We start from the raw sequence: 72,089 nt of genomic DNA, 5'->3' as shown, positions 1-72,089 counted from the left end.
GATATCCTGTCAGACACATCTTTAATTTTTGCACCTGGAAGACAACACATTTCTCTTGAAGTTATATCCGGTCTGCAGATAGCGGCTTCTGTTCCTCTCTACAGGGAATCCCCCATGACCACCACTCTCCGTTTCTTCTTCACAACATTTTTCTTTCTCCATCCAGGAGGACTCTGAAGGCGTACAAGGTTGCTGTTTGTGGGCAAAGTCTTATCCTGATGTATTTCTTCATCGTTTTCCTGCGTGAGAGCCTGGAACTGGTTCCTGAGAAGTATGGGTGCTGACTGCCTCCTGATCCTCCTGCTTCTCTGGGTCACATGTCTCCATTCCTCGGTTTCTTCAGGTGCACTTCGAATTTCTTCTCTTTCTGTAACATGAAGAGATAATTCTTTTCCTCCAACAGGGACACAAGCTTGCATTTGTGGCATGTGAAGTTTGGCTTTTCCACTGGTAAGTCTGTGAACATGTAGCAAGAAATGCAGCTCACCAAATGGCTCCTGGCCTCTTCCATATTGAGATCTCTTAAAGACGATGAAAGATGATCCAAAATTCGCGCGCTGATAGGTCCTTGGAGGTGGTCTGTGGATTGTCCTTGACTGTTCTCACCATTCTTCTTCTCTGCCTTTCTGATATTTTTCTTGGCCTGCCACTTCTGGGCTTAACAAAAACTGTACCTGTGTTCTTCCATTTCCTTACTATGTTCCTCACAGTGGAAACTGACAGGTTAAATCTCTGAGACAACTTTTTGTATCCTTCCCCTGAAATGCTATGTTGAATAATCTTTGTTTTCAGATCATTTGAGAGTTGTTTTGAGGAGCCCATGATGCCACTCTTCATAGGAGAATCAAATAGGAGAACTACTTGCAAGTGGCCACCTTAAATACCTTTTCTCATGATTTGATACACCTGGCTATGAAGTTCAAAGCTCAATGAGGTTACAAAACCAATTTAGTGCTTCAGAAAGTCAGTAAAAAGTAGTTAGGAGTGTTCAAATCAAGAAAATGATAAGGGTGCCCATACTTTTGCACCAGTCAAATTTTGTTTAAATGCAGATTGCACATTTTCTGTTAGTACAATAAACCTCATTTGAATCCAGAAATATAACTGAGTCCATCACTTATTAGATATATGAAACTGAAATAGCTGTTGCAAAAACCAAAATTGTTATAAAGAAAAAAGGTTAACATTAATAGGGGTGCCCAAACTTTAACATATGACTGTACTAGTAACATATAATTCTTTGCCATTTATAAATGTATTTATCAAGAGTTAATAGGAATTACCATGCTGAGAGATACAGTATATTTGTGATATTAGTACCATTGTTTAAATTGGAAGAATTCCAGACTTGTTGGGCTGGATAAAGAATCAAATTTATGAGAGGGTATGTGAATATAGGTGGAAAAAGTACCTCTGAGATCAGAAAAGGGTTCTAGATGACATATAAAATGATTCTATAGTTCAATATTTATTTGATAGTGTGGAAAATACAAATGTGACATGTATGTATAAGATTAGATACATTGACCTCACATAGATAATAAACCTGTACCCTGAAAGGGAATCTGTCAGCCGGTTTTTGCTATGTAATCTGAGGACAGTCACTTATTAGGCTGTGTACTGTTGTTTCAACACAATGAATGTTTTATCACCATTAGATTATCACTGTTAGGGACGGCGGAACGCACTAAATAGAAATAAAAGGAAGTGCGTTCGCCGCCCGGGGTCCACAATGCAGTAGGTGTAACAACCGCTGCTGAGTAATGGCAGACTCGCTATATGGCGGTATACTGCGCTCGGATTAAACGTCACCCGGGGTGCGCAGAGCGGACTCTGTTAACCTCACAGAGGCCCTAAAGCATAAACGCCGAGCCTGTTAGCTTCACAGGTCTCAGCTGGCGTGCACACATGGTATATGGTCACAGGACACGGCCCAAGACAGAGGTCGGTGTCCGTCTTGACTTACCGTGCATGCGGCGTCGCTACCGCGGACGCCGGTAAGTGCTGCTAACTGCAGCGCGGCGGTAACTACTGCCGCTATACGATAGTGCTGTCAGGCGTGACACCATCGAACTCTAGTGCAGAGGTGCGGTATACACTGTGGCCTATGACTGCCACTGACTGGTGCTGACTATCTCTCTAGTTCCCTATCCACATGCGTAGTATCAGAGGGAAGGGGTTTCAAATGAGTCAGTCACCAGAATCATACATCCATCACCATTCACACATAGCAAGTATAGTCTATACTAGCGCATGGGCAAGCGGCCATGCGGGCCTTTTATAGCCATGCGCTTCCGGGACCTTCCAGACCTCTAAGGGCCAATCAGATCAGGACAAGAACCTGAGCACGTGACCCCCGATCTCCACTGGGAGATCGTCTCGTGGGCATGACCAGTAGTGCGGCGAGAGGACTTAGCCTCTGGAGTGGTTTCCTGCAAAGCAGGTTGCGCTACCATTGCTGGTCCAGAGGTGGCAGCAACATCCAGACCCAGAGAGCTGGTCTGACCAGGGCGCCTGGATTGCCGAGATTGCTGTGCAGGTCCCTGAGCGAAAGGAATGGGAGACCGCTGGATGTATTGTTCTGGATTCTTGCTGTGCAGCTGCAGGAATCTGACGCCTAACATTACTCCCCCTCTAGGGTCCCCCCCTCTGAGCCTCGCTACGCTCAAAGGCTGTGGTCAGGAGCGGAGCATGGATGTTCTCCAGAGGCTCCCAGGTCCGGGCCTCTGGACCATGACCCTTCCAGTCTACCAAATGAAACTTTTTGCCACGCACAATCCTGCGTCCCACAATGGCGTTAACCTCAAACTCGTCCGAAGACAAGTCTGATGACCCGGCAGATGACTCAGAGAACCGGGCCATGTGAACAGGTTTGAGAAGGGACACATGGAAAACGTCAGAAATGGCTAAATGTGGAGGAAGAGCCTGGCGGTAGACCACCGAGATCATTCGCTTGAGAACCTTAAAAGGTCCGTTGTATCGCGGTGCGAACTTGGAGGACTCAGCCCGCAGCTTGATGTTTCGAGCAGAGAGCCACACCAAGTCGCCAAGGGAAAAGGTTGGAGCGGGTCGCCGATGTGTGTCGGCGGATGCCCTCATTCTTTCTTTAGAGGCACGAATAGCATCCTGAGTGCGATCCCAAATGTCACGAGCCTCCACTGCCCAGTCTGCCACCCTGGAGTCAGCGGAGGACACTGGCATCGGGACAGGGACGCGCGGATGCTGGCCGTAATTTAGAAGGAATGGCGTCTGACCAGTGGAATCAGCTACTGCATTATTCAGGGCAAATTCAGCCCATGGTAGCAAGGATGACCAGTCATCCTGCCTGGCAGAGACGAAATGCCGCAGGTACGTGACCAAGGTTTGGTTGGCTCTCTCAACCAAGCCGTTCGTCTCGGGATGGTAAGCGGAGGACAGGTTTAGCTCAATACTGAGTAGGCTGCAGAGCTCCCTCCAAAACCGGGACACGAACTGGGGACCTCAATCACTGACAATTTTGTCCGGCATACCATGCAGACGGAATACATGTTTTATGAATAGTGTGGCAAGACCACGAGCGGAAGGCAACCGTGCCAGTGGCACCAGATGCACCATTTTAGAAAAATGGTCGGTGACCACCCAGATGACCGTATTGCCACCAGACTAGGGCAGGCCAACCACAAAATCCATGCCAACCATCTCCCAAGGTCTATCCGCCACTGGAAAAGGGTACAATAACCCAGCCGGCCTCTGTCTAGAGGACCTGTTCTGTGCACACGAGACGCATGCTTGTATGTATTCCTTAGTGTCTCGAGCCATGTGCGGCCACCAATATGACCTTGCCAGGAGTTCTGTGGTCCACTTATTGCCAAAGTGACCACCCACCCTGGACGCGTGCGCCCAGGCGAGAACCTCCAGCCATAGCTGAGGAGGCACAAAGGTCTTGCCCGGTGGCACTGACTCGAGAGCAACTGGATCCACGGTCGTAAAGCTCTTCGGAGGGAGAATTAACCATGGCTCAGCCTCCCCTTCCTCCACTGAGACCATCGAGCGTGAGAGAGCATCCGCACGGATGCTCTTCTCTCCAGAGAGGTAGTGCAAGGTGAAGCGGAAGCGGGAGAAGAGCGACCACCTAGCTTGACGAGAGTTCAAGCGCTGGGCCATTTGTAAATAGACCAGATTTTTATGGTCTGTATACACCTGGAAGGGAAACCGGGCTCCCTCCAGGAGATGTCTCCACTCGGAAAAGGCCAACTTCATTGCTAGCAGCTCCCTGTCCCCGATGGAGTAATTCTTCTCCGCCGGTGGAAGGTCTTAGAGAAGAAGAAGCAGGGATGCTTCCGACCTTGAGCATCCTTCTGGAAAAGGACTGCTCCTGCACCGACGGAAGAGGCATCCACCTCCAGGATAAACAGTTTATCCACATCGGGACGGTGTAAGATGGGAGTGCCAGCAAAATGGGATTTTAGAGACGAGAAGGCCTTGGAGACCTGTTCAGACCAAGCGTTAGGATTAGCTCCTTTCTTTGTGAGAGCAACCAAAGGAGCTACCAGTGTGGAAAAGTGAGGTATGAACTGGCGGTAATAGTTAACGAACCCTAGAAAACGCTGCACCGCTTTGAGTGATTGTGGTTCCTGCCAGTCCATTACCGATTGCAGTTTGGCTGGATCCATAGCCAACCCCTGGGCCGAGATGATGTAGCCCAGGAATGGCAAGGACTCCTGCTCAAACTGGCACTTCTCCAGCTTGGCAAAAAGAGAGTTCGCCCCGGACGGTCAAAGACCCTGCAGACGTCTCTCCGGTGGGAGGTCAAAACTGGCGAGAAGATGAGGATGTCATCCAGATAGACCACCACCGAGGTGGAGAGCATATCGCGGAAGACGTCGTTGACGAAATCCTGGAAGACAGCAGGCGCATTACAAAGGCCGAAGGACATGACCAGATATTCATAGTGGCCATCCCTGGTATTAAAGGCCGTCTTCCACTCGTCTCCTTCGCGAATGCGGATCAGGTTGTACGCCCCCCATAGATCTAACTTCGTAAAGATCCGGGCCCCTTGCAACCTGTCAAATAGCTCAGAGATCAACGGGAGAGGGTATTTGTTTTTAACTGCAATGGCATTGAGACCTCTGTAGTCAATGCAGGGACGTAACTCTCCGCTCTTCTTCTGCACGAAGAAGAACCCTGCACCAGCCGGCGACACCGACTTTCTGATAAAACCTCTAGCCAGGTTCTCCCGGATATATTGAGACATATCCTCTGTCTCAGGGAGTGACAGCGGATACACACAGCCTCTAGGAGGTTCCGTGCCTGACAGAAGATCTATCAGACAATCGTAAGGACGGTGCGGTGGGAGCGTCTCCGCAGATTTTTTAGAGAAGACGTCCGCATACTGGTGGTATGGTTTAGGAAGCGCAGAGAGATCCACGGGCAATTCAGTGGAAGCTACCTGAACACTGCCCTTCAGACACCTTCCCTCACAGTCCTTGCTCCAACCCAGTATATTCCCCGAAGCCCAATCAATATGAGGGGAGTGACAACGGAGCCAGGGAACTCCGAGAAGCACCTGGTCGATGCCATCTGGCCAAATGAACAAGGACAGAATCTCACGATGAGAGGGTGAGATTGAGAGCCCAAGTGGGGCTGTCTGGTGGGTCACCTGAGATGGTAAATGTGCACCATTAACCACCCTGATGGTCAGAGGTTGAAGCAGTAACACCAGTGGAATAGCGTGTTTCCGGGCGAAGGTTGAGGACATAAAGTTCCCCTCAGCCCGGGAATCCACGGTAACCTCTACCTCCCAGGTGGAGGCCCCACTATCTAATGTCCCTCGGAATACCGGTTTGGGAGAAAAGGGTTTCATATTTGTCTGACCACCACCTACGACCACTGGACGTGATCGTTTTTCTGACCGCAGAGGACATGTGCTAGCCGAGTGAGCTTCGCACTGGACGTGGCTTGGAGCCGGCGCGAGACACCTCCAAAGGTTCGGAGGATGTAAGCTCCTGAGCGGAAGATCTTAGCGGCTCGGTGAAGGTGGGAGCCAAGTTAACCCTTCGTCTGGATTGCGCACGTTCCAGCCCGCGCTCCGTAAACCGGAGATCAATGCGGGTGGAGATGGCAATCACGTCCTCAGAACTTGTGGGGACCTCTCTGGTTGCTAGAGCATCTTTGACATGCTCAGTTAACCGTCTCCAAAATACAGGGATGAGTGCTTTATCGGGCCACTTTAGTTCGGAAGCCAATGTCCGGAATCGGACAGCATAATGGCTGACCGAGAGAGACCCCTGTGTTAGAGCCAATAATTGGAGAGAGGTGTCGTGCGTGATCCGTGGTCCCAAAAATACCTGCTTCAGAGCCGCGAGGAACTGAGCAGCCCCTTGAATCACGGGATCATCACGCTCCCACAATGGCGTAGCCCACTCTAATGCCCTGCCAGATAAAAGAGAAACAATAAACCCCACCTTAGCCCGCTCCGTAGGGAACCGTGCAGCCAGTAACTCAAGCGGGATAGAGCACTGACTCACGAATCCCCTACAGGTGGCGCTGTCACCTGAAAACTTGTCGGGGAGCGGGAGGGGAGATATTGTCGGCATAGGCGTGAGTGTGGGCACGCGTGAGACAGCCTCTGCGACTGCCTGAGCAGCGGCTGCCATAGCATTCGCAGCTGAGGTGGAGCTCTCGATAGCCGCCAACCTGCTCTCCAGCTGCCGAATGTACCGCTGCAGCTGCTGCAGGTCCGCCATTACTAGCCAGACCCTGGTGCTAGTATAATGTTAGGGACGGCAGAACGCACTAAATAGAAATAATAGGAAGTGCATTCGCCGCCCGGGGTCCACCGTGCAGTAGGTGTAACAACCGCTGCTGAGTAATGGCGGACTCGCTATATAGCGGTATACTGCGCTCGGGTTAAACGTCACCCGGGGTGCGCAGAGCGGACTCTGTTAACCTCACAGAGGCCCTAAAGCATAAACGCCAAGCCTGTTAGCTTCACAAGTCTCAGCTGGCATGCATACACGGTATATGGTCACAGGACACGGCCCAAGACAGAGGTCGGTGTCCGTCTTGACTTACCGTGCGTGCGGCGTCGCTACCGCGGACGCCGGTAAGTGCTGCTAACTGCAGTGCGGCGGTAACTACTGCCGCTATACGATGTGCTGTCAGGCGTGACACCATCGGATGCTAGTGCAGAGGTGCGGTATACACTGTGGCCTATAGCTTGCCACTGACTGGCGCTGACTATCTCTCTAGTTCCCTATCCACATGCGTAGTATCAGAGGGAAGGGGTTTCAAATGAGTCAGTCACCAGAATCATACATCTGTCACCATTCACACATAGCAAGTATAGTCTATACTAGAGCATGGGCGAGCGGCCATGCGGGCCTTTTATAGCCATGCACTTCCGGGACCTTCCAGACCTCTGAGATGGGCCAATCAGATCAGGACAAGAACCTGAGCACGTGACCCCCGATCTCCACTGGGAGATCGTCTCATGGGCATGCCCAGTAGCGCGGCGAGAGGACTTAGCCTCTGTAGTGGTTTCCTGCAAAGCAGGTTGCGCTACCATTGCTGGTCCAGAGGTGGCAGCAACTTCCAGACCCAGAGAGCTGGTCTGAGCAGGGCGCCTGGATCGCTGAGATTGCTGTACAGGTCCCTGAGCAGTCGGAAAGGAATGGGAGACTGCTGGATGTATGGATCTGGATTCCTGCTGTGCAGCTGCAGGAATCCGACGCCTAACAATCACTTCCTGGACAGCAGATAATGAGAGCCCTGTTCCGATCACGCCCCCTCCTATGATAAGCAGCTCACTGTTTATAGACAATGTGCATACAGAGCCTGGTGTGGGTGGGGTCAGCTTTCTCAGCTCTGATACATGCTACATCTCAAAACTCAGATTGTGTCACAACTGCTGCTCCCAGTAGACTTTGGAATCAGTTTCTCTATTCCTACCTACATCATGCTGCCTTCAGATAAGGTAGCAAAAAACTGGTGACAATGAACTATTGTTATGCTAGGTAGTCCTGCTGCAATAGTCAGTATGTATAATAAAATGACAAGTATCAGTGAGGTAAATGTGCTTTTTGCTATCTTTTAGCCTACGAACAAACTAATAGCCCATATCAGTTACTAATGTGGGAACTCACATCCATGCAGGTAAGAAAGCATTATTAGTGGAAGGTAAAAGGCAGCGCTAAAACTGGCTGCCCATGTCATGACATAATATCCAGGATTAAAATAATTCCTTCTAGTGGTTTACAGGAAATGTGGATTATTACTGACTACTCTCACTTAGAGATGAGCGACTTTGCCTTTTTTCGGGTCGAGTCGGGTTTCATGAAACCCGACTTTCGCAAAAGTCGGGTCGAACGAAATCGGCCGACTATAGGGAAAAGTCGGAGGCCGACTGAAACACGAAACCCAATGCAAGTCAATGGGGAAGCAAAGACGGCAGGTGGAAAACATTAAACACATCTACAGTGCCCATTTCAATGCCAAAAGCATCAATTCTTATAACTGAAGCTTGTCAACCTTAATTTACTTCCTAATAATAGTTACGCATTGAAAACTGAGGGTTATTTGGCTAAAGTTGTGGGGGGGTTGGGCTGGCTCCAGGTTTTCGTGTGCCCTGGGCCAAAGAGTGTCAGTGCGCCCCTTAAACACATACCACAACTCTTGACGCTCCGATACGCCACAGAAATATAGGTATAGTACAATGACACATACTTCACTGCTTACATGACATGACTGATCTATTTTAAATTGTACAATAGCTCAATAACAGGACAGTATATTACTCCATACAGTGTTATGGCCACCACATTGTGCGCCATACAGAATAATGAGCCCCATATATTTCTCCATACCAAAAAATTAGTCACATATAATGTTCCATACAGTATCTGATGAACTCCACATAATGCTCCATATATAATGGGCCCCATTTGTAATGCTCCAGTGTATAATGTGCCCCTTAGATGCTGCTCCAGTGTCTGATCTGCCCCATTTACAATGCTCCAGTACATGATGGGCCTCATGGATGATGCTCCAGTGTATCATGGGCTCCAATAATGCTCCATATATAATGGGCCCCATTTGTAATGCTCCAGTGTATAATGGGCCCCTTAGATGCTGCACCAGTGTCTGATCTGCCCCATTTACAATGCTCCAATACATGATGGACCTCATGGATGATGCTCCAGTGTATGATGGGCCCTAATAATGCTCCATATATAATGGGCCCCATTTGTAATGCTCCAGTGTATAATGGGCCCCTTAGATGCTGCTCCAGTGTCTGATCTGCCCCATTTACAATGCTCCAATACATGATGGGCCTCATGGATGATGCTCCAGTGTATCATGGGCCCCCCTAATAATGTTCCATATATAATGAGCCCCATTTGTAATGCTCCAGTGTATAATGGGCCCCTTAGATGCTGCTCCAGTGTCTGATCTGCCCCATTTACTTTGCTCCAGTACATGATGGGCCTCATGGATGATGCTCCAGTGTATGATGGGCTCCAATAATGCTCCATATATAATGGGCCCCATTTGTAAGGCTCTGGTGTATAATGTGCCTCTTAGATGCTGCTCCAGTGTCTGATCTGCCCCATTTACATTGCTCCAGTACATGATGGGCCTCAAAGATGATGATCCAGTGTATGATGGGCTCCAATAATGCTCCATATATAATGGTCCCCATCTGTAATGCTCTACTGCATAATGGGCCCCTTAGATGCTGCTCCAGTGTCTGAGCTGCCCCATTGCATTGCTCCAGTACATGATGAGCCCTAGTTTTAATTAACCTAGGCATGGTATGTGAAAAGAGCTCCATGGAGTAATCTGAGGTGTGTACTTCCACATCCTTCACTTTTGGTGTGGGTGAAGGACACAAGGAAAGGGGTTGCTCCTGACCAGAAGCCTGCAGTTACGACTCAGTGCTTACATTTTTTACAACTTCAGAAGAGGAGGCGATAGAACTGGAGACTTTTTCAGCAATGTAAGCCACAAACAGTTCCTGATACTCCGGCTTTAAAAGCAGTCTACCTATTCCCAAAAAAGGGAGCCTTACAGGCCTTCCAGAGCTACACCATGATGCTGGCTCAACACCTCCTGCCTTAGCTGCTATTGTGTTTTTGGCACTACCAGCAGATGCACCATCAGTACCAGGTGGCACTCCACGCCCACATCCGCGTCCTCTTCCACCATACTTCCTCATGTTTTTGAAAATGGACCCAAAATACCAGCAGATATATGGTACTGTATCAGAAGCGTACAGCTCTATACAGTCTATGGATGACAGTAAATCTCTGTATATATTTAATAAGGCATACACAGACGCTCACAGGCTCAGTATGGATTACCCAATAAAATAACAAGTTGAAAAAGGGTACAGTATCAATAGATACAAGGTATATATAGTATAGTGTAAACATTCTGATTCTCCGTATACATTTCAGGAGGCAGACACAAACGCTCTCAGGCCCAGTATGGATTACACAAGAATATGAAAAGCTATAAATGGGTTATGAAACACAAGCGTACAGCTGTATACAGTGTTGAGGTAATCTTAAAGTTCCAAATATATTGCCGGAGTAACAGACAGACGTTTACAGGCTCATTATGGATTACACCAGAATCTAGATAGCTAAAAAGGTTACTGTATCAGAAGCGTTCTGCTGTATACAGTGTTGGCCAAATTGAAAATATCGGTATATATTTCCGTAGTCACCCTCAGATGCTCACTCAGTTTGGTTTTGACCATAATAAAAAATGTTGTAAAAAAGGTCCTGGATAACAAGATAGCAAGTATATATTTTTTAGGGTACAATTGAAATCTCCGTATAAATATTCCCGTAGTCACTCTCAGACGCTTACACAGTATGGATTTGACCGTACTGCTAAATGTTGAACAAAGGTACTGTATAACAAGATACAAGCTGTATCGAGTATAGTGTAAAAATTTGTTTCTCCGATTCACCATATATATAGAAGGCATAACCCACACACGCTCACTCACTATGGATGATGTAGGGAAGGTGGACTGACAGACAAACCAGCCTGTAGTGAGAAGCAGAGGTGTAGCGCAGTGTAAGTGTGAAACCGCAAAGATAAAGAGAAAGGGTGCTGTGTTTTAGCTTGCCCATTGGAGGGCAGTGGAGAGTGTAGGAGTGGGACTGAATAACTGCCATTGGTCAGAGAAACTGTTAGGTGATGGTGGGTGGAGTTATCAGAACTGGAAGTATAAAAGGCTGAGGAAGGTTCTGGAAGAGTCAGTCAGTGAAGGGAGCACAGTAAAGAGGAAGTTCTGCTGAGGAAATAGAGACAGTGGAAAGGCTCCAGAGACGACTGACAGTTGAGGCGGTCACAGGGGGGTGGCCGCAGACGAAGACGGCCTGGGGCTATCATACGGACGGTGTGCTCAGACTGGTGCAGCGCTGTGGTGGTTGGGCCTAGGCCTGCCACAGTGGAAGAGCCACAGAGGACGCCACGATTATAGTTACAAAGGAAGTGAAGGTACCGGGGCCTGTGTACAGAGAAATGTGAAACTGCTGTGGTAAATTGCTGTTGTCGACAGAAGGATGGGCACTAAAAACGGACCTGTTCAATACAAACTCTGTCTCAGTCTCGTGTTTGTCTGCGGCAAGAAGAGGGTCCCCCCCACAGTTGGTTATCCTACAGATGATACCCTAATGCAAATTTTTGAAGCAAGGTACTGTATCAACACTTACCAAGTGTGTCCAGTCTAGGGTTAAATTTCCATCTATACTTCCGGAGTCAGACACAAAAAAAAAACCAAGGCACTTTTCTGGTAACCTATGTGTCATCAGGGGAAGGTGGGACAAAATCCTTTGAAACCCATGCATGGTTCATTTTAATGAAGGTTAGATCATCAACATTTTGGGTTGACAGACGGGTCCTTTTTTCTGTCAGGATTGATCCAGCAGCACTGAAGACTCTCTCAGATAACACACTAGCAGCATGGCAAGCGAGCTCCTGTAAGGCATATTGTGCCAATTCAGGCCAGGCATCCAGTTTAGAGGCCTAATAGTCAAAGGGGAATGACCTGTGAGGGAGAACATCGATATGGGAGGAAAAGTAGTTTGTAACCATAGTTGACAACTGCTGCCTCCTGTCACTTTTAATCGATGCAGTATTAGCAGTCGTGTGAGCGGTACTTGAGAAATCATTCCACAACATGGTCATTAAACCCCTGTCTCCACTTCCATTGTGCCCACTATGGCTCGTGGGAGAACCAGCACTGCTGCTGTGTGCTGGGAAAGCCTCAAACAAACGGTTTACCAGAGCTGCTTGTTGGTTTGCCAATATTATCTCTAGGTTCTCCTGTGGCATGATGTTTGTAATTTGCCTTTGTAGCGTGGATCGAGGATGCTGGCCAGCCTGCCAGCCATCATTTTGGCAATGCGGGGGTTCCTTTTTAGGATCCGCAAGGCATAATCGCACATGTGGCCAATGTTCCAGGTGTCAGTGATGCACTGCCCGTGGTGGGTGGAGGAGCAGTTTCTAGCAAATCCACATCCCTACAGTCATGCACAAACACTGTCCCTGACCTTGGAACACCAACATTTTCTCTTGCCCCACTGAGAAACAGACACCTGATCCTTAATGTGCGTCAAACTTTGCATGAGCAGACGCATAAGTGGGATGCTCATGCTTATGATGCTTATGATGGTCGTCTTACCAGCTGTGTGCATTCCTCAAAACACTGAAGGACTTTACAGAGGTCTTTCAGCTTTGACCACTGCACATCCGACAATTCCATGTCTTCCGTCAAACTGCCTGCCCATGTATCCTCCCACAAATGCATTACAGCCTGCCTCTGTTCGCACAGCCTCTCAGCCATGTGCAGGGTGGAGTTCCACCTTGTTGCAACATCTATGATTAGGCAGTGCTTGGGGAGGTGGAGCAATCGCTGCAGCTTCAGCATACGACTGGAGTGTACGGCCGAGCGACGGATGTGCGAGCACAGTCTTCGCACCTTATGGAGCAGGGATGTTAACTCCGGATAATTATTAAGGAAGCACTGCACCACCAGGTTCAATGTGTGAGCCAGGCAAGGTATGTGTGTGAGTTTTGCACGGGCTATGGCTGCCACAAAATTACAGCCGTCATCACTGACTACCTTGCCTGCCTCAAGATGTAGACTGCCCAGCCATGACTCTGTTTGTCGCTGCAAGTAGTCGGCCAGTACCTCCGCGGTATGTCTGTTGTCGTCCAAAGACATCATCTTTAACACAGCCTGCTGACACTTACCACTAGCTGTTCGATAGTGGGACACCTCGTGTGCAACACTGCCAGCTGCGGATGTAGTGCTCGTGCGACTGCACTCTGTGGACGAGCTTTTGCTGATAGACGAAGAGGAAGAGGAGCGAAAGCCTACAGCCAACTGTTTCCTATACCGTGGGCTAGGCAGCACTGTTCCACCGCCACTGTCCCCAGTGGAGCCTGCATCCACCACATTAACCCAGTGCGCAGTGATGGACACGTAATGGCCCTGGCCATGCCTACTGGTCCATGCATCCGTTGTGAGGTGCACCTTTCCACTCACTGACTGTTTTAGTGCATGGACAATGCGGTCTTTCACATGTCAGTGGAGGGCAGGGATGGCTTTTCGAGAAAAGAAGTGCCGACTGGGTAGGTCATAGCATGGGACAGCGTAGGCCATGAGGTCGTGGAAAGCTTCGCTTTTAACCAAACAGTAGGGCATCATCTCTAATGAGATTAGTTTGGCAATGTAGGCGTTCAAACACAGTGTACGCGGATGAAAGGCTGAGTACTTTCTTGTCCTACTCAGAGTGTCTCGTAGGGTGAGCTGGACTGGAGAGCTGCATATAGGTGAAGTAGCGGTGGACAGGATGGAGTGAGAGGGGGTTGGTGATGGTATTGGTGGTGATGGCCTAGATTCAGTGTTGTGTTGCAAAACCATTGTGATTCCCTGAGTGCTTTGGCCTTGCGACGACACCTCCACATTTAGTGCTGGTGGTGTGCTTAATGGTGGCGGTGGTCTTACAGTGGGGGTAGCGATGGAGCGTTGTTGGCTACCTTCAGTCGGAGCAGGTGCACATGTGCTACCTGAGGCTTTGTAGTCCGTCCACGCTTGCAAGTGCATGTTGATTAAATGTCTAAGCATGCAAATGATATTCAAATTTCTGAGTTGTTTACCTCGGCTAAAGGTCCTACTGCACTTCTTACAGGTAACCTTTGCCTCATCAGTAGGATTTTGGACAAAGAAGTGCCACACTGCACTCTTCCTACTATGGTAAACATTTTCTGGGCTTGCACGCTGTGCTAAGTTGACCATCTGGTCAAGCTGTCCTGCAACTCTTTTAGTTTTTGTTAAATGTTTTAGGACAGGTACGGGCCTGCTAAATAACCGCTGCTGCGATGTCAAAGCCTGCTGCGGATCCTTCTCCTTATCTGAACTATTGCCAGCGCCACTCTCCTCCCCCAATGGATGCCAATACGGGTCCAGAACTGGGTCATCCATCACCTCCTCTTCAAAGTCATCTGCACCTTCCTCTTTATCTTCCTCTGTGTCACCGTGTAAGGTGGTATATTATGCGGGAAGGGGCACCTGGGTTTCATCAGGGTCAGATTCTGGCTCAATAGACTGCGAGGGCAATGTAGTGCTGTGGGTCAATGTACCAGCAGAATCATCTAGCAGTGGCTGTGCATCAGTGCACTCCATGTAACATTCATCTTGGACTGGGGAATTCAGGATTTGACTGGATAACTCAGGCATGGTATGTGAAAAGAGCTCCATAGAGTAATCTGAAGTGTGGGCTGCCGCATCCTTAACTTTTGGTGGGGGTGAAGGACACAAGGAAAGGGGTTTTTTATGACCAGAAACCTGCACTGACGTGCTTGCAGGTTTCGACCGTTCAGAAGAGGAGGCAATAGAGCTGGTGGCTGTTTCGGCAATGTATGCCAAAACCTGTTCCTGATGCTCCGGCTTTAAAAGCGGCTTTCCTACTCCAAAAAAAGGCAACCTTACAGGCCTTCTTGGGCCAGAGGATGACACAGGCTCAACACCTCCTGCCTTAGCTGCTATTGTGCTTTTGCCAGAACCAGCCGATGCACCACCACCATCAGTACCAGCTGCGCCCCCCTGCCCACGTCCGCGGCCTCTTCCACCATACTTCCTCATGTTTGGGAAAATGTACCAAAAATACCAGCAGAGAGATGGTACTGTATGAGGACCGTCCAGCTGTGTAAGGTATATTAAACAAATTAAATCAACGTATATATTATGTTAGACACAGACACTCTCACAGTATGTATTGGACCATAATCCAACAAGCAGATATATGGAACTGTATCAGAAGTGTACAGCTGTATACGATTTTTGTGCAAATAACAATCTCCGTATATGTATTTACGGAGTGTCACACACACGCTGACTAGGTATAAAAGTGACTGTAATGCGAACGGCAGATATACAATACTGTTGGAGAATCGGACAGCTCTATACGATGTGTGTAAGGAAAATTGTCAAGCTCCGTGTATTTGTATACGGACTGACACACGCTGTCTCTGTCTAGCTTTGACCGTAATCAAACAGCAGCTATACGAAACTGTTTGAAAAACGGACACGACTCTAAGGTGTAGGTCTGGAAAAACGGAAAAACTCCTCGGCATTTTTTTCCAGAGTCACACACAGGTAGCTTCTTTTTGTCTGTGCAAGAAGGCGGTACACGGTAGTGTGTGAGGAGCGTACACCGCTGTACGGTGTGTGTATGTAAAATTGTCAAGCTCCGTGTATTTGTATACGGACTGACACACGCTGTGTCTGTCTAGTTTAGACCGTAATCAAACAGCAGATATACGAAACTGTTTGAAAAATGGACATGACTCTAAGGTGTAGGTGTGGAAAAACGGAAAAACTCCTCGGCTTTTTCTTCCAGAGTCACACCCAGATAGCTTCTATTTGTCCGTGATACCAGCCGGTACACGGTAGTGTGTGAGGAGCGTACACCGCTAGACGGTGTGTGAAAAAATGAAAGCTCAGTAACTCACCAGGACAAAATAATAAAATTTGGAGTGCTTTGAAAAAAGCAGTTTGAACAGCAGTGTGCACACAGCAATGCAGCTAGCAGGTAGCCTTAAAAGGCAGCCTAATCACCACCAGCGCTGCTGCACACAACAAAAATCCTCCCCTTTCACTGCACACTAACAGTGCAGTGAAAAGCGCTATCAGCAGAAGCAGTTTTTTTTTTCTTCTTCCCTGCCTAATGCTCTCCCTGTTCAGAATCAGCAGCAGCACCTCTCCCTATTGTAAGATCGGCAGAAGTAAGATGGCGGTCGGCGTTCACAGCCTTTTATAACCACTGTGATGCCACACAAAGCCAGCCAATCACTTCAATGCCCTTCTCTAAGATGGCACTGGCCGCTTCGCATGTCATCGCGTTGCCCACAGTGTGCGTCCTTCATCATTGGGTGAGAAAAGGCGCTGAAAGCATCATTTGAAATGCGACTTTGGCGCGCTGATCGCGACCTCATGGCCGACCTCACGCTAGGGTCGGGTTTCGATCGGCGAAACCCGACTTTGGCGAAAGTCGGCGATTTTTGAATCTGACCGACCTGTTTCGCTCAACTCTACTCTCACTAGTATCAACAAGTTTGAAAGTGAGGTTAAGTATTGGAACGTGAACATTTACTTTCATATGGTTGATTTGAAGTCTAAGGTATTCTATGTTTCATGGCTCACGGCACTTCAGAGAACCTGTCTTTCTATTTTCTTTAATTCATAAGCCAATTAGACATCAATGTTTTGTTTTGTTTTTTTTTTAGTTTTTTCCTAACTATATTCAGGCATTTTTTTTTTATTCTTATGTCAACGTAGCTGTTTGAGGCCTTTTGTGCTGGACGAGTTAAAACATTTTCATAAATTATTTTAGGACACATATAGGATATAGTTTCATTTACATGGCAGAATGCATGAAAAATACAACCCTGGTATAAATTTTGACACCTTGCAACTACCAAAAATATACCACCAACCCTCTTCCCAAACAAACATTGGCTAACTTGTGATTGTGCTTGGGATGAAAGCAACTGCATTTATTAGCTTTTTTTATTGAATATGCATGTTAATATTAGACACACACCATTATACTTGAAGTTTATAAATTATTCATGTGCTGTACTTTGCCAAGTCTTCTACAGAACAATTGTCTAAGTGGTTAAGCTTTATAATGCTATTAGAAGTGTTACATAAGTGTGGTTGCGAAGAATCCAGTCTTATCATTCAAAAATGAGGTTTTGTGCCCGTAACCCTGTAAGTGGATAGCGTCTACTGTTTGGGTTCTCTCTGGTGCTGGAGATCGGTTTATGAAATAGATCTACCCCAATTTATAGCAAACAATTGTCCCCAACAAAGCCTTATTGTAACTTACTGAAACCAATGTAACTCTGGTAGCTGGAGTGACATTAAAAGCTACTTGAGTCCTTATCTTACAGCTCAGTTAGGCACGAAGGTAATTAATACTCAACTATGCTTAATTTACTTTCAAAGGTATGCGCTCACATTTTGATTTTATCAAGTACAGGATTATATCTTTCATTCTTTTAGGATCTAATGGAAGAAGGAAGCAGTATACAAGCTGAACGATTGTTCTGTAGTCTACAAGCTGCCAATTAGATAGAACATGTAGGATTTTGTAGCCAAATAAATATATATTTCTTTATTTTATTACGTATTCCATGTCTGGCCAAATAGTGTGACAATAAATATAAAACTATGTATCTAGAACATCTATGCCTCTTTTGCTATACCCCATTATTTTATTTACCTTGGCATTAGCTTCCTGACAGTAGTTGATACATACCATTTAGCTACTAATGCTCCCAAGTTATATTTAATCTCCCTTTACTTTTAATGGGTTTGTCTGGTCTAAAATGGTTAGTTTACAGCCACACTATATGACTACAGACTTGTGAATCCTCCCAGTGCACACACATGGCATGCGGTGAGGATTCGCCTGTGTCTGCACCGAGAACGGTCGTCACATGACCTCAAGTAAACAATATGCATACTCCCAGCCAGATCTCAACTAGACTGCTTACGGCCTCACTCAATACAGAAGTTCTGGCTGGGAGTATGCATATTGTATACTTGCGTTCACGTGACCACAGTTCCTTGCACTGACACCGGCGAATCCTCACAGAGCGCCACATGTGGAGGATTTCCTTCCCCCTTTAGCAAGCTACATTCTTTTAAACAATTTTGGTTTGGTTTGCAAGCGTAATTATCTTCCATGATTTACTGTGCCCTTCCTTGATTCTTTGGATGTTTCCTAAACCATCTCAGACAGATGTCTGTCCAACCTCTGTTTGAAGACCTCCATTGAAGGATAACTCACCACCTCTCTTGGCAGCTTGTTCCACTCATTGATCACCCTCACTGTCAAAAATTTTTTCCTAATATCTAATCTGTATTTTCTCCCTTTCAGTTTCATTCCATTGCTTCTTGTGTTTCCGTGTGCACATGAGAATAATGATGATAACTCTACACAGTGACATCCCTTCAGATATTTGTAGACAGCTATTAAGTCTCTTCTTAGCCTTCTTTTTTGCAAGCTAAACATTCCCAGTTTCTTCAACTGTTCCTTGTAGGACATACTTTGCTTTCCACTCTCCAGCTCTTCTCTGATCTTGCTCCAGTTTTTCCAATCTATTTTTTAAAATGTGGTGCCCAGAACTGGACATAGTATTCCAGATGAGGCCTGACCAAGGAGGAGTAGAGGGGGATAATCACGTCATGAAATCTAGATTCTGTGCTTCTCTTAATACATCCTAGAACTGTGTTTGCGTTTTTTACTGCATCACACTGTTGGCTCATGTGCAGTCTGTGATTTATTAATATACCCAAGTCTTTTTCACATGTGTTGTGGCTTACTTCTGTTCCTCCCAATCTGCAGATGTAATTTTTATTTTTCTTGCCCAGATGTAGAATCTTGCATTTCTCGCTGTTAAATACCATTCTATTAGTCGCTGCCCATTGTTCAAGCTTCTCTAGATCCTTCTGAATGCTTGCTCTGTCTTCTCTAAAGGTACTGTCACACTTAGCGATGTACCAGCGATCCCGACCAGCGATATGACGCAGTCAGGATCGCTGATACATCGCTAAGTGGTCGCTAGTGAGCTGCCACACGGGCAGATCTCACCAGCGACATCGCTGGGGACGGGGGTCGCTACTTACCTGTCACACTAGGCGATCCTGCGTCCTCCCGTCTGGCTCCACGCTCGTCGCTCGTCTCGCCGAAGGAAGCTGACGACGAGAAACAGTCCAGCCTGTTCTCGCGCGATCAGCGATTACCAGCGGGGGAGCGGGTCGTAGGTAAGTATCACACACAGCGATATCGGTAGCAATATCGCTATAATGTCGCAAGTTATAGCGATATTGCTAGCGATATCGCTTAGTGTGACAGGCCCTTAATGTTAGCTAACACTCCTAGATTTGCATTGTCTGCAAATTTGTTTAGTTTACCTTCAGTTCCCTTATCTAGATTATTTATAAAAATGTTGAACAACACTGGGGCCAGGACAGAGCCTTGTGATACCCCACTTGAAACACTTCCAATTGGAAGTGCAACCATTTATTACCAATCTTTGAGTACGATCACTGAGCCAGTTATGAATCCACCTAACCATAGCCTTGTCAATCCCATACTTGGTCATTTTTGTTAACAAGGATAGTATGAGATACCTTATCAAATGCTTAGCTGAAGTCGAAATATGCTACGTCTACCGCATTTTCCTGATCCACCCAGTCAGTGAGTTCATTATAGAAGGAAATTAGAATAGTCTGGCATGACTTGTTTGCTACAAACCCTTGTTGGCTCTGGTTGGCTCACACATAGCGACTCACCAGCGATCCCGACAATGATATGAACTTGTCAGGATCGCTGGTGTGTCGCTACATGATCGCTGGTGAGCTTCACCAGCGATCAGGACAGCGACACGCAGGTAACAAGCGGCGCACATCGCTTAGTTACCCACTGTGTACCTTAGTTACCAGCGCGCTGGTGCAGGGAGTTGGTAACCAAGGTACACATCGGGTTTCTAAGCGGCGGGCGGCACTTAGAAACCTGATGTGTACCTTGGTTACCAGCTCCCTGCACCAGCGCGCTGGTAACTAAGGTATACATCGGGTTTCTAAGTGCTGCGCAGTGCTTAGAAACCCGATGTTTACCTTGGTTACCAGCTCCAGCTTGCTGATCGCTGGTCTCCCGCCTGCCACACGCAGCGATGCGTGCTGGCCAGCGGGAGACCAGCGATCAAAAAAATGTCCTGGCCATTCCAGGATGATCAGCGATACCCAGCAGGGGGGCCGGTCACTGGTAAATGTCACACACAGTGATCTCACTGGTGAGATCGCTGTTGTGTCACAAAACTTGTGACTCAGCAGCGATCTCGCTAGCGAGATCGCTGTGTGTGACGGGGCTTTAACTGTATTAAGTAATTAACGAGAGTCAAGGCACATAGAGACAAACTACACAAAAGCTGAATATACGTCTGTCAGAGGTCTAGGACTAACAGCCAAGTTAAATAGCTGGGCAATCGCTTGGGACAATTAACATCTGGAGACAGCCAGCAACCTCCCAGTCTCAATTGAATGGCCAAGCTGTCAAGAAAACCGCTGACAGCCCAGCACCCCCATGCACTTGACTGGACACTGAGCTGTCAATAAAAATACTGAAAGGTTCAGCATGCCCCTGTACCAGATTGGATGGCTGAGCTGTCAGTAACTGCAACCCAGACACACTGGACAAACTGAGGGGGAGAATCTTGACACCTCCATCACATTTTACAGAGGATTTGGTATGCTTTGAATCATGAGCTGTTCCACACCTTCTCTATATTTTTTTCTGTACATCATTCTGGTACAGGTTGATCTTAGTTTCACCTGTCCAAGGAATGCTTTTCCAGAACCTTATTTTGATGGTTTTTGGCAAAGTCTAATCTGTAGTTTCTATTTTTCAGGCTGAATAAAGGTCTGCATGTTGTGGTGAACCCTCTGTATTTTCTATCATGAAGTTTTCTCTTTATGGCAGACTTAGATACTGTAACACATACTTCCTGGAGAGTGTTCTTAACTAGGGTGGATGTTGTGAAGGGGTTTTTCTTCACCATGGAAAAAATTCTGTGATCATTCACTTCTTTTGTCTTCTGTGGATGTCCAGGTCTTTTTGAGTTTCCACTTTAAGCCCATATTGATTATATACCTGTTTTTTATACGTTTTGGTAAACAGCTAAAATGCCAAAACTTGTGTCACTTTCCAAATATTTCTGGACCTAACTGTACCTAGGATATGAGTAGATGTGCTATTTAAAGGTGAATTTACTCTTTGCATCTTTGAAACACCCTACAATGGCTTTACTGATATTTTATTAACTATTTAACTGTATTGAAAGACAATATTCCAAAAGTGGGAATCCAGTGATTTTAAAAAACAACAAAGCAACAATGCTTATAGAATTAAACTAAATATGTAACTTACAGGTTAGTGGATGAGTTCCAGATGCTGGATTGGATATATTGACTTTCCCTGCTTCTTTTATAAAAGGCAGTATAATAAAATCTGCCATTATGTGATTTTAGTCCTATCCCCTGCACAGAGAGCAATTTGTTAGCCTGGCTTTAACGGTCTGCCAAAACTGGACAATCAACAAGGTGACAGAGTGATTTCTAATATGCATGATTCACTCTTTTCAATATACTCAGCAGCTACAGTACAGCAGCTGCAGATTGTGTTACTAATGGTAGGGTTCGACTTTGCACAAATCTTTGGGATGAGGCCTATTCTGCTGACCCCTTCATTAACCAAAACATTCCGGTTGTAACCTGTGCTTCAACAGAATTTCATCAAGATTTTACATTTCCAGTTTTTTTATTGCAACTTTTTGTTTCTTCTCAGCATGGCTTGGTGCACATCAACAAGGTGTAGGGATATGGACTGTCTTACCCTGTTCCTGCCACTGAACAAAACAGACGCACTATATGAATACTGTTGTGCAGTTTTATATGTGAAAGTAACGTGAGTTTGATGCAATGTAATGTATTGTGGTAATGTACAGGATGTAAAGTGTTAATGTATAATGGGAATATAGCATAAGGGTTAGCTTAGGACATTATAGTGTAGCATAAGGATAATAGGTTAGCATGTTAAATAGGAAATGGTTAAGGTTAGGAATAGCCCAGTGGGAGGGCACTAGTGCTGATAAGGCTACTTTCACACATCAGGTTTTCGGCGTCAGGAGCGATCCGGCGTCGTGCCGGAGCGCCGGATCCGGCAAATATTTCGTAAAACCGGATGTGACCGATCCGTTTTTCTGCCGGATCCGTCTTGTTCTTGACAGACAAAACCGGATCCGTCTCATCCGGTTAATCCAGTTTTTGTTCCATTTTTTGACGGATTACGCCGGATCCGGTTTTTAAAATTGACCCTTGTGGCCTTCCGAACGGGATTGGCTACTGAAAAACTATATATAGCGTGTTCCTACAGCCCTTCTTTGACAGGTTGTAGAGGAGAAAGTGCAGGTTGGAGAGAAGAGCAAGTTACTGGCGAAGATGGATGTTGTGATTGGAAATATTTTGAAGAATTTGGCGGATTTTACAGCGGAGGCGAATCGTTTGAGGGTGATTGTTCTGGAGAAGGAGAGAGCGAGACAGCAGCGCATCAGGCATCGTAGACGACGTTTGTGGATCCACCCCATCACAGCCAAGAGAATGACGTGTGGGGTCTATTCTACACTCTGCATGGACCTTAGACGAAACCCGGATACATTTTTTGGATATGTTCGGATGAAAATGGAGAATTTTGATTACTTGGTGGAGCGCATTGCACACCTCATAAGAAAAGCGGACACCTATTGCCGCTTCTCTGTTTCACCCGCAGAGCGTCTGATGGTGACTTTAAGGTAAGCCACATTTATTGGATGTGCTCGCATCAGAGCACACTTTCACTGCAATCTTGTTGGTGGTAGTTTGTATCTCCAAGTGTTATAGCTGAGTTTTGGTATGTAATGCTGTGATTTTAAACTAATTGATTGTTTTTTAATTCCCCACAGATTTCTTGCAACTGGAGAATCCCTTTCGTCACTGCATTTCCAGTACAGACTTGGGATTTCCACCATATCTGGAATAGTGAAGTACACATGCCGTGCACTGTGGGACTCCTTAGCTGAAGAGTTTTTACCAGAGCCCACAACAGAGAGGTGGATTGAAATTTCAGAAAAGTTTCAACAGATATGTCAGTTTCCGAACTGCTTGGGCGCTGTGGACGGGAAACATATCCGCATTGTAAAGCCAGCCGGATCGGGATCTGAATATTTCAATTACAAGAAATATTTTTCCATTGTCCTCATGGCCATCGCTTACGCGGAATACAAATTTATTGCTGTTGATATCGGGGCCTATGGCCGCTCCAATGACTCTCAAGTTTTCAAACTGTCTGCCATGGGGCGTAAACTGTATGGAAACACCTTCCAGTTCCCACCCCCTAGACCGCTGCCGCAAACATCTGGTCCACCTATGCCATTTGTCTGTGTAGGGGATGAAGCCTTCCAGCTGTCAGAACACCTTTTGAAACCGTACTCTAGCAGAGGATTGTCAAGAACAAAACGCATTTTTAATTACCGCCTCACACACAAGAGCAAGAAGAATGGTTGAATGTACCTTTGGTATTCTGACAGCCAAATGGCGGGTCCTATTGACTGCGATCAACCTCAAGACAGAAACTGTGGACGAGGTGATCAAAGCTTGCATGGTACTCCACAATTTTGTTATCTGCAAGGAACCCATTTCCATTGAGGACACCTCTGAAGAAACCACCTTGCAAGATTACCATGACATTACCACTAGAAGTTCTGTGACGGTTTCAGTAATGAGGGACAATTTTGCACTATACTTTATGTCACCTCAAGGCAGAGTACACTGGCAGGATGACAGAGTGTGAAAGATTTGTGCCCTTAACCAAACTTGTGTACCTTCTGTACCAACAGTATATACCTTTGCCAACCAAAGTTGGCTATCTTGTCATGGTCTTACTATTTTTACCTTTAGGCCACAGGTGTGTACCTGGTTGTGTTTTATGCAAAGTATTTCACCTTGTAACAAAAGTTGTGTACATTGTTAGGAAATCACCAACAATAAACACAACTTTTTAGGTGAAACACTTTGCTTCAAACACAACCAGGAACACAACTGTGGCAAAAAGGTAAAATGTACCCACAGTTATATACCTGGTTTTGAGTACCTTTTTACCTTTGAAATACCCTGTATTTAACCTTTTTTTTAAACATAGTTCGCCGCAGAAAGAAATGACAGACAACCATTGTGAAACGATAATTTAACTTTTATTTAAAATATTTTTTTTTTGTAAAATGTTTTTAATGTGCAAAAAACTTTTTTAATAAAGGTTTTAAAACCAATAGGCATTTTTATTAAAAAACACATTACAAATCTGTGTAGTGTGGGGTGGAAATACTGCTGGAGGGGCTGCAGGACACTTCGACACTGGGAGTGTGGAGAGAGGACTGGGATCGTGGTGGGGAAGGAACAGTTAGAGGTGAAGGTGTGGAAAAAGCTACAGAATGGGTGGACATGTGGGAGGCAGAAGAGGTGGTGGGCGGTGGAGTGGAGGGTTGGGCAGGGACTCTAGGAGCAGATGATGTTGATGGCAAGTTGTATGGGGAAGGAGTTTGGTACGGGGCAGGTTGCTGGAAGTGGGGAGATGTCTGGTACTGGGGAGGTTGCTGGTACTGGGGAGGTTGCTGGTACTGGGGAGGTGGCTGGTACTGGGGAGGTGGCTGGTGCTGGGGAGGTGGCTGGTGCTGGGGAGGTGGCTGGTGTTGGGGAGGTGGATGGTATGTAATAGGAGGGGGAGGATGGAAAGTGGCTGGAGGGGGTGCAGGTGGAGGAACTACTGTGGTGGGAGGAGGAGGTTGGGAGGTAACGTGCTGGAGAGCACTGTGGCATGAATGCATTACATGCATCTGCTGGGTAGGAGAGAGCGTTTCCATGCGCTCCACAACAGACCTGAAAAAGGTGTGGTTTGGCGAAGATCTTGCTTCTGAATGCATGGTTTGCAGAAGTGTCTTCACCTCCAGAATGCTGGAGTTGATCTGCTGAAAGCCTGCGGAGATTTGCTCTGACAAGACTTTTAAACAGTTCTGGAAAGATGCATTCAGATGCAAGAACTCTGGCGCATAAGTCTTTTCCTGACCCCTCTGCCGCTGCCGCCCAGTACCCGCAGGTGTACTAGAGGTGGCAGGGGCAGAAGGGTGGGGTAAAGGGAAAGCGATCTCCTCACCAGCAGCTTCATGTAATGTAGGCGGCCACGATGCTCCTGTGCTGGTGGATGGGACAGATGGGTCGAATGTGTGGGAAGGCTGGGAAGGTGCAGATGTATCGGGGCGGTCGAAGTGTCCCTCAGTGCCGGTCTCCTCAGGGATCGCCTCAGAAAGGTCCAATCGTGCAGGCTCCCGAGTGCTGCTCACCGTGCTGTGGAATAAAGAAAAAAAAAACAATTAAAATAGTGACATGGTATGGCCCTGGCTGAAAAAAAAAAGTTACATATAAACATTTTTTTCACATGTGCTGTGTAATATTTACCTTCTGGTGACCATTGTTTCCCAGAGGAACGACAGGGCTTGTGCGTACTTGTACTTGCTCCTGCGTCCTCCAGATCCACTCGGGGCCCGCATCTCTTTATTGAACTCCTTCTTGAAACGATCCCTCACAGACCGCCACCTCTTCACAATTCTGTCCCCTGAAACGAGAAAGGAGTGGTTAGTATACAACATCAGTGTTTCCCAAACTCCAGTCCTCATGGTCCCCAGGGGTCATGTTTTCAGGATTTCCTCCCAGAGTCGTCGGGTAACGATCAGGTCAGCATGGCGGCGGTCAGCTATATTCCATAGCGGCTCCCTTTCTCTGACGAGATCGATGAGGTGGTCCACATCAATCCCTCCATCCTCACCGTCAGAGTCGGGAGCACGCTGTGAAGGCTGTTAAAGAAAAAGACAAAAATAACATAATTAGCCTCCACAAAAGAAATGAAATAAAAAGTGCAAAAAAAACAAAGCAAAAATATTTATACTTACACGCTGGTGACCGCCGCGTTGCTGTCGCCGACGACCCTGGGAGGCACTGCGAGGACCTCTTGGCCGAGCACCAGATTGGGAAGACTAGAGAAGAAAACAAAAAATGTTATGTCTTTGGATGTAGGCATTTGTTTGCTGTGTGTGGTCTGCAGAACATTGTTTTCTATGTGTTGTGTGTAGTGTGATGTTGTGTTTCTGCGTTTGATGCAAAAAACTTACCAATTGTGAGCCCACTCCAGGTGTCTGTCCACCCCTTCCTTCTTCTTCTGGGAGCTCCTCTTCATCTTGTGATTCCTGTTTTGAAATAAAAGGCAATGAATAGACATATATTACAGAGATGATGGATTTTGGAAATAAAAACTTACCGTCAAACGCTGACGATGCGAGGGAGGGCTCCCAGAAGAAGATGTGCTGTCTTCCTGCTGGCCAGACTCCATGCCTGTGGGTGGTGTTACTGCTGCTGCCAGTGCTGCCAGTGCTGCCACTGTTGCTGCTGCTGCATCTCTTGGGGGGCTGTTGAATAAAGAGAAACAAAGGGCCAATGAATATCTTGATATTCCATGGCCCTAGTTTGGAGGAATGGGGGATTTGATAATTACCATCTCTCATCTGCTGCTGGACTCCCCTCCCGTTGTTCAGCATGCTGCTCCATTTGGGGTGGTGGTGGTGCTGATGGTGCTGCTGCAGTGGTCTCCTGCCTTCTCCTGCGCCTGGTTGCTGTCTTGGGTGGCATGTTGGGTGTGGCTGAGGGTCCCACTGTCATGCTTTTATATATGTGTCTTGTGGGCAGAGCTACTGAGCATGCTCAGACCAAAAAAACCGGATCCGGCGCATTGCGGAGCTCATAGGCTTTCATTGTGTGAAAAAGCCGGACACTCCGCATCCGGCGTGTCCGGCTTTTTCGCCGGAGACAAAAAAACGTTACAGTAGCCGTTTTTTCCAGACGCTGGATCGCGAAACATTGCCGGATCCGGCGAAAACCGGATGAAACGCATGGTCATCCGGCTCGATCCGGCTCTAATGCAAGTCAATGGGGGGGAAACCGGATCTGGCATTGCATTTCGCCGGATCCGGTTTTTGTCAAAAGCGCCGGATCGCGCCTGACGGCGAAAACCTGATGTGTGAAAGAGGCCTAAGAAAGGGGGTACTTCCTGTTTAGAGGGAGTTCAGTGTCAGCCAGTGAAGTGTGTAGTGTAGTTCAAGTTGAGGTGGGGTGGTGGGTTTCTAAGGGCAGCATGGGCCATACGTTCAGGGCAGTTGGCGGCCAAATGGAGATGCTTGATTGACATGCTAACAGCGTCTGGAGCCTAGGGCTTGGACCAGGTATGGAGCGGGCCTGGACTGTTTACTAAAAGTTGCAAAGAACTTGGAGTCCCATGCATTGTGTGCTGAAGCTCCTGAGAACAGAAGCCTGGAAAAAGCAGAGACCTGAGACATACAAGTGAGTGTGATGCACCCCACAACCTATAGCACGCTGGGACACCCCTTCTCAGTAAGGTGCCAGGGCGCACCTGGACAGCAGCTCAGTCGCGACTACAGTTCTGCTGCATTTCACAATGGGAAGAAAATGCTGAGCAGATTTGTGCACAGAAAATTTACAATTAATTAACCCCTTAACCCCCCAGAGCATTTTTCGGTTTTGCGTTTTCGTTTTCCGCTCCCCTCCTTCCCAGAGCCATAACCTTTATTTTTCCATCAATATGGCCGTGTGAGGGCTTGTTTTTTTGCAGGACTAGTTGTACTTTTGAATGACACCATTGCCTTTAACGTGTTATGTACTAAAAAATGGGAAAAAATTCCAAGTGCGGTGAAATTGCAAAAAAAAGTGCAATCCCACACTTGTTTTTTGTTTGGCTTTTTTACTAGGTTCACTAAATGCTAAAACTGACCTACCATTATGATTCTCAAGGTCATTATGAGTTCATAGACACCTAACATGTCTAGATTCTTTTTTATCTGAGTGGTGAAAAAAAATTCCATATATTGTTAAAAAAAAAAAAAAAAATTGCATCATTTTCCGATACCTGTACCTTCTCCATTTTTCGTGATCTCGGGTTGGGTGAGGGCTTATTTTTTGCATGCCAAGCTGACGCTTTTAACGATACCATTTTGGTGGAGATATGATCTTTTGATCGCCCGTTATTGTATTTTAACGAAATGTCACGGCGACCAAAAAAAACGTAATTCTGGCGTTTTGACTTTTTTTCTCGCTACGCCATTTAGCGACCAGGTTAATCCTTTTTTTATTGATAGATCGGGCAATACGCAGCGATACCAAATATGTGTATATATGATTTTTTTATTGTTTTATTTTCAATGGGGAGAAAGGGGGGTGATTTGAACTTTTTTTATATTTTTAAACACATTTTTTTTTACTTTTGGCATGCTTCAATAGTCTCCATGAAGCTGCCACAACCCGATTGGCTCTCCAAAATAGAGGCGATGATCAGATCGCCTCTATATAGCAGATTTACTTACTTGCTATGAGCGCTGACCTCTGGGTGGCGCACACAGCAAGCCGGCACTGACAACTATAGAGGTCTCCAGGAGACCTTCATTTGTTGTGCCAACACACCGGTAAACCGCCATCACGTGACGCGGGTCACCAGTGGGCATATTTCGGGCACGATTGCCGGAAGTGCTTGTTAAATGCCGCTGTTAGATTCCACCCGCAGCTATTCTGGGCACATGTCAGCTGTTCAAAACAGCGGACATGTCCCGGGATAGATGTGGGCTCTGGTGGTAAGGGAGGGACTCCTAGATCGGCGTACTATTACAGCCGATGTCGGAAAGGGGTTAATTGAATATGAGAGAAGCTTAAGTTCTCAGCAAAGTAGCTACACAGTCTACAGAGCTGTGCTGTTCAGCTCTGCACACCGTTTACATCTAGCCATCTGTAAAATTGACAATAAGGGTACGTGCACACGCTGCGGAATCCGCTGCGGATTAATCTGCACGGATTTTGCAAAAACCGCAGATAATCCGCAGGTCCAAAGACCTGCGGATTATCTGCGGTTTTGCCTGCGGTTTGGTCCTGCGGATTCACTATCTCCACAATGGTGGAGATAGGAACCCGCAGCGGTTTCCGCAGAAAGAATTGACATGCAATTCTTTCTGCGGATTCAAAACCGCAGCAAATCCGCGCGGTTTTTTCCGCAGCGTCGGCACAGCGTTTTTTTTTTCCCATTCAAATGAATGGTACTGTACACCGCAGCTAAAACTGCTGCGTGTCCGCAGCGGCCAAAACCGCTGCGGAAACGCAGCGGAATCCGCAGCGTGTGCACACAGCCTAATTGAGAGTACTGGGTGTCAGACCACCATCAATCTGATATTTATGACCTATCCAACCTATATTGCGTGAGAACATGGGCGCTGCAAAGGCATCACACTTGAGGCTTTTACTGTAGGAATAGTTTGAAAGTTTTTCTCAAATCTCTGATTGCTCTCAGTAACAGAATGAAAAAAAAATCTTGAAGATATGATACCAGTTATTGGCCAGCAAAAATAAAATAAATGATGTTACAATGCAATTTTTCAAGACTACTTAGATCTCTTCATCAAGCAATGTAAGGAGAATGTAGGAGAGTCAGTTTACCCCAGGGCAGCGGCGGACTGGAGCACCTTGGACCCACCAGAGAAAATCATTCTTATCATTCTTGGGGCCCACTATGTAGAAATAAATACAAGACCACCAATTGCGTGGTTAAACATGCTAATATCAGGGTATAATATAAGGTAGTACATGACTTAATTATGTAGCAGGGGTTGGTGTAGAATCATAGAGGGGCAGCCCCCTCATAGAATATAATGTAGCCCCCTCATAGAATATAATGTAGCCTCCCTCATAGAATATAATGTAGCCCCCCTCATAAAATATAATGCTGCCCCCTCTCATAGAATATAATGCAGCACCCCACAAAAAATATAATGCAACCCTCTCATAAGGTATAACGCAGTCCCCACCATAGAATATAATGTACCACCCTCATAGGGTATAGTGCAGTCCCCTCATATAGTATAATGCAGCCCCACCACAGAATATAATGCAGCCCCCACATAGACTATACTGTAGCCCCTCATAGAGCATAATGCTGCCTCCCACATAGAGTATGATGTAGCCCCCAGAATATAATGTTGTCCCCTGAGAGAATAATGCAGCCCCAATAGAGTATACTGTAGCCCCCTCATATAGTAATATGTAGCCCCCAGAATATAATGTAGTCCCCAGAGAATAATGCAGTCCTCCCACAGAATATAATGCTGCCCCTCTCCACCCCCACCCATTGTCCTCATCACCACCTCCATCATTGCCTTCTCCCCCACCACCCCCTCAATCAATGCCTCCTCATCACCTCCATCATTGCCTCCCCACCACCATCATTGTCCATCACCTCCATTGTTGCCTCCCCCACCACCATCATTGCCCATCACCTCCATCATTGCCTATCACCTCCATCATTGACTCCCCACCATCATTGCCTATCACCTCCATTATTGCCTCCCTCCACCATCATTGCCCATCACCTCCATCATTGCCCTTCACCTCCATCATTGCCTCCCCCCACCATAATTGCTCATCACCTCCATCATTGCCTCCCCCACCGCCATCATTGCCCATCACCTCCATCATTACCTCTCCCCACCAATATCATTGTCCTTCCCCACCACCCCTCTCTCTCACACACACAAAGCACCGCATCACTCTCTCACACTCACACACAAAGCACCTCACCACATACACACGCAGGCGCACAGACACACAGCACAGCTCATGTCCCCGCAGCAGCAGGACATCCCAGCAGCCTCTTCCTCGCCGACAGCTTTGTGTCTGAGACAGCACACTGGAAGCACCGTGCAGGAAGCAGGACGCCTGGATGTGCTCTGCTGTGTGCCTGCGTGTATGTGGTGTGGTGCTTTGTGTGTGTGTGTGTGGTGCGGTGATGAGGCTTTACATTCGAGCAGTGTTAGCTGCAACCTGCAGCTAACACTTCCCACTATTAAAGAGAAATGGTATTCACGCCTCTCCACGCCCATAGGGGCATGGGGAAGCATGAATATTCATTTTGCTTTAGCAGCGGGGACAAGATCCTGTCTCCAGCTGCTGCTACGCTGGCACAGGGCAGGCCCCCTTGACTCAGGGGCCCCATAGCCACTGGCTGGGGGCTCCTGGAGCAGTGGGAGCCCTTGAATCAGTGGGGGCCCTAGGCAGCTGCTGGCCAGTATGCCAGCAGGTGTCAGTGCCCGGGCCCACCGGAGAATCCTCCGGTGGGCAAGTCCGAGCCTGCCCCAGGGTACCGTAATTCTCTGCACAAAAGTTTTAGAGAAACATAGGAAGGTTACTTTGCAAGTACTTTGAAGATCCATCTGGACAGTCCATGATTTAAAAAAACAATTCCTTTATTCCCTGTTCTAAAATCGTGGTACAAAAAATAGAAGAGTCTCAACAAGTAAGTGCAAACCTACGCATTTTGACATTAAGCCTCACTCATGATTGGATTCAGATCAGGAGATATACTTGGCCACTGAATCACGTTCAGGCAAGTTTGCTAGCCAATTAAGCACAGTGATATTGTTGTTTTTAAAACAGGTATTGGAACTTTTGGCAGCGTGGACAGGTGCCAAGTCCTGCTGGAGAATGAAATTTCCATCTCCAATAAGCTTGTCGGCAAAGGGAAGCATGAAGTGCTCTAAAATTTCTTGGTAGATGGCTGCGCTGACTTTGGTCTTGATAAAACACAATGGACCTACACCATCAGATGACATGACTCCCCAAACCATCACCGATTGTGGAAACTTCACACTAGACCACAAGCAGCTTGGGTTGTTTGTCTATGTGACGTTGATTTCCAAATGAAATGAAATATTTACTTTCATCTGAAAACAACACCTTGGACCTCTGAGCAACAGTCCAGTTCTTTTTCTCCTTGGCCCAGGTAAGACGCTTCTGGCGTTGTCTATTGGTCAAGAGTGGCTTGACACAAGGAATGTGACACTTGTAGCCCATGTCCTGGATACGTCTGTGTGTGGTGCTCTTGAAGCAAAGATTCTAGCAGCAGTCCACTCCTTGTGAATCTCCCAAAAATTTTTGAATGGCCTTTTCTTAACAATCCTTTTGTGATGTACTGTGTACGATTCATATAGCGTCTTGTGCTTGGGTGCGAGGAAAACACAGGAGACACAGGTGTGATTAGGAAGGACTTGTATTACTTCATACAAGTAAGCAAAAGGGTTCACACAGTTTGCAGATACAAAGGCAGGAGACACAGCAGGCAAAAGTAAACTTTAAACACAGCAGAACTTCCACAACAGGTTCATGGTCTCTCTGTTACTTCCCTTGCAAGTGTCCACAAGTGTTCCAAAGTTCATCAGCAGCAAATGGCTGGAGTACCAATCCAAGGCTTCCAGGAGCCAGGTCACAGGCTAACTGCAGACTTGATATTCTGAAGAACTGATTGCTCAGCTGAGGCTGCTTAAGAGGCAAGAGGGAGAGAATCAGAGCGGGAACATGAAAGCTGGAAACTCCATACTAACTGAGTGCAAGATAGCTGCAGCAAGACAGAAAGCAAAATGGCCGACGGAAAAACTGAGTTTCAAAAAACATGTCAAAAGAGACTGAGAACCTTACATTACTTCCTCCTTAGGGACAACCTCCGGATGCCCTCAGACCAGGCTTGTCTGCGTACCTCTGATGAAACTGGCAGAGTAAACAAGGAGCATTAATGTTACTGACTGGTTCCCATGAGTTGTCCTCCACTGGGTAGCCCTGCCATTTTATTAAGTATTGCAACCGATCTCTGTACAACCGGGAATCTAGAATCCTTTCCACCACAAATTCTTCCTGACCATCGACCAGCACTGGATCAGGGCGAGGAGAAAATAACGTCCAGGAAATGTATTGGGGGTTGCAGCCTTTAGTAGGGAAACATGAAAGACAGGGTGGATTCTCATGGTTCTGGGCAGTTAAAAACGACAAGCAACGGCACTTATAATTTTACTGATCTTATAGGGTCCAGTGTACTTATGTCACAATTTAGATGATGGAATTTTTAAGTTAAGATTTCTGGTTGACAGCCAGATCAAGTCTCCTACCTTGAATGCTGGTGCAGTTTACAAAATTTATCTGCTGCTTTCTTATACCTGTCCTGAGCCAATTCCAGATTTTCCTTTAGAAGATCAATATTCTTTTGTAAAGACGTGATTCTTTCAGCCACTGCCAGCAAAGGCGTATCTATGGGAAATCGAGGAAGAATGTTAGGATGATAACCTAGATTGGCGTAAAAAGGAGACTGCTTAGTGGAGGCGCTCTGAGAGTTGTTATAGGAGAACTCAGCCAGTGGAAGTAGATCCACCCAGTCATCCTGTAGGAGGCAGATAAAGCAGTGGAGATACTGCTCCAGGGTCTGATTGGTCCGTTCTATCTGTCCATTAGTCTGGGGATGAAAAGCAGAAGAAAGGTTTACTTTAATGTCCAATGCGGCACAGAAATTCTTCCAAAACCTTGAAGTGAATTGCACCCCTCGATCCGAAATGACCTCATCCGGTACTCCATGTAAGCGAAACACATTCTGAATCATCAAATCTGATGTCTGTTTTGCAGTGGGTAAGCCGACACAGGGAATAAAATGAGCTAAAAATAAAGGTAACCATCTCACCTGCTTTCTTGGCTAGTAGTGGTGCGTAGAAGCTCGGATATTTCGTGAAGCCACACGTGGAGTAAATCAATAATAAAAAAAGTTTCCAGCTTCCAAATATACAAAAATTTATTCAAGGCATAAGAACAAGGATAAATGGACATGCCCCATCATAGCGGAAAGACACAGCAATGCGTATCGAACAATATGTTCTTTTTCAAGCTGCTTTGGGGTGAACAGAATGGAAGATATATACTACCACCCACCAATCAGGTTTACAACACACATGGTGTATAATCACAATAAAATTACATACCAAAAAAGCAAAAAACAAGCAATAGTTAAAAACAATCTAATATAAGATGTATTACCAGGTATGGCACAATATATACAGTTGTGGCCAAAAGTATTGACACCCCTGCAATTTTGTCATATAATACTCAGTTTCTTCCTGAAAATGATTGCAAACACAAATTCTTGGTTATTATTATCTTCATTTAATTTGTGTTAAATGAAAAAACACAAAAAGAATTGTCCTAAAGCCAAATTGGATATAATTCCACACCAAACATAAAAAAAGAGGGTGGACAAAAGTATTGGCACTGTTCGAAAAATCATGTGATGCTTCTCTAATTTGTGTAATTAACAGCACCTATAACTTACCTGTGGCACCTAACAGGTGTTGGCAATAACTAAATCACACTTGCAGCCAGTTGACATGGATTAAAGTTGACTCAACCTCTGTCCTGTGTCCTTGTGTGTACCACATTGAGCATGGAGAAAAGAAAGAAGACCAAAGAACTGTCTGAGGACTTGAGAAACCAAATTGTGAGGAAGCATGAGCAATCTCAAGGCTACAAGTCCATCTCCAAAGACCTGAATGTTCCTGTGTCTAGCGTGCGCTGTGTCATCAAGAAGTTTAAAGCTCATGGCACTGTGGCTAACCTCCCTAGATGTGGACGGAAAAGAAAAATTGACAAGAGATTTCAACGCAAGATTGTGCGGATGTTGGATAAAGAACCTTGACTAACATCCAAACAAGTTCAAGCTGCCCTGCAGTCCGAGGGTACAACAGTGTCAACCCGTACTATCCGTCGGCGTCTGAATGAAAAGGGACTGTATGGTAGGAGACCAAGGAAGACCCCACATCTTACCCCGAGACATAAAAAAGCGAGGCTGGAGTTTGCCAAAACTTACCTGAAAAAGCCTAAAACGTTTTGGAAGAATGTTCTCTGGTCAGATGAGACAAAATAAACCAACCAACCAATCATGAGACCTATTAACCATAGAAAACCAGACAGGGTGTACTTAATTAATAATATTTTTATTGTACAAGTGGTTGCATAAAAACCAATTAAAAACAAAAAGTGCACGTATAGGAACGATTTAACAAAATTGTAAAATAAAATTGGACCCAATTACATATAAAATATGCATACCTCATATATTATAAAGTGACCATTTTCCAAAAGGGGGTATATAATATATAAAAAGTGCAAATATATAAAATTAATGACAAAATAAATCACAATCATAAAAAAGTGCAGTGTGCGATGTGCAAAATATACCACACAGTGATTATATATCATATGCAAAAAATTGAAAAAAGAAGACATGTGCCTTAAAAAAGTCAAATATGTATATCCACAAAAAATTTTTTACAAGTGACTCAAGACAATCACATATACAATATAAAGTGCATTGTGCATGTGCAATTTTTTAAAAACATAGACATATAGAGCAACCAGTGTCTTTTAATACAGTGCAGCAATTATATTTTATAGAGGATTTGCATAAATAGATCCTATACCTTTAAGGGTCACCACGTCCCTATCACGCGCTCCCCGACGTGCGTTTTGGAATCCTTCCTTCCTCAGAAGGAAGGATTCTGAAACGCGCATCGGGGAGCGCGTGATAGGGACGTGGTGACCCTTAAAGGTATAGGATCTATTTATGCAAATCCTCTATAAAATATAATTGCTGCACTGTATTAAAAGACACTGGTTGCTCTATATGTCTATGTTTTTAAAAAATTGCACATGCACAATGCACTTTATATTGTATATGTGATTGTCTTGAGTCACTTGTAAAAATTGTTTTGTGGATATACATATTTGACTTTTTAAGGCACAGGTGTTCTTTTTTCAATTTTTTGCATATGATATATAATCACTGTGTGGTATATTTTGCACATCGCACACTGCACTTTTTTATGATTGTGATTTATTTTGTCATTAATTTTATATATTTGCACTTTTTATATATTATATACCCCCTTTTGGAAAATGGTCACTTTATAATATATGAGGTATGCATATTTTATATGTAATCGGGTCCAATTTTATTTTACAATTTTGTTAAATCGTTCCTATACGTGCACTTTTTGTTTTTAATTGGTTTTTATGTAACCACTTGTACAATAAAAATATTATTAATTAAGTACACCCTGTCTGGTTTTCTATGGTTAATATGTCTCATGATTGGTTGGTTGGTTCTATCTTAACTAGTGTGTAATCACTAATTTCTCTGTACACTGGTGGTATATTTTATTATTATTATTAATAATTGATCAGTGTATCATTTTATTTTGATATATACTATATCCAGTGTCGGTGTGTTTCTTCCTTCAGATGAGACAAAAGTAGAGCTGTTTGGGCAAAGGCATCAACATAGAGTTTACAGGAGAAAAAAGAGGCATTCAAAGAAAAAAACACAGTCCCTATAGTCAAACATGGCGGAGGTTCCCTGATGTTTTGAGGTTGCTTTGCTGCCTCTGGCACTGGACTGCTTGACCGTGTGCATGGCATTATGAAGTCTGAAGACTACCAACAAATTTTGCAGCATAATGTAGGGCCCAGTGTGAGAAAGCTGGGTCTCCCTCAGAGGTCATGGGTCTTCCAGCAGCACAATGACCCAAAACACACTTCAAAAAGCACTAGAAAATGGTTTGAGAGAAAGCACTGGAGACTTCTAAGGTGGCCAGCAATGAGTCCAGACCTGAATCCCATAGAACACCTGTGGAAAGATCTAAAAATGGCAGTTTGGAGAAGGCACCCTTCTAATATCAGGGACCTGGAGCAGTTTGCCAAAGAAGAATGGTCTAAAATTCCAGCAGAGCATTGTAAGAAACTCATTGATGGTTACCGGAAGCGGTTGGTCGCAGTTATTTTGGCTAAAGGTTGTGCAACCAAGTATTAGGCTGAGGGTGCCAATACTTTTGTCTGGCCCATTTTTGGAGTTTTGTGTGAAATGATCAATGTTTTGCTTTTTGCTTCATTCTCTTTTGTGTTTTTTCATTTAAGACAAATTAAATGAAGATAATAATACCAAAGAATTTGTGTTTGCAATCATTTTCAGGAAGAAACTGAGTATTATCTGACAAAATTGCAGGGGTGTCAGTACTTTTGGCCACAACTGTACATGAACAATTCCAATGTGCAACAAAGAGAGAAAAAAAAAAGGTTGTACATATCAATACTGAAACATAATCTCTTTGCATGCATTCAATCCATTTGGGACACAGGTTTTAAGCTGAAACATCCAGAAAGCTTCTCTCATCATAAGGCGTCTTTTAAGATCACCGCCTCTCAACGGAACACATACTTTCTCAATTACCATCACTTGAAACGAAGATATATTTCCTTGATGTTGGAAAATAAAATGTTTAGAGGCAAAAGATATATTCCGATTGGAGCTGCCAAGAGAAATTATGTCAGTTATGTGTTCAGAAATTCTTATTTTTAACCTTCTCGTGGTTCAACCCACATAATTCAGTTTGCAATCTGTGCACATGATCATATATACAACATTCTTAGTATTGCAGTTGATAAACTGCCGAATTTTAAATTGCTGCACATTTTTACTATCTGAAAAAAATTTTATTACCTGAGAATGTGTACAGGTCCTGCATCTGGCTTCACCACGTCAGTAAAATCCTTCATGTTGTAGCCAGGTGCGTTTATTGCTTTGGACATCTGAAAAACTGGGAGAAATTATATTACCTAATGTGGCTGCTTTTTTAGCCACTATATGGCAACCCTCTGACAAAATAGCTGACAGAGTATCATCCTCATGTAAAATTCCTATATTTTTACGAATAATTTGTTTAATGGTATTAAATTGTGGACTAAAATTAATGGAACACACCAATTTTTTATTTTTTGTATTATCCATACTATTATAACCACATATTTTTTGCGAATTCAATAAATCCTCTCTGTTTTTATTATTCACAATTTTTTTAGTTCGATCCAATGCCCAATGAGGATAACCTCTTTTTTAGAGTCTATTACAACAAGAATGAATTTCTTGTGTCAGCATCAGTGTGTCACTACAGTTTCTGGTAATTCTGGTGAGTTCCCCCACCAGAATTGCTTTTATAGTATGCAGGGGATGACTACTCCTGGCATGTAAGATATTATTCCCCGCAAGTTGCTTACAATGTGTAGAAGTAATGATGGGAGAGCCTGTAATACTTTGTAATTTCAAATCTAAAAAAGAAATACAGGTGGACTCCAACTGATAAATTAAACGCAAGTTGCAATCATTATTGTTTAAATACCCGACAAATTCCGGTATGGCAGACACATCGCCCCCCCAAATAAAGAGGGCGTCATCAATGTATCTGCCATACCAGAAAATGTCGGGCACAAACACATTCTCTACAGTATATAAAAATCTTTCTTCCCAATATGCCATAACCAAATTGGCGATGGAAGGTGAGTTTTTTTCCCTCATTGATACTCCCTTACATTGGGGATAATAATGATGGTTGAACAAAAAATAATTGTGCTTTGAAATAAAACAAATTGCCAAAATGATATAGTCACTTAAATCCTTGGAATAATCACTATATTTATCCAGATGGAATTTAACCGCTTCGATCATGATATGTTGCAGTATGGATGTGTACAAAGATATAACGTCACATCCTAACCAGTGAAAGTTTTTTTCCATATGATTTTAGACAATTGATTCAAAACTTCTTTTGAATCCCTCAGAAAACCTGCTGTGCGAATCCACAGGGGCTGTAAAAGGGAGTCAAGCCAATAACTTAAATGTTCCATAAGGTACAATTTCTCCTGTTACCCTTCCGACAATTAATAAATTAGAACTAAAATAACTTTTTTGTGGGAAAAATTTGATATTTTATTTTCACAGCTCAATATTATAAACTTCTGTGAGGCACCTTGGGGTTCAAAAAGTCAAATGGCGCTCCTTCCCTTCCAATCCCTGCCATGAGCCTAAGCAGTAGCTTTCCTCCACATATTGGGTATCAGAGTTCTCAGAAGAAATAGCACAACAAATTGTATATTGCATCTTCCCCTACTACTCTTGGGGCTAAAATAACATTTTTGTGGGGAAAATGTATTTTTTTTTAATTTTCACGGCTCTACGTCATAAACATCTGTGAAGCACCCAGGGGTTCAAGGTGCTCACCACACATCTAGATACATTCATTGAGAGGTCTAGTTTCCAAAATTGTATCACTTGTGGGGGGTTTCCACTGTTTAGGCACACTAAGGACTCTCCAAATGCGACATGGCGTCTCCTAATGATTCCAGCCAATTTTGCACCCAAATAGTAGTTTTCTCTTGCCTATGGGGTATCGGCATACTCAGAATAAGTTGCACAACAATTTTTGTGGTCCATTTTCTCCTGTTATTATTTGGGGCTAAAAGAATATTTTTCTAGAAAAAATGTGATGTTTTTATTTTTGCGGCTCAAGGTTATACATTTCTGTGAAGCCCCTGGGGATTCAAGGTGCTCACCACACATTTAGATAAGATCCTTGAACAACCTAGTTTCCAAAATGGGGTCCCTTGTGGGGGTTTCCACTCAGGATAAATTGCAGAACACATTTTGGGGTCCACTTTCTCCTGTTATCCTTGTGAAAATTAACAATAAAATAAAAAACATTATTATGAAAAAAAGTTAATGTTAATTTTTTCCTTCCACATTCCATTTGGTTAAGTGTGGCACCGGGCAAGTTAGTAACACTATTAAATGCACATTTGCAAATTGCATATGCATTTGATTTCATACAAACACAAGTAGAGATTTTGTGATATATTTTGTATGCATCTAAAAGAAAAAAAAATATGGCATAATTCTTCAGACTCTCTATGAACAGAGGTATTAGCCTGTAAAAACATTATTTCTAGGGAAAAAATCTGAATACATGCAGCACCTCACTAAGCTGTGCAGACTGTATATGCAAGACTCTGTATGCATGAGAGCAGAGAGGTTCCTGCCCTAGAGAGACATCATGAATTAAGATTACAAATATCTCTATAAAAGCTTGGTGCTACTTATTTTAATGCCATTTTTACAGCACTTGTGAATGTTTCTTGACTTAGTGTGCAGGTAATTTGGTAAATTGAAATTATTAAAACAGTTGGAAATGTATATGGTGCAGTAGGTGTGGTTGAAACTATGCAGTGAAGCATTTCAGCTGGGTACAATTTGTTCTTTTTTCTATACTAAACGTCAACAAAAATCTAAATGTATGGCCAGATTAAGGGTTACCCTTAAGCTGGGTTCACACGTTGCGGAACTCTCGCGGAAATTACCGCGAGAATTCCGGAATTACATTCGGCGGGAAAATCGCATTTTAAATTCCCGCGATTTTCCCGGGGAAAAACTAGCATTTTGCAAGCGTAATTAGCTTACAGAATTGCTAGCGTTTTCCAAGCGATCTGTAGCATCGCTTGGAGAACTGATTGACAGGTTGGTCACACTCGTCAAACATAGTGTTTGACGAGTGTGACCAACTTTTTACTATTGAGGCCGCCTATGCGGCATTAATAGTAACAGATAGAATGTAAATAATAATAATTAAAAAAAATATATATTGTTATTCTCACCTTCCGATGTCCCGTGCAGCCTTCCCACCTCTCTCCACGCTCCCGGTCCCAGTAATTCTTTGCAACAATTACCACGATGACGTCCGTTCTCGCGGGATCGCGACGTCTCACGGTCATTAACGATGACGTTGCGCGAATGACCGCAAGACGCTCGCAAAGGCTTACTGGGACCGGGAGCGTGGAGAAAGGCAGGAAGGCTGCTCGGGACGTCGGAAGGTGAGAATAACAATATTTTTTATTTTAAATTCTATTTTTTACAGGGATATGGTACCCAAAGCCCGGAGGACAGTCTCCTCTCCTCCGGACCATGGGTACCATCCGCAAATGTTCTGCTTACTTTTCGCATGGTGTGCACAGCCACATGCGGAAAGTAAGCAGAACAATGCATTCCTATGCGTACGGGATCGCCGTGATTCCGCGAAATTAATGAGCATGCTGCGTTTTTTACCGCGAAGCAATTCCGCCGCGGTAAAAACCACAGCATTAGCACAGCATTGGGGAATCCCATAGGAATGCTTATTTTTCACGTTTTTGTGGCAAAATCGCACGGTTAAAACCGCCGCGGAAACGCGAAAAAAGCGTCACGTGTGAACTCAGCCTTAAAGGAAAAGTATGAAGTCTTGCTAATGTACTGGGTTGTTGGAAAAACAGAAACCTGAAAAAAAACCTTAATGCTTGCTGTGGAGGAGAGCAATGCATGAGCACAGATCAAGAAAGTGTGTAATGTTGCTGGCACTCTCATAGAAGTACTTTGGTAGGCACTGTTATAGGGAAGCTATTGCTGGCCCCTTTTATTGAGGAACTAAGGCTGAAAAGCCTATGGGAAGTGCATATGCAACCATGATAAAAGTGTTGCTGGCTCCTACATGGGCATATGGCAGCTGGTGGTTTGTGAGGGCACCATTTCTTGACACCCTTGTGTTATACTATGGTTGGACCTTCAATTAGAAAAATGTGGCTAGACCACCTTGTGGATTGGATTGTGGCATAGTGGCTGTCATTATTATACACTTTGTGGACAAAAGTATTGGGGATTTCAGGTTTTTCATTATGTCCATTTGCTGCAGGTGTATAAAACCCACCATCTAGCCTTGTAGTGTGTGTTTACAGACATTTGAGATGGAATGGCCCGTTCTATAGAGCTCAGTGAATATCACCGTTTTAACAGTCAGTTTGTGAAATTTATACATTCCTAAATGTTCCACAATCAACGGTCACGCTGGGTGATGGAGAAGTTAAGTGCACAATAACGGGAAGACATGTAGGAGCCCAGACACGAGGAAAGGGGGAGTGGAGACCCCTAGGCAGATCTGACAACACCCTGTCAGCCATAATGTCTCTAAATAGGTTCCGCACCTATCCCTGAGCAGGAACCTAATCCCTGACTGCCCCTAGCGATAGGCAATGGATAAGGAGGCGACGGGATAGGCGTTAGTCAGCTCCCACTACAACAAAGACAAAGCAGGAAGACAAATGAGTGATTACACTTAGCTTTAGAAAACATAAGAGAGCTCATGCCAGCAATCCTCAAAGAAACTCCAAGAAGAATCTAGTCAACTTTTAGCACTTCCATCAGACAGAGGTAAATAGAGCTAACACCAGCGTCTAGCTGAAGGGACTCAGGGTATTTAAACATCCAGCAAGGGTGTGTCAATAAGCAGCAGAAGGTGGAGGTCGCTGCAAGGTCCTAAAGGGAGAAGGATATCACTCCATAACAAAGATGCAAAGCTCAAGAAGGTGTTGCAAAGCCAAGTGCAATGACTTTCTACAGACGGATCCAAAATGACTGTCTGTGGCACCTGGCACACCCGTGACATCAACTGTGAGTAAAAAGTGGAATGGCTTATAAAATTACAGCAATTCAGCCACAAGTGGAAGACTACATAAACTTACATAGTGGGGCACAAAGTCTATAGAAGTCACCAATGTTTTACAGACTCAATGACTGCAGAGATCCAAACCTCCTCTGGCATTAAAATTAGTACAAAAACTGTGTTGGGACTCTGATTGACGAGCAGCTGCATGCTTTATATCACCATACACAATGCCGATTGTCAGATGGAGGGGTGTAAATCCACCACTGGACTCCAGAGCAGTGAAAATGTGTTCTATGGAGTGACAAGTAACTCTTCTCTATCTGACAGTTTGATTCATGCATGAGTTTGGTGAATGCCAGGAGAACGTTACCTGCTTGACTGGACTGTGCTAACAGGAGGGATAATATTATGGGATTGTTAGTCCAGCATTGGCCCTAAGTCCTGTAGTTCTAGTGAAAAGAAATCTTAATATTTCAGCATACCCTGACATTTTGGCAATTTTAGTTAGGATTAAAGTAGTAGCTCACCTGCCCAGTGCACGGCTATTCCACTTCTGTGGCCAATAACATACTCCACAATTTAAAGAGGTTATCCACTACTTTTACATTGATGGCTTATAATTTGGATAGGTCATCAATGTCTGAACAGCCAGTGTCCGATTTCCGGCACCCCCGCAGATCAGCGGTTATCGGTGGCAGCAGCCACCAGTTGAAATACCGTAGTCACTTGCAGAGCTGCTCAGTCTGCTGGTAGTGGCTCCTATTGATTTGGAAAGGAGGTGGATGTGTAGTACCAAGCCCCAGCCACTACAAGTAGATGGAGCAGCAAGTACTTCCGGCCAGCGGAGTCCTGACTTCAACGCCATCTCACACTCTTGAGGTAGAATACTATGGAGATTGTGAGCGTGGCCCTCTAATCAAACATCAGTGTCTGACCTCTCAAATACTCTTTTGGAAGAACATACAGAATTCACATAGACCTTTCCAAAAATATTTCCAGAAGAGTCAATAGCTGCAAAATGGAAATCAACTCAATTGTTAATACCTCTGGATTTAGAATGGATTTTCATTAAAGCTCCTGTAGGAGTGATGTGTAGGCGTCTGACCTCACAAATGATCTTCTGCAAGAACAGACACAAATTTTAATAGACCTTTCTAAATTTTGGAAAAAGCCTTCCCGTAAGAGTGAATAGCTGAAAAGTGGAAATCAACTCCATATGAATACCTCTGGATTTAGAATGGATTATCATTAAAGCTCCTGTAGGAGTGATGTGTAGGTGTTACAATACTTTTGTCTATATGATGCATGCACACTGTGGTTTGTACAATACTGTAGTTGGGACTATCATATACACATTAATCTATATGCCACATCATTAATGTTTATTTATATATAGTGCCACCAAATTCTGCAGAGCTTCACAACGAGATCGGTGAGTATCCACTACAGGAGTCATATGGAAACAGTGTTTGGCACTATTATACGGACACATGAACAACATGAACTATTACTAATAGGTAATATGCCAGCCATGAGGTAAAATTGCAGTACTAATCATTATGATTGTACAAACAATAAATTAAATTGTCACCGACATTCACTGCTAAACTCTCCATCCTTTATTAATGTTTCGGCACATACACCATATTACTTATCCTCTACTTCCTTCCTTACACTTCCCAAACCTCTTTAACCCTGTGTGGCAATGCCAGCGCTATGAAGCATGTGTCTGCCAGCAGGAGGAGCTCTTATGTATGGTCTCCAGGAATTGCTCTGACTGCGGTAATATTCTGCACGCCCGCTATCTGCTAACTATCTGGCCTCACTTTCCGTAGAGAATATGGTGGCTAAGTAAAGGATCCGGGTGGCTAATGAGAAACACAGCAAAAACATCACGCAGAGAGCAAACGTAGCCAAGACCCTGGTGAGGAAAGACATGGGGGCTGCTGACGTCATGTGACATGATCTGGGTGCACGCCGTGAGTGTGTGTGGAGTCGCCCGCCTTTGTGTGCATTGTTGAAATATACAATAAATCCTGACTTCGTTTTTTTTTCTTTATTGAAGTAACATGATACATAAGTTTAGGACGTGACGCAGCCGGTCCACAAGTCTTTATCAACTGATATGCAGCAAATAAAATATGCCCCTTAAATATGTCATATGAATTAATGTAGTTACATAATCATAGCAATTTACAGTTAGCGGACATGTGAACAAGGATATGAAAATCCAAGTACAGATAAAATCATTCAAAAAGCAAACTTACAGTACAATATTGGAATGTATGGTCGCATCACATGTAATAATTAACAGTGAATAGTGATCCCCCTGTAAAGGTATAAAATGGCGACTGAGAATACATATCCGACAGTTGTACGTTTGATATATTTTTTTGCAATGGGTCCCTATGGTGGACAGGTAGATATATCTATAAAACATATATTGCTGTCGAGTGTATACACTCATGAGGCATATGCCCAACAGTGGCCCCAGTCTGGATGGAAGCCTAGACATTCATCCACCATCTGGACTCGTGGCAAAAAAAATTAAAACTTTCTGCTTTCCTATACAGTTAAATAAACAGTATACATACGGATAATAGAAGAACACACTTTTGACCTTCATCTAGTGAATGGAAACCTATTGGAATATTAAAGTATAAGCTGGGAGACTTTCCCAGAGTATATTCTGGCTAAGTGCGGAAGTGCAATGTGCCCTTTGTAAAAGGAAGCAAAGCGAGTGTCAGAACTTCTTGTATACTTTGTAGACTGGAGTTTACTCACACCACAAATATTATTTATTGTTCTGCTTGATACATGGAGCGTTGACAAATCTACTCCTTAGATTTATGTGCATTGTGTCCTCATGTCACAGTATAGGGATGCAGTGTGTACTAAATTACCAGATCACTCTAGTGTTCATTGATTGGTACTTTGTGTCTGGAGCATTAGACAGAGCTGTCATCAGATGGCAGCCAGCTGTTCACTTGACCTGTTGTCATGCAATTGGCTGTCATGTCACTAGTAGTTCCCCAATAGGCAGAGAACCTCAGGTTTCCGACCTGATATAGCATATATAGATTTTCACAGATGTGGTAAGTGGATGCATCCTATGCCTCATGGGAGCTTTGTCATTAAGATCTGTAGCTAAGACTTTTGTGTATGTGGTGTAGGGAAGGTGACCTGACAGACGGACGGACTTGTCAGAATAGAGAAAGGAAGGTTTGCACAGTTTAGACAGGTGTCAGTTATTACAGTGGGGAAACCGCTAGGAAAGTGTAGTGGACGTGCACTACCTTGGGTTGACCATTAGAGGGCAGGGAGGAGTGTGAGCACAGGACTTGACATCAGCTTAGGGCTTAAGAAACCGTTGGTCATGGGGGGCGGAGTTAGAGGGAACCGGGAAAGATAAAAATTGGACAGGAGGGTTCCAGAAAGTGCCAGTCCCCAGGGGGAGCTCAAGTGATGAGGACACTATGACAGTTGTGGCACTGAGGAAAACCCAACCAGGGGTCTGAGGCGAGAGAAAGTCAGGGGGGTGGTCCTGACACGAAGACCGCAATATAGACAAGGCACAGAGATAAAACATATCGTATTGAGGAAGACGTCTGACAAGTAAAATTACTGTTGGTTTACAGGCCTAACGCGGCCACAGTGACGGACCTGTCAGGAGCGTCAATAAGCGGAAAGGGACGGTACGTATATATACGTCCCTGGTGAAGAGTACGGTGTGTAATGTGTATTGTAATCGGAGGGCCTTGAAGAGAATTGTGGTGTGCTGAGAGGCCGTGAGGTGAACGGCGAGAGAATAAAACTTGGACCTGTTGCACCCGAAACCTGCCTCCAAATTGTCTCTGTTATGTCTCTGCGCGGTAAAAGAGGGACCACCCCCAGTCCATTCCACCGACCCTACACTTGGCGTAGTCGGCAGGATCAATGCTGCTAATACAATATCTTCTGCGGCAAGCCTGCCTCTGAGGAATGGACACGGACTTGGACTGCTCTGTTTGGATTGTAAACACCTGTGGATTACAAATTACCAACCTGTGGATTACAAATTGGGAGTGCTGTGGCGCATCTGCGTTGCCAGCAGAGGAACTGGGGCAGTACCAGGTCTGGAGCAAGATGGCGGTGCTACTTCAGCGCAGAGGAGAGATCCAGGTGTTTGCCGTTGTCCCCAATGGACTGGGGCCCTCTCCTACGTATCCCTGGGGACAGAAATATGTATCAGGAGGCCGACACCTCCACATACTGGACCCTGACAGGTGGGTGGAAAGGCCTGCTGATGCCCCACCCCACAGAAGGAGTGGCATAAAGGAAAATTTTGGCTGCGGCTGCCTGGCGCCATTCGAGTGCTGCCCATCGGACAATATGCGGCGCTGTGGATGTCGGGGCATCGGGTGCCTGGAGTGGCGGTGGCGCCGGGAGGTTGAGTCACGTCAGAAAACGTCTTCCTCAGAGTCACAGGCAGGAAGCTGGATGCTGAGCGGAGAAGTGGAACCTTTGCGGAGCCAGCGGGGGAGCGGCCACTGAAGATACCAGCAGGGAACCTGCCCGCGGAGCTCCTAAACCTGGAGGCTAGCCCCGTCTGACGGCGGGGTGAAGAGCGGAGACTGCAGGAGGAGCCGTGTGATAACGTGATGGAGGCCACGGTGCTGGGGAAGGTGAGAGTTCCCCCGGTCCCATCAGTGGCTCCACAAGCGGCCCCCACCATTCAGCCGCAGCCCGCAGCATCCTGTGTCCCGTAGAGCCTGATCAGGGAAGGCCCTACGGTCTACGCGGAGCTGAGCGGGGCCTCTGCCCCTAATCCCGAGCCACCCCGCCCGGCGACACCATGCTCGGTGTCGCTGGTGCGGAACCTGTCACCAGAAGATGCTGTTGTGTCCCCCTGCCAGAAGTGACATCTTCTCCGAAGCCGGCTGTTACTTCTGCTATACCGGCTCCGGCTGAAGACCCGGATGCGGCCCACCCTGTGACCGCGTCTATGCCGAAGTTGGAGCCGGCTGCGGCCTATGTGTCGGTTCCTGTGGCCCGTTCAGCGAGGAATACGGCTGTCCCTGCTCGCCACCTGGTCCCAGCGGCTGCTGGGCCGCAGGCATCATCAGCCGCCTCTGCTCCGCCAGCACCCTCGGTTAAATCCCGCCCATCGGACTCCGGGGCCTATGCCGGACCCTCCGTTTGGGTCGCGGGGGTTATAAAGAAAAAGAAAGCCCGGGAGCAGGAGGTGTGGAACTTGCTTCACACCAAAGGAGAGGCTGGCATGGCAGCCACACGATCCCTGGGATGGCTCGTGTATACGAACATACCCAGAGGATACAGGTTCATACGAGATCTTGTGACCGGCCAGAAGGTTTATATCAACGTTGCTTCTGTCCGTCATGGCCGGGCCTTGCAGGAGGGGGACTTAGTATCCTATTATAAGGAGCATTGTCCCCGCGGCTACTATGCAGTAGCCGTGCTCGCGGAGCCTGAAGAACACAAGCCCCCGTAGGAAGAACTGTAGGACACTCTCTGTATCCCAGGAGCTCCACGGCTGTGGGGATTAATAATAATAATAATAAATTTATTTTTATAGCGCCGACATATTCCGCAGCACTTTACATTTCAGAGGGGATTTGTACAGACAATAGACATTACAGCATAACAATAATCACATACAGTAGATTATAACAAATACCAAGAGGAAAGAGGGCCCTGCTCGCAAGCTTACAGTCTATGAGGAAAGAGGGAGACACGAAAGGTGGGTGGTAACAGTTACCCTGATTGTATGGACCAGTCATAATGTTAAGTGTGTAACAGTACAGACACAGAGGGCTAATGGAGGCATAAAGCATGTGGGAACATGATGCGGGGAACCTGGTTATGGTAAAACTTTTGGCTCTGCCACACAGGGATAGATTAGGTTAATGTGTTGAGGCGATAGGCCAGTCTGAATAAATGCGTTTTCAGGACACGCTTAAAATTGTGGGGATTGGGGACTAATCGTATTGACCTGGGAAGTGCATTCCAAAGAATTGGCGCGGCACGTGTAAAGTCTTGGAGACGGGAGTGGGAGGTTCTGACTATTGAGGATGCTAATCTCAGGTCATCAGCAGAACGGAGGGCGCGGGTAGGGTGGTATACTGAAACAAGGGAGGAGATGTAGGGTGGTGCTGAGCCATGGAGGGCTTTGTGAGTGAGGGTAATAAGTTTATACTGAATTCTGGAGTGGATGGGTAGCCAGTGTAATGACTGGCACAAGGTAGAGGCATCGGTGTAACGATTGGTGAGGAATATGATCCTGGCTGCAGCATTCAAGACAGATTGGAGGGGGGAGAGTTTGGTAAGAGGGAGACCGATTAGAAGAGAGTTACAATAGTCGAGACGAGAATGAATAAGAGAAACAGTAAGAGTTTTTGCAGAGTCAAAGGTAAGAAAAGGTCGAATTCTAGAAATGTTTTTGAGGTGCAGATGACAAGAGCGAGCCAGTGATCGAATGTGGGGGGCAAAGGAAAGCTCGGAATCAAGTATGAACCCAAGACAGCGGGCCTGTTGCTGGGGAGTAATAGTGGAACCACACACAGAAATGGCAATGTCGGGTATAGGTACATTAGTAGAGGGAGGAAACACCAGGAGTTCAGTCTTTGACAGGTTCAGTTTCAGATATAGTGAGGACATGATATTAGACACAGCGTTTAGACAATCGCCGGTGTTTTCTAGAAAGGCTGGCGTGATGTCAGGAGAAGAAGCGTATAATTGGGTGTCATCAGCATAGAGATGGTACTGGAAATCAAATCTACTGATTGTTTGACCAATAGGGGCAGTGTACAAGGAGAAGAGGAGGGGACCTAGAACCGATCCTTGGGGGACCCCAACAGTAAGGGGAAGATGAGAGGAGGAGGAACTGGCAAAAGATACAGTAAAGGAGCGGTCGGAGAGATAGGAGGAGAACCAGGAGAGAACGGTATCCTTGAGGCCAATGGAACGGAGCATAGTTAGGAGGAGCTGATGATCCACAGTGTCGAATGCTGCAGAGAGATCCAAGAGAATTAGCATGGAGTAGTGACCATTTGATTTAGCTGTTAGCAGATCATTAGAGACTTTAGTGAGGGCAGTTTCAGTGGAGTGTAAAGAGCGGAAACCGGATTGGAGAGGGTCGAGAAGAGAGTTTTCTGAGAGATAGCGGATAAGACGGGAGTGGACCAGGCGTTCCAGGAGTTTAGAGATGAAGGGAAGATTAGAGACAGGGATTCCTTGCTACCAGTCACCGGAAAGTGAATTGGACTGTCGGGAGTTCGTTGCACTGTTGTGCAGGTCATAAGGACAGTTCGCGTTCAGATTTTTAAAAAAAAATGTTGTTTATCTGTGGTTTCTGTTTTTGTTTTTCTATGTTCCTCTTACAGGATAGTCTACGTTTACTTGTTAGCCTGACAGAGCGGGGATATGAAGAAGAGAGGGAGTGTCCAGGTCAAAGGAAGGGGGAGAAAATCTGCTATGTTTATGTTTTATTATATGTTGGTTTTAAAGCACTAGCAAAAAGAAAAAAAAAATTTAAAAATGGGGTACTTGTGATATTGTAAAGTTGTTTTGATGCATAACATGCACAAGAAAATGCAACAGGTCCGGGTAAGAGAGGGTCTGAGCGACCAAAGGGAAGTGTGAGATCCACAGGGGTCTATGTGTTGGGAAGGTCTGGGAGACCGAGACACCGACCATGATGTGTAACCAAAAGAAAGTCAAAGAGATGGAAGACGTGAGAAAGACAGTCACCCTAGGTCAGGTCCCTGACACCACGGACACCCCTGAAGGAAGAAGGCGGACGTCGACAATGATCTGGTAGGTGTAAGGCCTCGATCATGGCGTACCGGATAGTGGAAGGTGACAGAAGGGGAGAGTAGGGGAAGGTACACGCTGGAAAGAGAATCCAGGTGTACCTAGCCAATTTGAAAGACGTTGTCATGTGGCATGCGCGCCGGCGAGTAGCAGTAGGCTGCTCGGAGCATGGTGCTCCCGGTTTGGTTCGGCCCCCGTGGATGGTGGGTATGGCCCAACAGCTGGTCCGACAACAGAAGGTAGGGTAAGCTTCAGAACAACGAAGGCAGGGATTACGATTGTCGAGGACGACAATAGACAAAGGAAGGAGAAGTGTAGGAAAGGTGACCTGACGGACGGACTTGTCAGAATAGAGAAAGGAAGGTTTGCACAGTTTAGACAGGTGTAAGTTATTACAGTGGGGAAACAGCTAGGAAAGTGTAGTGGACGTGCACTACCTTGGGTTGACCATTAGAGGGCAGGGAGGAGTGTGAGCACAGGACTTGACATCAGCTTAGGGCTTAAGAAACCGTTGGTCATGGGGCGGAGTTAAAGGGAACCGGGAAAGATATAAATTGGACAGGAGGGTTCCAGAAAGTTCCAGTCCCCAGGGGGGAGCTCAAGTGACGAGGACAATGTGACAATTGTGGCACTGTGAGGAAAACCCAACCAGGGAGACAGAAGCGAGAGAAAGTCAGGGGGGTGGTCCTGACACGAAGACCGCAATATAGACGAGGCACATAGATAAAACATACCGTATTGAGGAAGACGTCTGACCAATAAAATTGCTGTTGGTTTACGGGCCTAAGGCGGCCACAGTGACGGACCTGTCAGGAGCGTCAATAAGCGGAAAGGGACGGTACGTACATATACGTCCCTGGTGAAGAGTACGGTGTGTAATGTGTATTGTAATCGGAGGGCCTTGAAGAGAATTGCGGTGTGCTGAGAGGCCGTCAGGTGGACGGCGAGAGAATAAAACTTGGACCTGTTGCACCTGAAACCTTCCTCCAAATTGTCTCTGTTACGTCTCTGCGCGGTAAAAGAGGGACCACCCCCCCAGTCCGGCCCACCGACCCTACAGTGGTGCACAGTATCATTTATATCAAGGATGGGCACATCATTGCTGCAACCTGTGCCGCCGCACAGAGGCCTAAGAGCTAAGGGGGTCCACATCTACCTCCAAAGTAGGACACAGCTTCTGTCATAGACAGAACTATTGGACTGCAAAGTGCCCATAAACTGTTCAAAGGGGCTTTCAACCTAGCAAAGAGGTTCTACGCCAGCTGTGTTTTTTCTGGAAAGTAGCACCCATTGATGATTTTATAATCACTGTCATGCTGAGTTCTCCAGAACATTTTCTATCCTTACAGGTGTAAAACAGTGACCGGGTTGTAGTCATGTCAGCACATTCCGTACTTACTGTGCTGGCAGCTGCTTCTTCACTGCTGTTTCCCCCATTCTTCCTTGCATTCAAAAGACAGGAGACAGAGTCCAAAGCAACTTTAAACAAAACAGATTTATTTTCTTCAGAACCCAGCACATCCATAATACTTCCAGCACACTTGTCACAGTACCAGCAATGCATTTTCTTCGTCTTTCCCTAACTTCTTCTGCTTCACAGGAACAGGCCACAAAGATATAACGGGACGAGGAGCCCGGTGAAAACGTCACTTCAATATATCTCCCTGAAACAAACTTCGTCCCAGACACGGAAATACTATCTACTAGGTTGTCCACCCCTTCAATGGTTATCCTGTCCGTGCACTTTCACAGTGGCCCACTCTAACGTCTTCTGTACCCAAACTACTTCTGTAAATTCTTCACTCTTCACTACATTGCTGCAGATACTGTGCACTTAACTCTTCTCTTCCCTCCTATTACTCCCACTCTCTTCCTAGGATGGCTGGGCTTCTGCTTCAGAATGCTTCATGGTAGCTAAGCAGCCCAGGCCAGAGGCACCCTGAGTAGCACACAGGGGTCCATGCCTGACTGACTATATACAGGAAATCTCTCTCACTTATTCCCCAGCTACCACTCCTAGAATTAACCTCTAAGTGTCCTACAACTAAATCTTCCTATGCAGTGTACTTGATGCCCCCATCTAGTGGCCCTTTTCCCTAACTGCACTGTCCCTAGCTTACATATCATACAATCTAATATATAAAGCTCAAGTGTGAGTATGTATGTATGTGTGTATGTCCGGGATTGGCATCCGCACTGTCGCAGCTACAGCCACAAAATTTGGCACAGTCACACATCTGGACCCCAAGAGTGTCCTAGGCTATGTTGTGAGGTGAAATTTTAACCCCGCGCATTCCAATTCACCCAACAATTTTGCCCCTATCTACATAATGGGGAAAAGTGTGTGTGTCAAGCCCCGCCCCTCATTATGATGTCATAATGGTTGCCATGGTGACGCTGATGTCATCATAGGTTGCAAGCCCCATCGCTCATTATGATGTCATAATAGTTGACTATGGGATGGAGGATGTGTGATGGGTATATGGGCACTGGACTATGGGATGGAGGATATGTATGATGGGTATATAGGCACGGGACTATGGGATGGAGGATGTGTGATGGGTTTATGGGCACTGGACTATGGGATGGAGGATATGTATGACGGGTATATGGGCACGGGTGTTATGAATGGGTCACCGAGGAGGGAAAAAAAGACAACAAGCTAAGTCTCAGAAAACGAGAGAAGTTGGTAACTATGCAGATTGCAGATCCCTGATCTTAACCGCACAACTAGCAGCAGTCGTGGAGCTTTTCTACGATGGTCCTAGACGCCTCGTCACAACCGGAGAACTAAATAAGCCTAAAGCAGGAAAAGAGGAAAACTAACTGCCCCAGAGCAGACCCCAAAGGAAAGACAGCCCCCCACATGTATTGACGGTGAAACAAGATGAAAATACAAACAAAGGCAGGAAAATAGGCTGAGCAAACGATGGAGCCCGGCTAACTAAAAAGGACAGGAAAGGAAAGACACTGTATGCAATCTGCCAAAAAAACCTACAAAAATATTGTCCAACACTTCTGATAGCAAAATTAACCCTGAAGTCACTAGACTTCTGCACCTATATCAGCACTCTGAAATATTCTGAGACAGAGCAAAAAGAGGCCAATCTAATAAGGGACAAAAAGCAGATTGGCAAATACTGATAAATAGGAGTGGAAATTCAGCATAGCCCCAGCAGGGGCAGGCTCATTACTAGTGTTGAGCATTCCGATACCGCAAGTATCGGGTATCGGCCGATACTTGCTGTATCGGAATTCCGATACCGACTTCCGATATTTTTTCAATATCGGAATTCGGCATCGGAATCGGAAGTTCAAAGTTGATTGACAGACTGACATCATCATGATGCGCGGTGTGTGCGCATCATGATGCGCCGTCATTTCGGGCCTTCCGGGGGTCTCTGCCGGCCTGCCGGGGGGCTGTGCCGGCCTGCCGGGGGGGCTGTGTGGACTGCCCGGGGTCTGTACCGGCCTGCCGGGGGGCTGTGTGGACTGCCGGTGGTCTGTGCACCCTGTGGGGGTCTGTACCGGCCTGCCGGGGGGCTGTGCCGGCCTGCCGGTGGTCTGTGCACCCTGTGGGGGTCTGTACCGGCCTGCCGGGGGGCTGTGCCGGCCTGCCGGTGGTCTGTGCACCCTGTGGGGGTCTGTACCGGCCTGCCGGGGGGCTGTGCCGGCCTGCCGGGGGGCTGTGCACCCTGTGGGGGTCTGTACCGGCCTGCCGGGGGGCTGTGCCGGCCTGCCGGGGGGCTGTGCCGGCCTGCCAGGGGGCTGTGCCGGCCTGCCGGGGGGCTGTGCTGATGTCCGGGGGTCTGTGCAAGCATCGTCCGATGGGACTACAAGTCCCATCGGGCGATGCCTGCTACCATGACAGTGATTGACACATTAGCCAATGATGGGACAGTAGTAGTCCCATCATCCGGCTAATGTGTTAAATGTTAAAAAAAAAAAAAAAAAAAAATACTACATACATACTACATGCATGCTACATACATACTACATGCTACATACATACTACATATATACTACATGCATGCTACATACATACTACATGCTACATACATACCACATACATACTACATACATACTACATATATACTACATGCATGCTACATACATACTACATATATACTACATGCATGGTACATACATACTACATACATACTACATACATACTACATGCATGCTACATACATACTACATGCATGCTACATACATACTACATACATACTACATACATACTACATACATGCTACATACATGCTACATACATACTACATACATACTACATGCATGCTACATATTTACCACATACATACTACATACATACTACATACATACTACATGCTACATACATACTACATATATACTACATGCATGCTACATACATACTACATGCTACATACATACCACATACATACTACATACATACTACATATATACTACATGCATGCTACATACATACTACATACACTCACTGGCCACTTTATTAGGTACACCTGTCCAACTGTGTGTTAAGACTTAATTTCTAATCAGCCAATCACATGGCGGCAACTCAGTGCATTTAGGCATGTAGACATGGTCAAGACAATCTCCTGCAGTTCAAACCGAGCATCAGTATGGGGAAGAAAGGTGATTTGAGTGCCTTTGAACGTGGCATCATTGTTGGTGCCAGAAGGGCTGGTCTGAGAATTTCAGAAACTGCTGATCTACTGGGATTTTCACGCACAACCATCTCTAGGGTTTACAGAGAATGGTCCGAAAAAGAAAAAAAAACCAGTGAGCGGCAGTTCTGTGGCCGGAAATGCCTTGTTGATGCCAGAGGTCAGAGGAGAATGGGCAGACTGGTTCGAGCTGATAGAAAGGCAACAGTGACTCAAATTGCCACCCGTTACAACCAAGGTAGGCAGAAGAGCATCTCTGAACGCACAGTGCGTCGAACTTTGAGGCAGATGGGCTACAGCAGCAGAAGACCACACTGGGTACCACTCCTCTCAGCTAAGAACAGGAAACTGAGGCTACAATTTGCACAAGCTCATCGAAATTGGACAGTAGAAGATTGGAAAAACGTTGCCTGGTCTGATGAGTCTCGATTTCTGCTGCGACATTCGGATGGTAGGGTCAGAATTTGGCGTAAACAACATGAAAGCATGGATCCATCCTGCCTTGTATCAACGGTTCAGGCTGGTGGTGGTGGTGTCATGGTGTGGGGAATTTTTTCTTGGCACTCTTTGGGCCCCTTGGTACCAATTGAGCATCGTTGCAACGCCACAGCCTACCTGAGTATTGTTGCTGACCATGTCCATCCCTTTATGACCACAATGTACCCAACATCTGATGGCTACTTTCAGCAGGATAATGCGCCATGTCATAAAGCTCGAATCATCTCAGATTGGTTTCTTGAACATGACAATGAGTTCACTGTACTCAAATGGCCTCCTCAGTCACCAGATCTCAATCCAATAGAGCATCTTTGGGATGAGGTGGAACGGGAGATTCGCATCAGGGATGTGCAGCCGACAAATCTGCGCCAACTGTGTGATGCCATCATGTCAATATGGTCCAAAATCTCTGAGGAATGCTTCCAGCACCTTGTTGAATCTCTGCCACGAAGAATTGAGGCAGTTCTGAAGGCAAAAGGGGGTCCAACCCCTTACTAGCATGGTGTACCTAATAAAGTGGCCAGTGAGTGTATATACTACATGCATGCTACATACATACTGCATGCTACATGCATGCTACATACATACTACATACATACTACATGCTACATACATACCACATATATACTACATACATACAATACATTCATACAATACATACATAGACATACAGTACATATAACATAGAGTAACATACTTACCAATACTTGTCACATTGTTCCCTGAAGCCATTGTCTTTTCCGGAATAAATATTAACATAACAAACCACAAAAATACTCACCCACGATCCGAAGCAGTCCACGAGTGTGTCCCACGACGATCTTGGGTAGAGAACGGCAGCATCAGATGATGCTGCCGTTCTCTACGGGCTGCAGGAATCCAATGACGGAAGGTAGGTATCCTTCCGCACTGTATTCCTCCGCCACTTAAAAAAAAAAAAGTCCCTAGTCTCACTTTATGCCATTGCTGCGTGGGAAATTCCCACACAGCAATGGCATAAAGTGAGACTAGGGACTTTTTTTTTTTTTTTTAAGTGGCGGAGGAATACAGTGCGGAAGGATACCTACCTTCCGTCATTGGATTCCTGCAGCCCGTAGAGAACGGCAGCATCATCTGATGCTGCCGTTCTCTACCCAAGATCGTCGTGGGACACACTCGTGGACTGCTTCGGATCGTGGGTGAGTATTTTTGTGGTTTGTTATGTTAATATTTATTCCGGAAAAGACAATGGCTTCGGGGAACAATGTGACAAGTATTGGTAAGTATGTTACTCTATGTTATATGTACTGTATGTCTATGTATGTATTGTATGAATGTATTGTATGTATGTAGTATATATGTGGTATGTATGTAGCATGTAGTATGTATGTAGTATGTATGTAGCATGCATGTAGCATGCAGTATGTATGTAGCATGCATGTAGTATATATGTAGTATGTATGTAGCATGCATGTAGTATATATGTAGTATGTATGTAGCATGTATGTAGTATGTATGTGGTATGTATGTAGCATGTAGTATGTATGTAGCATGCATGTAGTATATATGTAGTATGTATGTAGCATGTAGTATGTATGTAGTATGTATGTAGTATGTATGTGGTATGTATGTAGCATGCATGTAGTATGTATGTAGTATGTATGTAGTATGTATGTAGCATGCATGTAGTATGTATGTAGTATGTATGTAGCATGTATGTAGCATGTATGTAGCATGTATGTAGCATGTATGTAGTATGTATGTAGTATGTATGTAGTATGTAGCATGTATGTAGTATGTATGTGGTATGTATGTAGCATGTAGTATGTATGTAGCATGCATGTAGTATGTATGTAGCATGCATGTAGTATGTATGTAGCATGCATGTAGCATGCATGTAGTATGTATGTAGTATGTATGTAGTATGTATGTAGTATGTAGCATGTATGTAGTATGTATGTGGTATGTATGTAGCATGTATGTAGCATGCATGTAGCATGCATGTAGCATGCATGTAGCATGCATGTAGTATGTATGTAGCATGTATGTAGTATGTATGTGGTATGTAGCATGTAGTATGTATGTAGCATGCATGTAGTATGTATGTAGCATGCATGTAGTATGTATGCAGTATGTATGTAGCATGCATGTAGTATGTATGTAGTATGTATGTAGTATGTAGCATGTATGTAGTATGTATGTGGTATGTATGTAGCATGTATGTAGCATGCATGTAGCATGTATGTAGCATGCATGTAGCATGCATGTAGTATGTATGTAGCATGTATGTAGTATGTATGTGGTATGTATGTAGCATGTAGTATGTATGTAGCATGCATGTAGTATGTATGTAGCATGCATGTAGTATGTATGCAGTATGTATGTAGCATGCATGTAGTATGTATGTAGTATGTATGTAGTATGTAGCATGTATGTAGTATGTATGTGGTATGTATGTAGCATGTATGTAGCATGCATGTAGCATGCATGTAGTATGTATGTAGCATGTATGTAGTATGTATGTAGTATATATGTAGTATGTATGTAGCATGTAGTATGTATGTAGCATGCATGTAGTATGTATGTAGTAATTTTTTTTTTTTTTTTTTTTTTAACATTTAACACATTAGCCGGATGATGGGACTACTACTGTCCCATCATTGGCTAATGTGTCAATCACTGTCATGGTAGCACGCATCGCCTGATGGGACTTGTAGTCCCATCGGACGATGCCTGCACAGACCCCCGAAGCCTGCACAGCCCCCCGGCAGGCCGGCACAGCCCCCCGGCAGGCCAGCACAGCCCCCCGGAGCCTGCACAGCCCCCCGGCAGGCCGGCACAGCCCCCCGGCAGGCCGGCACAGCCCCCCGGAGCCTGCACAGCCCCCCGGCAGGCCGGCACAGCCCCCCGGCAGGCCGGCACAGCCCCCCGGCAGGCCGGCACAGCCCACCGGAGCCTGCACAGCCCCCCGGCAGGCCGGCACAGACCACCGGAGCCTGCACAGACCCCCTGGCAGGCCGGCACAGCCCCCCGAAAGGCCCGTACAGACCCCAGAGAGGCTGTACAAGGGCAGGAAAGGGTTTTTCTTATTCCGATACCGGAAGTCCCATAGACTTGAATGGGACTTCCGGTATCGGAATCGGCAATACCGATACTTTTTTTAAAGATCGGCCGATACCATCCGATACGATACTTTGAAGTATCGGACGGTATCGCTCAACTCTACTCATTACACAAGAAACTGAATTGACCAACAAGCGCAAGTGTGAACATTAGCAAAAAACAAACTTAACTTGAGAAGACTGGAAGAGAGCTGAAGTCCAGGACCTGAGAAGCAGACTGAATCACCAGCACCAGGATAGGGAGTCGGCTGTCTTATATCCAGTCTGATACTCCAGAGATCCAATCGTTATCTTCCTCATCAGGTGGCAGATCACTACCACTTAAACCAACCTCACTACCTCTTGTCACCACCAGAGGGAGAACGGAAGGGGAACTCTCAACTGGTGGAGCCGAAAATGAGTTCATTACACACGGGACTATGGGATGGCAGATATGTATGATGGGTATATGGACACGGGACTATGGGATGGAGGATATGTATGATGGGTATATGGGCATGGGACTATGAGATGAAGGATGTGTGATGGGTATATGGGCACTCGACTATGGGATGGCGGATATGTATGATGGGTATATGGGCATGGGACTATGGGATGGAGGATGTGTGATGGGTATATGGGCACTCGACTATGGGATGGAGGATATGTATGATGGGTATATGGGCACGGGCCTATGGGATCGTGGATATGTATGATGGGTATATGGGCATGGGACTATGGGATGGAGGATAATTATAATTTGCTATAACTAACCACAGTTAGCTACTATGCCTTGGCAGCGCTAGGCTCTTCAGCTAGTATAATAATAAACATGTATATACGCGACTCATACAAATATGGCAATTATGTACAGTACATGTAAATAATAGCATCAACATTTAAAGGGGCTAAGCCCTGACCCCCTTACACAGGGAGAGCTCCATTAGGATGAATGATTAGAGGTTCATCTGAGTAGACAGCAGCTCTGCCTTATTCTAGGGATGCAGCAGTAAAGCAGCATGGTGGCCCATCCAGTATCAAGATCCTTGGGTTTCCCAGTGATCAGTCCACCCAATGTTCAGGAAGTGGGTACACAGTATAATGACATCAATACCTTAATAGATGGGAATACTTCTATAAGCCTCACGTGTAAAGAAGCTTTGCAAAAGAGGCTTCCAGCATCATACAGATTCCTGGACTACAAGATTTCCTGCTGTATTGGATCCATCTCTCACCATCACATGTCCACTCTTGCAGCCATGATAGTTAATGGAGTTAAATAATAACTTTATAATAATTTTGAAAATGAAAGTTGAACTCTAGTTGTGACAGTGAACAGGAAGTCACTTTTGGTTTGAGGAGGTTTTGGTCTGTAGACCTCTGCACCTTGTGGTCTAGTGTTTGGCTAGTTTCAATGTGATGACCTAGGAAATTGATCTATATTACAAAATTTATGTTGTTGACAGAAAAATATTCAGGATTGAGAGTCCTCAGTAGTTGATACCTTTTAATGGCTAACTGAAAAGATGGTAACACATTGCAAGCTTTCGAGACTACTCAGGTCTCTTCATCAGGCTAGACTAATACAAAATCTGAAGTCACATATTTATGCACAATACAGCCAAGAAAAAATGCAATAGATAAGACAAGTGACGTGAAGCAGAACTATCAATATGGGAGAGGGAGAAACATAAATATAAACATTGGACCAGTTCATAGATAAGGAGTCCGGATGTTTTTTGGTCCTCTGATTGGGGTCTAGTTCTGTGTTGTGATGCCCCCACACGGTTTTAAAAGGAAATTCCTTAATTGATGTAAAAAGACATAAATCCATGCGACACATTCATTCCAGCACTGACAGTGTCAAAGTTCGTCATAAATTTGTACTCCCAAACTCGTCTCTCTCTCTGAGAATTGAAGTTACCTTTCAATACCAGTAATTTCATATCCACGCTGCTGTGATCAGGGATACAGAAATGTTTTGCCACAGGTAGATCCATTCTTTTTTCTCTTATTGTGTGACGATGAGCATTCATCCTTGTTCTAAAGCTTTTGCCCTGTCTCCCCCACATACAGACCCCCAGTTGGACATTTAGTACAAATAATTAAGTACACCACATTAGATGTAATGCAGCTGAAAGTACCTGGGATCTTGTAGTCCTGATGTGAGTTGGGGATCTTTATCTTGTCCGTGGTCATTATAAATGGACAGGTTTTACATTTTTTCTGGTTGCAAGGAAAGGTTCCTGCAGCTGTTGGAGAGGACAGGGAGCTTCTGACAATGATGCTTCTTAAATTTGGGGGCTGCCTAAAACACAGCAGTGGGGGGTCTGGAAAAATGGATTTCAATCGGGCATCTTTTTGTAGTAAAGGTTGTAATTTCCGTGCAGCTCCCCTTAGCACCTCCAGATTTGGGTTGTAGGTGACTACTAGAGGCACTCAGTTATTTTCTTCTTTAGCTTTGTAATTTAGCAGGTGATTCCTTGACAATCTGGTGGCTCTTGTAATTTGGTTTTCAATTGTTCTTGGATGGTAACCCTGATTCAAAAAGGTCTTTTTGAGGCGACCAAGGTGTTTGTCTCTATCCATGGGGTTGGAACATATACGATTGTATCTGATGGCTTCGCTATAGATAATAGAGTTCTTTATGTGTTTTGGATGGAAACTGTCCCATTTAAGGTATGTTGGACGGTCGATTGGCTTCTGATACAGGGATGTCTCTATTTCATTGTTTTTTAGCTTAATGATGGTGTCCAAAAAAATTAATCTCAGTACTGGAGTAGTTGAGTGTTAAATTGATGGTGTGATGAAATTGATTAAACTTTTCGTGGAACGTCTTCAGCTGTTGCTCAGACTCCGTCCAGATGATTAAAATATCATCAATGAAGCGGTAGTAGGTCAGGGGCCTGATGGGGCATGAGGACAAAAAGTCGCTTTCAAGCTTTGCCATGAAAAGATTTGCATACTGTGGAGCCATTTTACTTCCCATAGCTGTGCCAGTCTCCTGTAGATAGATCCTGTTGTCAAATTCAAAGTATTTGTGGATGAGGATGAATTTTATAAGTTTCACCACAGCATCAGTCCCTGTGTTTTCCATGAAGAATTTGCAGGCATTTAAACCATCTTGGTGTGGGATATTAGAGTACAAAGATTCCACATCCATGGTGGCCAGGATGGTTCCTTCTGGTAGAGGACCTATTGCTGCTAGTTTATTCAATAGGTCAGTTGTGTCCTGAATGTAGCTGGATGTATCCTTCACCAGTGGTTTAAGAATACCCTCTACCCATCCAGATACCTGCTCAGTGAGGGTGCCCACACATGAAATAATTGGTCTTCCTGGATTTCCAGATTTGTGGATTTTGGGAAGCATGTAGAATGTCCCTATTCTTGGAGTCTCTGTTGTTGACAGATGTATTAGTAGCGCTTTCCTTTCACTGCCAGTTTTGGTCTTTTAGTGCCCCTCACTATCTTTATCTTTTTTATCTGACATTCCAGGACCCAGAACTTTTTTTCCAGCATATGAGGGCTTGTTTTTTTTCTGAATGACTTGTATTTTTCTGTGGAATAATTTCCAGGTACATATAACATTAAGAAATTTTTATAAATTCTTTATTGGGAGGAGTATAAACAATGTAAATGTTTTATGTGCTGCACAAATAGAGTGTTGGTTGTAATCTGTGGTTCAGTATGAATATGAACATAGATCATTTTTATAGTTTTATTTATGTTTTATTAGTTTTAAACAATGTATGCATAGCTGAAAAAAAATATCATTTGTATTTATGTCGCTATATTCTGAGAGCCATGTTTCACAATTTTCCATCAGTGTAGCTGCACAAGCGGTAATTTTTTGTGTGACGAACTGTAATTTTCACTGGTAGCATTTTGTGGTGCATGCAAATATTTGGTCAATATTTATTACACTATTTGGGAGGTAAAATGAACAAAGAAACAAGAAACCGCTGTTAAGCATAATTGTCATGTCATCGACCCAATTATGTGAGTCGATATGATCATCACTAGTGGTGGCCGAACCTGAACAGTAAAGTTTGGGGTCCATACTGAACATGTAGTGTCCGTGCGCGGACTCTGAACACAGACTTCGCCAGGAAGTGTGTTTCCCAAGCTATCATCTGTGTGACACTGTGAGAAACACCGGCTGCTCTGATTGGTGGTAAGTTCATTACAGTCAAAACACTGCAGTTCCCAAGCTGTCAGGTGACAGCATGTGAGCGGAGGTAAAAAGGTTACAGCTAGTCATTGGCATCAGCTGAAGAGAATACTGCTCTCATCACATTACACCTGCTCTCGCTGATAGCCGCCAGAGCAAGCAAGGCTAATAGGAGTATTCATCAGCCGGCGCCTGTGCAATAAATAAGTTACATAGGGTATCTTTTATTTTTGACAACCAGGGCAGGCAAAACAGACAGCTGTGGGCTGCTGCACTCAGCTGTCAGCTTTATCATGGCTGGTTATCAAGAATAGAGGGGTACCATGCTGTTTTTTTAAATTACTTAAATAAATTTTAAAAAATGGCATGGGGTCACCCCCATTTTTGACAACCAGCCAAGCTAAAGCAGAGAGCTGAGGGCTGTTATTGTCCGACTGGGAAGGGGCCATAGATTTTGGCCCTCCTCAGCTTAAAAATAGTAGCCAGCAGGTGCCTCAGAAAAGACACATCTATTAGATGTACCAATTCTGGAGCTTTGACCAGCTCTTCCCACTTGCCCAGGTTTGGGGTTGATGTCAGCTGTTTTATGGTTGCTACACACACAAAATAAGGTTGCACTCTATCATGCTAAAGCATGTCAATATAGAATATATGAAAACTGAGCAGCAATACAGCTATGGAGTATTAAGAAAAAATATGAGACGCTTAGCATATAACTTGGCCAAATTATATCTGCCCATCAACCAACGTCAAGGTGGCCTCAAAATCTGATGGGTACCTACACTGTGTGAATACCTCTCTAAGGCTGATGTCTGAATTCCTGGGTGAACGTGGACACCTCTGTCAGCAATGCCTGCATTTATGGGTAAGTAGGGACCTGCTGTAGTTAAAATCACCACCTGGTGGAGGGCGGAGTGCTCGGTCAGTAAGCTAATATACAAAAGACAAAAACTGACTGGCACATCCATACTAGTGTGAATAGGTGCATACCATGAGGAGCTACCTCCATATACAATACACAAAATAAGGTTGCACTCTATCATACTAAAGCATGTCAATATAGAATATATGAAAATTGAACAGCAATACAGCTATGGAGTATTAAGAAAAAATATGAGACGCTTAGCATATAACTTGGCCAAATTATATCTGCCCATCAACCAACGTCAAGGTGGCCTCAAAATCTGATGGGTACCTACACTGTGTGAATACCTCTCTAAGGCTGATGTCTGAATTCCTGGGTGAACGTGGACACCTCTGTCAGAAATGCCGGCATTTATGGGTAAGTAGGGACCTGCTGTAGTTAAAATCATCACCTGGTGGAGGGCGGAGTGCTCGGTCAGTAAGCTAATATACAAAAGACAAAAAACTGACTGGCACATCCAGACTAGTGTGAATAGACCCCATGGCATGACATCCAGGTCCCAAGAGCTAGGAAACTTGTTGATCATGCGCAGTGCATGATCATCATGTCTCTCTGTCAGTGCAATGCTGCTTCATCTGCATGCTATAGAAGCGATCAGCCTGCAAAAAATGATTGTTCCATAGTTGGACAAAGTAAAAAAAAAGTTAGAAAAAGTAAAAAAAAAAAAAAAAATTTAATAATTGTAAAAATATTTTTAAAAAAACAAAAATAAAAAATCAATATACCGTATATTCTATCTCTAAATAAATATTTGAATGAAAAAAAATAAAAGTACAAATATTTTGTATCGCCGAGTCCGTAACGACCCAACCTATAAAACTGTCCCACTAGTTAACCCCTTTAGTGAACACCATAAAAAAAGGCAAAAAACAATGCTTTATCATCATACCGCCGAACAAAAAGTGGAATAACATGCGATCAAAAAGACAAATATTAATAAACATGGTACCGCTGAAAATGTCATCTTGTCCCGCAAAAAACAAGCTGCCATACAGCTTGATCAGCGGAAAAATCAAAAAGTTATAGATCTCAGAATAAAGTAATGTAGAATTTTTTTTTATAAAATAGTTTGTATTGTACAAAAGCGCACAAATATAAAAAAAAAAGAAATGAGGAATAGCTCTAATCGTACTGACCCAAAGAATAAAACTGCCTTATCAATTTTACCACACACGGAATGGCATAAATATCCCCCGAACAAAAAGAAATTCATGAATTGCTGGTTTTTGTTCATTCTATCTCCCAAACATTCTTATTCACGTTGACCACATATGGGGTATCTTCGTTTTCGGAAGAAATTGCATAAAAAATTATGGGGTCCATTTTTTCCTATTATCCATTGTGAAAATTACAAATTTGGAGCTAAAACAACATTTTATCAGAGAAAACATCATTTTAAAACTTAAAGCATAGAAATCCCCTCGCAGGGGGGTGCGTGTGAAAGAATAAATGGAAAAGTATACAGTATCTTCCTTGTCATATTCTAAGCTTTATAAAACTGTAGAACAACATTCTTAACACTACTAAATTAGGGTTGGAGGGGGGGAGTAAACAGTGAGTGCTGTTATTGGGAACTGAGTCAATGTGGATTAATGGAAGTTTTGTTTCAGGCTTTATGTTTATCAGTGGCGGTAACAAGTGCGCGCTCAGAAGAAAATAGGTAATTAACTGTTGGATCTATTTTCTTAAGCTATTCCTTGTAAAAGTGAAAAAATAAGGATAAAGCAACATTTTAGAGTACAAATTACAATTTTATTTTTTATTTGACTTTGCACCTGAAGGGTTAAACAATTTTCTAACAGCAGTTATGAAGTATTTGAGAGATGCGGTTTTTAAAATGGTGTCACTTTTGGAGACTTTCCAAGGAATAAGCCCTACAAAGTCCATTTAAATCTGAATAGGTTCCTAAAAATAACAGGTTTTGTAAATTTCTTTTAAAAATTATAAATTTGCTGCAAAAGTTTTAAACCCTTTAACATCCTAACAAAATACAATGGCATTTGAAAAATGATGCAGAAGGTAAAGTAGACATATGAGAAATGTATTAATTAGTTTGTACAGCATGACTAACTGGTTTAAGGATATAAAGATTGAAAGTCTGAAAATTGTGAACTTTTCAACATTTTTGCCAAAACTACAATATTTTTACAAAAAAAGCATATTGACCTACGTTTACTACTAACTTAAAGAGAATCTGTCACCTCATTTTTCATATATAAGATGTGGCCACTGCCATTAGGGGCTTATCTACAGCATTCTGTAATACTGTAGATAAGCCCCCGATGTAACATGAAAGATAAAAAAAAGAGTTAGATTATACTCACCCCGGAGTCCGGTCCGGCGCCTCCCATCTTCTAGAGATGACGCCCTCCTCCTTACTTCTGCCGCGGATCCTGCGCAGGCGTACTTTATCTGCCCTGTTGAGAGCAGAGTAAAATACTGCAGTGCGCAGACGCCGGACCTCTCTGACCTTTCCCAGTGCCTGTGCACTGCAGTACTCTGCTCTGTCCTCAACAGTACACGTTTGATATTGCTGCGTCCATAACGATCTGCTCTATAAAACTGTCCTACTAGATAGCCCCTTCAGTGAACACCGTAAAAAAATAAATAAAAAACAAATAAAAAAAATGCTTTATCATCATACTGCCGAACAAAAAGTGCAATAAAACACAATCAAAAATACTGATGTAAATAAAAATGGTACCACTGAAAACATTGTCTTGTCCCGCAAAAAAACAAGCAGCCATACAGCTCCATCAGCAGAAAAATAAAAAAAGTTATATCTCCCTGAATAAAGCGATGCAAAAATAATATTTTTTTCTATAAAATAGTTTTTATTGTGTAAAAATGGCAAAACATAAAAAAATATAAATGAGGTATCGCTGTAATCGTACTGACCCAAAGAATAAAGCAGCCTTATCAATTTTACCACACAGGGAACGGTTTAAAAAAACTAAAATAAAAAGCAGTTCCTGAATTGCTGTTTTTTGTTTATTCTCTTTTCCAAAAATCAGAATAGAAAGCAATCAAAAAATGTCATGTGCCCGAAGATGCTACCAATAAAAGCGCCAGCTCGTCCAGCAAAAAACAAGCCCTCACATAACTTTGTCAGCCAAATTATGAAAAACTTATAGCTCTCAAAATATGGTGATGCAAAAACTAGTTTTCACAATAAAAAGCGTCTTTTAGTGTGTGACAGCAGCCAAACATTAACCCCTTTCTGACATCTGACGTACTATCCCGTCCATGGGACCCGGGCCCCTATGCCCATGGACGGGATAGTACGTCATAGCGATCAGCGGCGCTCACGTGGTGAGCGCAGCTGATCGCGGCCGGATGTCAGCTGATTATCACAGTTGACACCCGGCACTATGTGTCAGGGGCGGTCACAGACCGCCCCCAGACACGTTAAGCCGTGGCACACTGTGATCAAAACACGATTGCAGTGTACCGGGGTTTAGGGAAGCATCGGCAGGGAGGGGGCTCCCTCCGTGTTTCACTGAGACCCCCCGCAGCAGCGCAATGTGCAGCGCTGCTGCAGGGGCCTCCTTCCCTGCAGGTCCCCGGATCCAAAATGGTGGCGGGGACCTTCGGGGGCCTGCAGGGAGGAGGCTTCCTCATGCCTGCAAAGCGGCACGATGAGGAAACCTGCAGCACTGCCTGTGACAGATCGCTTATTTGTCACAGCGATGTTATGTCCCCCCTGGGACACTGTAATAAAGTAAAAAAAAAGGTGTAAAAATAATTTATAAAAATTCGCTAAATAAATAAAAAAAAATTCCCTAATAAATTCATTTTTTTTTAAATAAAAACAAAACAATAAAAGCACACATATTTAGTATCGCCGCGTCCGTAGCGACCCGCCCTATAAAACTGTCCCATTAGTTAACCCCTTTAGTGAACCCCTTAAAAAATAAAAATAAAAAACAAATAAAAAAATAATGCTTTATTATCATACCGCCGAACAAAAAGTGCAATAACGCGCGATCAAAAAGACGGATATAAATAACCATGGTACCGCTGAAAATGTCATCTTGTCCCGCAAAAAACAAGCTGCCACACAGCATCATCAGTGAAAAAATAAAAAAGTTATAGCTCGCAGAATAAAGCGATGCAAAAATAATTATTTTTTATATAAAATTGTTTTTATTGCATAAAAGCGCCAAAACATAAAAAAACGATATAAATGAGGTACCGCTGTAATCATACTGACCCAAAGAATAAAACTGCCTTATCAATTTTACCGCACGCGGAGCGGTGTAAAAACGCACCCCCCAAAAGAAATTCTTGAAATGCTGGTTTTTGTTCATTCTGCGTTCCAAAAATCGGAATAAAAAGCGATCAAAAAATGTCACGTGCTCAAAAGTGGTACCAATAAAAACGTCAACTCGTCCCGCAAAAAATAAGACCTCAGATGACTCGGTGGGTCAAAATATGGAAAAATTATAGCTCTCAAAATGTGGTGATGCAAAAACTATTTTTACAATAAAAAGTGTATTTTAGCGTATGACAGCTGCCAAACATAAAAACTCGCCATAAATAGTAAATCAAACCCCCCGTTATCACCCCCTTAGTTAGGGAAAAATAATACAATTAAAAAAATGTATTTATTTCCTTTTTCCCATTAGGGTTAATAATAATAATAATAATTTTTTTTATATAGCGCCAACATATTCCGCAGCACTTTACAATTAAGCGGGGACATGTACAGACAATAAATTCAATACAAGTTAAGACAATTCAAACAGTGACATTAGGAGTGAGGTCCCTGCTCGCAAGCTTACAATCTACAAGGGTTAGGGTTACAACTAAGGTTAGGGCTAGGGGTTAGGGGTGTGTTGGGGTTAGGGTTGGAGTTAGAATTGGGGGTTTCCACTGTTTGGGCACATCAGGTGCTCTCCAAATACAACATGGCGTCTGATCTCAATTCCAGCCAATTCTGCGTTGAAAAAGTCAAACGGTACCCCCCACATATAGGGTATCAGCATACTCAGGACAAATTGCAAAACAACTTTTGGGGTTCAATTTCTCCTGTTACCCTTAGGAAAATAAAAAATTGGGGGAAAAAACATCATTTTTATGGAAAAAAAATATGATTTTTTATTTTCACGCCCGGGCGTTATAAACTTCTGTGAAGCACTTGGGGATTCAAAGTGCTCACCACACATCTAGATAAGTTCCTTAAGGGGTCTAGTTTCCAAAATGGGGTCACTTGTGGTGGGTTTCCACTGTTTAGGTACATCAGGGGCTCTCCAAAGACAACATGACACCTGCAGACCATTCCATCAAAGTCTGCATTCCAAAACGTCACTACTTCTTCCCTTCCGAGCCCCGACGTGTGCCCATACAGTAGTTTTCTCCCACATATGGGGTATCAGCGTACTCAGGACAAATTGGACAACAACTTTTGGGTTCCAATTTCTCCTGTTACCCTTGGGAAAATAAAAAAATTGGGGACTAAAAGATCATGTTTGTGGAAAAAATATGATTTTTTCATTTTCACGCCCTGGCGTTATAAACTTCTGTGAAGCCCTTGTGGGTTCAAAGTTCTTACCACATATCTAGAAAAGTTCCTTGGGGGGTCTAGTTTCCAAAATGGCGGTCACTTGTGGGGGTTTTTCCACTGTTTAGGCACATCAGGGCTCTCCAAACGTGACATGGCATCCGATCTGAATTCCAGCCAATTTTGCATGCGCTGAAACAGTGGTTCCCCCCCACATATCAGGTATCAGCGTACTCAGAAGAAACTGCACAATAACTTTTGCAGTCCAATTTCTCCGGTTACCCTTGGTAAAATAAAAAAAATTGGACCTGAAGCAATTTTTTTGTGAAAAAAAAGTTAAATGTTCATTTTTTTTTTAAACATTCAAAAAATTCCTGTGAAGCACCTGAAGGGTTAATAAACTTCTTGAATGTGGTTTTGAGCACCTTGAGGGGTGTAGTTTTTAGAATGGTGTCACTTTTGGGTATATTCTATCATATAGACCCCTCAAAGTGACTTCAAATGTGATGTGGTCTGTAAAAATAAAATGGTGTAAAAATGAGAAATCGCTGGTCAACTTTTAACCCTTATAACTTCCTAACAAAAAAAAATTTTGGTTCCAAAATTGTGCTGATGTAAAGTAAACATATGTGAAATGTTACTTATTAAGTTTTTTGTGTGCCATATCTCTGTGATTTAAGGGCATAAAAATTCAAAGTTGGAAAATTGCGAAATTTTCAAAATTTTCACCAAATTTCCATTTTTTTCACAAATAAACGCAAGTTATTTGAATGAAATTTTACCACTAACATGAAGTACAATAAGTCACGAGAAAACAATGTCAGAATTACCGGGGATCCATGGAAGCGTTTCAGAGTTATTACCTCATAAAGGGACAGTGAGCAGAATTGTAAAAATTGGCCCGGTCATGAACGTGCAAACCACCCTTGGGGGTGAAGGGGTTAAAACTTGATATAAATCAGGTATCACTGTAATCGCACCACCCCGAAGAATAAAGTCGCCTAATCACTTATACCACACGAGGAACATCGTAAAATTTGAATAAAACCAATTCTTCACAAGCTGTTGATTTTTTCATTCTGCCTCACAAAGATCGCAGTAAAGCCCCCTTACACACTGCAATATCGCTAGCAATATCGCTGTAAAGTCACCGATTTTGTGACATTGCAGCGATATTGCTAGCGATATCGCTGCATGTGATATTTACCTCCGACCGGCTCCCCCGCTGATTATCGCTGATCGCGCGAGAAGCTCCTGGACCATTCCTCGTCGGCCACTTCCTGCTGGGCATCCTGTGGCGCCGACGAGCGACGCGTGGACGCGGGCGGGAGGACGCAGGATCGCCGCATCTGACAGGTAAGTAGTGACCCCCGAGCGCTGCTATGTCGCTGGTGAGATCTGCCTGTGTGGCAGCTCACCAGCGATCCTGACAGCGTCATATCGCTAGTCGGGATCGCTGGTGCATAGATAGGTGTAACGGTACCATTAGGCTTGGCGCACATTTATCCTGCGCTCTACGCTGAGCGCTTACATCGGGGTTTCCATGTAAATCTCTGAAATACATATGGTAATTCAGACAGAACACCCGGCGGAAGATTCCGCATAAGGCAGATGGAGGCACTGTGGACGCCATGTGACCTGTGATCCAGCGGTGTCCGTCTTTTTAAGATTGCATAAAAGTGCCGTCGGCCACAGTTTTGTGCACTTCTGAAAAGGACACCCCTTGCAAACGTATAAAATAATAGGTTTCAAGTAAAATTTTTGTGAAAGAAAAATAAATGTTTATTTTTTCCTTCCACATTCCAAAAAGTCCTCTGAAACACCTGAAGGGTTAATAAACTTCTTGAATGTGGTTTTGAGTACCTTGTGGGGTGCAGTTTTTAGAATTGTGTCACTTTTGGGTATTTTCTGTCATATGGGCCCCTCAAAGTCACTTCAAATGTGAGGTGGTCCCAAAAAATGGTTTTAAAAATTTTGTTGTAAAAAAGAGAAATCACTGGTCAACCCATATAACTTCCTAACAAAAAAATTATATTTTAAAAATGGTGCTGATGTGAAGTAGACATGTGGTAAATGTTATTTATTAATCATTTTGTGCGATATGACTCTCTGATTTAAGGGCATAAAAAATACAATTTTGAACATTGCGAAATGTTCCAAATTTTCACCAAATTTCCGCTTTCTTCACAAATAAACGCAAGTCATACCGAAGAAATATTACCACTATTATAAAGTACAATACAGTATGTCACGAGAAAACAATATCAGAATCAGTGAAATCCTCGTAAATTGACAGTGGTCAGGATTACAAAAATTGGCCTGGTCAGGAAAGTGAAACAGGCTTCGGCGTCAAGGGGTTAAAGTGACACTGGTCAGATTTATAAAAATTTGGCCTGGTCATTAAAGTTAAAATTGGCTCAGTCATAAAGTGGATAAAAAACATAATGATTAATAACTTGACAGAAGAAGCCAATTAATGGCTTTCTACTTGTAGGGTAATTAATATCAGAAATGCTATTCAATACATACATGATAGTGGAATTTTATTCACGCTTTTTATGCTTTTTTTTGGAGAAACAGAATAATTTTTACTCTCAAATTCTTTTTTTTTTTTCAACATTTTAGAGACCACAAGAAGAGAAATATCCTGTAGGACCTTGGCTACTGGCATTGTTTGTCTTTGTTGTCTGTGGATCAGGTATGAACATAAAGAAAATACAGACTTAAGAGCATAACAAAATTAACATGAGATGTCAGTGGCTTTTGACTTTCCAAAAATCATTCTTTTTTGAGTGAATATGTCAAGTGAGGAGAAGATGTAGATTTTTATATAGCTGCATATTGAATATTGGATGGTTCCTAACTGTAGGGTGAACATGCTACCATTTACTAATGATGAGCGAATCTTCTGAAATTGGAGTTCACTAGCTTGGCTGAATTTGCTTGGGAAATTCAATTAGCAGAAAATCTATCTGCCTTTACTAGAAAGTACTCCAAATCTTACAATTGCACAGAAAAA

At 44.4% G+C, this 72,089-nt stretch overlaps 1 protein-coding gene across 1 annotated transcript; it reads left to right on the top strand.

Moving 5' to 3' along the window:
• The first annotated feature begins 44,260 nt into the window (after positions 1–44,260).
• On the top strand, positions 44,261–71,797 carry SERP2 (stress associated endoplasmic reticulum protein family member 2). Its single transcript, XM_073580476.1, is given in 2 exon segments — positions 44,261–44,344; positions 71,696–71,797. Coding segments are annotated over 2 exon segments (186 nt in total).
• The last annotated feature ends 292 nt before the right edge of the window (positions 71,798–72,089 follow it).

The sequence above is a fragment of the Dendrobates tinctorius genome, unplaced genomic scaffold, assembly GCF_039654945.1.
Source record: "Dendrobates tinctorius isolate UK_male_01 unplaced genomic scaffold, ASM3965494v1 ptg000064l, whole genome shotgun sequence".
Taxonomy (NCBI): Eukaryota; Metazoa; Chordata; class Amphibia; order Anura; family Dendrobatidae; genus Dendrobates; species Dendrobates tinctorius.
This window is presented reverse-complemented; position numbering and strand designations above follow the sequence as displayed.